This window comes from Arvicola amphibius, unplaced genomic scaffold (genome assembly GCF_903992535.2).
Source record: "Arvicola amphibius unplaced genomic scaffold, mArvAmp1.2, whole genome shotgun sequence".
Taxonomy (NCBI): domain Eukaryota; kingdom Metazoa; phylum Chordata; class Mammalia; order Rodentia; family Cricetidae; genus Arvicola; species Arvicola amphibius.
This window is the reverse complement of record NW_024582326.1, coordinates 40,532-96,191: the sequence shown is the minus strand read 5'-3', so window position 1 is coordinate 96,191 and position 55,660 is coordinate 40,532. Positions and strand designations below refer to the sequence as shown.

Sequence of the window (55,660 nt, the reverse complement as noted above, 5' to 3'; positions counted from 1 at the left end):
GTATGTAATCTTGCTATGTTAAAGTTAAAACCTTCCTTTTTTATTTAAACAGAAAAGGGGAGGTGAGGTGGGATTTCACTCTGTATGCTGTGAATATCATTGGTTAATAAAGGAACTGAGCTAGGTGGGGAAAACTAAATGAAATGCTGGGAGAAAAGAGGAAGAGTCAGAGAGAACAATGCTGAAATTCATGTAGAAAAATGAAAAACCAGGATAGTCAAAGCAATCCTGTACAACAAAAGAACTTCTGAAGATGTCAAAATACCTGACTTCAAACTCTACTATAGAGCTACAGCAATAAAAAACAGGTTGGTATTAGCAGAAAACAGACAAGAGGACCAATAAAATGAAATCAAAGAGATGGATATCAACCCATACACCTACGATCACCTGATTTTTGACAAAAAGTAAAAAATATACAATGGAAAAAAGAAAGCATATTTAACAAATGGCATAACTGGACAGCAACCTGTAGGAGAATGCAACTATTTACATTCATAGATTCATATCTATTGCCATGCATAAAATAGGACTCCATGCCCAGCCACTGTCCATAAAATCCATCGAGGTCTATCAAACAATCCCAGAGTGCATACACACACACACACACACACACACACACACACACAGAGAGAGAGAGAGAGAGAGAGAGAGAGAGAGAGAGAGAGAGAGAGAGAGAGAGAATCCCTCTTCTGGTTTTCTGATTTACCATAGGCCAGGTTGTATCTAGGGTCCCCAGGTTAAATACTACACTGCCCACTAACACTCTGTAAAGCTTGCTAAGCAGCACCAGCCTGTACCCACTTTTTGGGTTCCACAGTAGGGCACACAGCCCCAGCTGTCTTACCAGAGGCCAGACTGAACCCCTCTACTGGGCTCCATATTCTTCACTGAGGTTTCACAGGATACCATGCTGGTCCTAGCAACACAGGAAATGCACTGCTTTCAAGGACCAGCCAGGGTAGAGGCCACGGGGATTTAAAAATATATTAAAGAATATGAAGACATGAATGAAAATAATAAAATGGAGTAACATGTAGAATAGTATTGAGAAGGAATTCCAGAGAGTACTGAAATTTCACCTGTATTTAATTTTCAACTGCTTAAAATACCCCTAATCACAAAAGGTAGGAGTAAGACAAAAGACTACATTAACATGATACAAAGAAATGAACATACAAACTGAAGGTTGTAGGCTAGAACATGCATGGGTTTGTACATGCTAGAACAAAACAAGTCATGCTCACACATTAGACCAAAACATTTTGTAGGCTAACCACACCCTGGGTTGAATACCCGGTTATCTCCAGTAAGGCAACTGGATCTTAGTTGAATCCTTTAGACTCTTGTTTGAGGTAGGAACAATCACTTCTCAATTCCTGGAGTACAAGGTTTGGCTACTAGCCACATCTGTTGACAATAACTTTAAGAGAACAGGACTGTCTGATCTGCATCTAGGTGGAAACGTTGTTTGAGGTAGAAACATAATAAATCCACAGACTGCCCACTGCCCACTGCCCACCACCCAGAGAATTTCTTTAAGCCTGCCCAACAACCCCAGACTGCACAAACATACACACATAGACACACACACACACACACACACACACACACACACACACACACACACCAGGATCCATATCCTGGTCTATAACTTTGGAAGAAGACTTCTGCTTTACCAGACCACATGTGGGATCTTCAGACTCCCGTTATAACAGTTTTACTGGAATACCATGTTAGTTGTAGAAACCCTAGAGGCCAGATCTAGGGACCATCCTAGGCCCAAAATCCTAGGCAGGATTCTCTACTATAACTGGATACTTGCTAGTCCCCAGAACCATTAGCCATTTCAGCCAGCAGGCAAGAAAGGAAAGAGAAACAAAGCAATATACTACCCATCCAACAAAGACAAACATCATAATCAGTACCTAGACCGATAATCATTCCAAGTCCGGATGCCAACACCAGTGTAAGAGCACAGTCATAACAAAAAGGGCAATATGGCAGCACCAGAGTCCAGCTATCCTGCATGAACAATCCAACACAGCTGAACCACAAGAAAATGACCTTAAGATGACTTTATAAAGATGATAAAGGTCCTTAAAGAGGACATAGAAGAAACTCCTTTGAGAAATTGTGGAAAAAACAAACAAGAATTGCAAGAAATCAGTAAATCTTTAGAAGAAAACCAAAAAAAAAAAAAAAAAAAAAAAAAAAAACTCCCACACAAACAAAGGAAGGAAACTGTTCAAGATCTGAACATCATGGGCCATCCACCCAAAGGGGTCAGACTCTGGCCTCCAGGCAGGTCTGAGGATTCATGCGGAGGGTTGCGGGCTCCTTCAGATTGTGCTGTCAGTGTTTTCAGGTGTCCTGCTCCTGTACTAAGGCCATCCACCCAAAGGGGTCAGACTCTAGCCTCCAGGCAGGTCTGAGGATTCCTACAAGGGAGTGCAGGCTTCTTCAGATTGTGATGCAAGGAATAGGTCCTCCTCTGGCACTGGGGAGATCCAACCAGATTCAGTCACAGCAAAGATTGGTCTAGGACATCAAGCGCCTCCCAGCTCCATTTGAAGGAAGAGATGGGCAGGGGCCAATGCAGGAGCTCCTCCAACAATATGAAAGGCAACATGATGTCACCAGAATCCAGACAACCCGAAACAACAAGAATTGAACACCCTACCCCAGAAGATATAGAAGAAACCGACCTTAAACAGTACTTTATGAAAATAATAGAGGAGGTAAAAAACTGCTGTAAAGAAATGGAGATGACAAACAAAAAAGTAGACGAAATAAATAAATCTCTCAAAGATACCCAAGAAAAACAAGAAAAAGCAATCAAACAAGTAAGGGAAACAGTAAAAGACCTGATAAATGAAATGGAGGTAATGAAGAAAACACAATCTGAGGGAAGACTGGAAATGGAAACTCTGAGTAAATGAACAGAAACTTCAGAGACAAGTATTTCCAACCGAATACAAGAGATGGAAGAAAGAATCTCAGACTCTGTAGATACTATAGAGGAAATAAATTCACAGATTAAAGAACTAAACAAATCTAACAAATTCTTAACACAAAACATCCAGGAAATCTGGGACACCATGAAAAGACGAAACCTAAGAATAATTGGGGTAGAAGAAGGAGAAGAATTACAACTCAAAGGCCCAGAAAACATATTCAACAAAATCATAGAAGAAAACTTCCCCAACCTAAAGAAGGATGTTCCTATGAAGCTACAAGAAGCCTACAGAACACCAAATAGACTGGATCAAAAGAAAGCATCCCCACGCCATATAATAATCAAAACACAAAACATACAGAATAAAGAACAGATATTAAGAGCTGCAAAGGAAAAAGGTCAAGTAACATATAAAGGGAAACCTATCAGAATTACACCTGATTTCTCAATGGAAACCATGAAAGCCAGAAGAGCTTGGATAGATGTGCTACAGACACTAAGGGAATATGGATGCAAGCCTAGACTAATATACCCAGCAAAGCTTGCATTCACCATTGATGGAGAAAACAAGATATTCCAGGACAAAAACAGATTTAAACAATATGTTGCCACAAATCCAGCCTTGCAGAAAGTAATAGAAGGAAAATCACAAACCAAGGAGTCCAACAACGCCCACAATAACTCAGGCATCTAGCGACCCTTCACCAGCACAACCAGAAGGGAAACACACAAACTCTACTACAAAAAAATGACCTGAGTTAACAACCACTGGTCATTAATATCACTTAATATCAATGGACTCAATTCACCTGTAAAAAGGCACAGGCTAAGAGATTGGATATGAAAACAGGATCCAACATTCTGCTGTTTGCAAGAAACACACCTCAACCACAAAGACAGACACCTACTCAGAGTAAAGGGTTGGGAAAAGGTTTGTCAAGCAAACGGATCTAAGAAACAATCAGGTGTGGCCATACTAATTTCTAACAAAATTGACTTCAAACTAAAATCAATCAGAAGAGATGGAAAGGGACACTTTATACTCATAACAGGAAAAATCCTTCAGAATGAAGTCTCAATCCTGAATATCTATGCCCCTAATATAAAAGCTCCCACTTATGTAAAAGAAACACTTCTAGAACTCAAGGCAGCCATCAAACAACACACACTAATAGTAGGAGACTTCAACACTCCTCTCTCACCAATGGACAGGTCAATCAGACAGAAACCTAACAGAGAATTGAAAGACTTAATAGAGGTAATGAACCAAATGGACTTAACAGACATCTATAGAACATTCCACCCAAATAGGAAAGAATATAACTTCTTCTCTGCGGCTCATGGAACCTTTTCGAAAATTGACCATATACTTGGTAACAAAGCAAACTGACACAGTTACAAAAAAATTATTAGTAACCACCTGTGTCTTATCGGATCACCATGGATTAAAATTAGAAATCAACAACAATGCTACCCCCAGAAAGCCCACAAACTCATGGAAACTGAACAGTCAACTACTGAACCACACCTGGGTCAAGGAAGAAATAAAGAAAGAAATTAAAGTCTTTCTTGAATTTAATGAAAACAAAGACACAACATACTCAAACCTATGGGACACAATGAAAGCAGTGCTAAGAGGAAAGTTCATAGCACTAAGTGCCTACTTAAAGAAAACGGAGAAAGCACTCATTGGTGACTTAACAGCACACCTGAAAGCTCTGGAAAAAAAAGAAGCAGTCTCACCTAGGAGAAGTAAAACACTGGAAATAATCAAACTAAGGGCAGAAATCAACAAAATAGAAATGCAGTAAACAATCCAAAGAACAATGAAACAAAAAGCTGGTTCTTGGAGAAAATCAACAAGATTGACAAACCCTTAGCTAAACTAATCAAACGGCAAAGGGAGAAGACGCAAATTAATAAGATCAGAAATGAAAAGGGGGACATAACCACAGACACAGAGGAAATTCAGAAAATCATTAGATCTTACTACAAAAGCCTGTATGCCACAAAATTGGAAAATGTAAAAGAAATGGACAGTTTTTTAGATAAATACCATATACCAAAGTTAAACCAGGACCAGGTAAATGCTCTAAATAGTCCTGTTATTTGCAAAGAATTAGAAACTGTTATCAGAAACCTCCCTACCAAAAAGAGCCCAGGACCAGATGGTTTCAATGCGGAATTCTACCAGAACTTCCAAGAAGACCTAATACCTATACTCCTTAAGGTATTTCATAATATAGAAACACAAGAGTCACTGCCAAATTCCTTCTATGAAGCTACAGTTACCCTGATACCTAAACCACACAAAGACTCAACCAAGAAAGAGAATTACAGGCCAATCTCACTCATGAACATTGACGCAAAAATTCTCAATAAAATACTGGCAAACCGAATCCAAGAACACATTAGAAAAATTAGCCACTACGATCAAGTAGGCTTCATGCCAGAGATGCAGGGCTGGTTCAACATACGAAAATCTATCAATGTAATCCATCATATAAATAAACTGAAGGAAAAAAACCATATGGTCATCTCATTAGATGCTGAAAAAGCATTTGACAAAATTCAACACCCATTTATTATAAAGGTCTTGGAGAGATTAGGGATACAAGGGTCATTCCTAAATATAATAAAGGCTATTTACAGCAAGCCGACAGCTAACATCAAATTAAACGGAGAGAAACTCAAGGCTATCCCACTAAATTCAGGAACACGACAAGGCTGTCTACTCTCTCCTTATCTCTTCAATATAGTACTTGAAGTTCTAGCAATAGCAATAAGACAACATAAGGGAATCAAGGGGATTCAATTTGGAAAGGAAGAAGTTAAACTTTCGTTATTTGCAGATGATATGATAGTGTATATAAGCGACCCCAAAAACTCCACCAAAGAACTACTACAGCTGATTAACTCCTTCAGTAATGTGGCATGCTACAAGATCAACTCCAAAAAATCAGTCGCCCTTCTTTACACAAAGGATAAGGAAGCAGAGAGGGAAATCAGAGAAGTATCACCTTTCACAATAGCCACAAATAGCATAAGATATCTGGGAGTAACTCTAAACAAGGAAGTGAAGGATTTATTTGACAAGAACTTTAAGTCTTTGAAGAAAGAAATTGAAGAGGATACCAGAAAATGGAAGGATCTCCCTTGCTCGTGGATTGGGAGGATCAACATAGTAAAAATGGCAATTCTACCAAAAGCACTCTAAAGATTCAATGCAATCCCCGTCAAGATCCCATCAAAATTCTTCACAGATATTGAGAGGACAATAATCAACTTTATATGGAAAAACAAGAAACCCAGGATAGCCAAAAAAGTCTTATACAATAAAGGTTCTTCTGGAGGCATTACCATCCCTGACTTCAAACTCTATTACAGAGCTACAGTATTGGAAACAGCTTGGTATTGGCATAAAAACAGAGAAGATGAACAATGGAATCAAATACAAGACCCGGATCTTAAACTACAAACCTACGAACACCTGATTTTTGATAAAGGAGCTAAAAGCACACAATGGAAGAAAGAAAGCATCTTCAACAAATGGTGGAGGCATAACTGGATGTCAACCTGTAGAAGAATGAAAGTAGATCCGTGTCTATCACCATGCACAAAACTCAAGTCCAAATGGATTAAAGACCTCCATATTAATCTGAACACACTGAGCTTGATAGAGGGGAAAGTGGGAAGTACTCTACAATAAATGGGCACAGGAGACCGTTTCCTACGCATAACCCCAGCTGCACAGACATTAAGGGCAACATTGAATAAATGGGACCTCCTGAAGCTGAGCAGCTTCTGTAAAGCAAAGGACATTGTCACTAAGGCACAAAGGCAGCCTACTGACTGGGAAAAGATCTTTACCAACCCTGCAACTGACAAAGGTCTGATCTCTAAAATATATAAGGAACTCAAGAAACTAGACTTTAAAATGCTAATTAACCCAATTAAAAAATGGGGCGCTGAACTGAACAGAGAATTTTCAACAGAAGAAGTTCAAATGGCCAAAAGACACTTAAGGTCATGCTCAACCTCCTTAGCTATTAGGGAAATGCAAATCAAAACAACTTTGAGATATCATCTTACACCTGTCAGATTGGCTAAAATCCAAAACACCAACGATAACCTTTGCTGGAGAGGTTGTGGGGTAAGAGATACACTCATCCATTGCTGGTGGGAATGCACACTTGTGCAACCACTTTGGAAAGCAGTGTGGCGGTTTCTCAGGAAAATCGGGATCAACCTACCCCAGGACCCAGCAATTCCACTCTTGGGAATGTACCCAAGAGATGCCCAATCATACTACAAAAGCATTTGCTCAACTATATTCATAGCAGCATTATTTGTAATAGTCAGATCCTGGATACAACCTAGATGCCCTTCAGTGGAAGAATGGATGAAGAAACTGTGGAATATATATATATATATATATATACATGCTAGAATATTACTCAGCAATAAAAAACAATGACATCAATGACTTGAATTTTGCAGGCAAATGGATGGAAATAGAAAACACTATTCTGAGTGAGATAACCCAGACTCAAAAAGATGAACATGGAATGTACTCACTCATAATCGTTTTCTAGCCATAATTAAAGGACATCGAGCCTATAATTGGGGATCATTGAGAAGATAATAAGAAGGTGAACCCCCCCAAAAAGATATAGTAATCCTCCTGGATATTGGAAGTAGACATGATCGCCAGGCAAAAATTGGGAACTTGAGGGTGGGGCGAGGCGCGGCCAAGGGAAGATGCAGAGAGAAAAGCATGAAGGGGAGAAGGGGTTGAGCTCGGAGGAATGGGATGCTTGGGATACAGGAAGGGTGGATATGGGAGCAGGGAAGCATATATCTTAATTTACGGAGCCATCTGAGGGTTGTCAAGAGACTTGACCCTAGAGGGGTTCCCAGGTTTCTAGGGAGACACTGCCAGTTAGTTCCTTGGGCAGCTGAGGAGAGGGAGCCTGAAAAGGCCAGTTCCTATAGCCATACTGATGAATTTCTTGCATATCACCATAAAATCTCCACCTGGCGATAGATAAAGAAAATGACTGAGCTCCACATTGGAGCACTGGACTGAGCTCCCAAGGTCCTGATGAGGAGCAGAAAGAGAGAGAACATGAGAAAGAAAGTCAGGAACGTGAGGGGTGCGTTCACTCATGGAGACAGTGGGACAGAACTAATGGGAGATCACGAACTCCAGTTGGAATGGGACTGATGGATCATGCGACCAAACCCGTCTCTCTGAATGTGGCCGACAGTGGGGGCTGACTGAGAAGCAAAGGACAATGGCGCTGGGCTCTGATTCTTCTGCATGGACGGGCTCTGTGGGAGCCTTCTCAGCTTGGTTGATCACCTTCCTGGACCTGGGGGGAGTTGGGAGGACCTTGGTCTTAACATAGAGTAGGGAACCCTGATGGCTCCTTGGCCTGGAGAGTGAGGGAGGGGAGGTATGGGTGGAGGGGAGGGGAGGGAAGGGGGAGGAGAAGGGGAGGAGATGGAAATTTTTAAATATAAAAAAAAAAACATGAAAAAAAAGATCTGAACATGGACACAGAAGCAACAAAGAAAACACAAATAGAGAGAATCCTGCTGGAAATGAAAAATCTCGCTAAGGGGATGGGAACTGCAGATGTGAGCATCAAAAACAGAATACAAGAGATGGCAAGTAGAATATTAAGTGTTTAAGACACACTAAAGAAAATAGATTCATAAGTCAAAGAAAAAGTTAAATCTAAAATGTTCCTAACACAAAACAGCCAGGAAATCTTGGACAGTATGTAGAGACTAAACATATAAATAATTAGGAATAAAACTAGGTGAAGAAACCCAGCTCCAAAACCCAGAACATATATTTCACAAATCATAGAAGAAAACTTTCCCAATCTAGAGGAGGACATGCCTATAAAGGTACCAGAAACTTACAGAACACCAAATAGATTGCATTAGAGAAGAAAATCCCCTCACCACATAATAATCAAAAAACTAAATATACAGAACAAAGAACAAATATTAAAAGCAGTGAGGGAAAAGTATCGAGTAACATTTAAATGTTGACCTATCAGTATCACCCCAGACTTCTCAACAGAGACCTTGGAATCCAAAGATTTCTGGACTAATGTCTTGCAGACTCCTCAGAGAACATATAAATGCTAGCATAGACTTCTATACCCACCAAAACGGTCTATCAACACTGATGAAGAAAACAAGATTTTTCAAGACAAAGTCAAATTTAAACAATATCTACCCACAAATGAAGTCCTACCACAGGTATGTGTTGGAGCCCACAAAACTATACAATGAATGCTCAGCTGACAGACCAATAGGCAGATCACTGGGTAGTGTATATGTACACATCCACATGGATAACCCATTTTGCAGAGTTGTAGAAACTCTTGTTTTTTGGAAAAGTCACTGTCACTTCTGTGGTAAACTTGTGAAGCCATGATTCTTCCCTTTGAAATGGGATTTGATCCCAAAGCACCTCAGCCGTGTGACTTCTACAAGGGCAAGGGAATGGCCTTGCTCCATTCCCCCACACCATGATGTGGCATTTACTCTTTGCACTAACAGTCATATTCACATAGAGACAATTCCACAAAATCATCTGCTAACAGACCACATAGAAATTTCTATAGAAGACAGGCACTGAGCAGGAAGGCAACATACCCCACTTTGCTAACAAACAAATCTAGGTGTCCTCAAAGCTGGTTATCACAAAAGAAATTAGATGAGAATAATGGTAAAATATAGGATTCAGGGATGTTTAGTAACTTTATCTAAAAAGTTTGGTTTGGAATATCAGATATTTCCCCTTGAATGTTGATTTTTTCCTGGGTTGGGTCACCTGTTCTGGAGTAGTGCTACATCAGGTTCTACCTGCCCCTTTTTGTGATTTTGATAGGCATATTATCATTGTCCTTGCCTATGGAATTTTCCAACTATGTCTGTAAAAAGTAGAAACCTCGCTGAGACCAGCCCTTAACTTTTACTCTTCTTATCATTGCTACTTCTATTTCTCCCCCTTACTATGCTTCTTTTTTCTCTTTATTCTCCTCCTTAAGCTTCTTCTTATTCTTCTCCCCCCTCCTCCTCCACTTCATTTTTCCCCTTGCCCAAAAAATAAAGAAGATGCAGAGGTAATATACTTGAATTAATTTTTTACCCTCAGATTCTCTCCTGCCACAGACATACAATTCTGAACCCTGAGCGGGTACAAAGGCTGGTACTCAAGACCCCCACTAGGTATGAAAAGAAAAGTTTCCAACCCTATGAAGTTATCTACACCCACACAAAGGCATGCAATAGATAATCTCACACCAGCAAAACCAAAAGAAGGGAAATATGCAAATACACACAGGCACACATACACTAACAACAACAACAACAACAGGAAAACAACAGGAATAGACAATCATTGGTCATTAATATCCCTCAATATCACTGACTTAATTCATCAATAAAAAGACACAGGCTAATGGAATAGATATGAAATGAGGATCCATCAACTTGCTGCATATAAGAAACACACATCAATACCAAAGATAGACATTACCTCAGTGTAAAGGTTTGGAAAATGATTTTCCAACCGAGTGGACCCAATAAGCAACTGGTATAGGTATCCAACTATCTAACAAATGAGACTTCTATCAAAATTTGTCAATAAAGATAAGAGCATTTTATATTCATCAAAGGAAAAAATTCACTGAGATGATGCCTTAATTGTGAACATCTATGCCCCAAAGTCAAAGATATCCATATCTGTAACAGAAACATTATTATTATAAATCACATGTAGAATCCCACAAAATAATTGTGAGAGAATTTAACATCCCCTTTTCACCAATGGTAAGGTCACCAATCAGAAAGTATAGAGAGTAATGGAACTAACAGATATTATGACTCATATGGACCTAAAAGATAGAACATTTCATCCAAATACAAAATAATATACCTTTTTTCTAAGGACCATGTGCATCTTTCTACAAAATTGACCATATACTAAGTCACAAATCAAATCTTAAGAGTTACAAAAATTTGAAACAAGTCCTTGTACCTTATTAGATGACCATGGATTAAAGCTGGATTTCAACAGTGGAAGTGCAAGTTTCTAGAGCCAATTTGGAAGTCAGTGTGGCTGTTCCTAAGAAAACTGGGAATCAATCTACCCCAAGAAACAGCTATAACACTCTTGGACATATACCCAAAGCATGCTCAATAAGAACACAAGAACACTTGTTTGACTATTTACATGGCACCTTATCTTGTAAAAGCCAGAACTTAGAAACAACCCAGATGTCTCTAAAATAAGGAATGGAGAGAGAAAATGTGGTACATTTTCAGAGTAGAGTATTATTCAGTTATTAAAAACAATGACAAAATGAAATTTATAGGCATATAGATGGAATTAGGAAACATCATTCTGTATGAACACCCAGACTGAGATAGAAAAACATGGTATGTACTCACTCGTAAGTGAATATTAGTTGTAAAGGAAAGAATATACTGCAATACATAGACCAGGAAGACTAGGTAACAAGAAGGGTTTATGGGTGGATTCCCAAATCTCTTTGGGAAGGGGAAATAGAAGAGATTCCATGAATGGACTGATGACAGGTAGTGATGAGAACATGAGCAATCAGATGGGATGCATCAAGGGGAGTCCTGAAAAAGACTATTGTTGAAGGAAGCATGTCAGTGTTGGGAAAAATGTGGTTCAAGGGAATCTACAAGGATGACCCCAGCAAAACTTCTAGCAATCGCAGATATCTACACTGAACTGGCCATCTCCAGTAGCCTAGGCCAAAATACATCAGAGAGACTTCAGCCCGCAACTGCTGAAAACAGTTGGAGACTCATAGCCAAACATTAGGCAGAGTTTAGTAATCCTGCAAAAGTGGAGGAGAACGGCACATAGGAGCCAGGGTTGTCAAGGACACCAAAAGAAAACTCACAGATTCAAATAACCTGGGTTCGCAGGAACTCATGCAGACTAAATGACAACCATGGAGCCTGCATGGGACTGACCTAGGCACTCTGAATATATGTGACAGTTGTGTAGCATGGTCTTCTTGCAGCACCCTCTCCCCAGTAAGAGCAGCAGCTGTCTCTGAAACTTTTACTGGTATTTGGGATCCTATTCCTCACAGTGGATTTTCTTGCCCAGCCTTACTACAAGAGGTGATTCTAAGTCTTACTGCAACTTGAAATGTTGATATGAGTCAGTGAAAAGCCATGGAGCTGCCAGGGGAGAAAGACGCAAGCCACCAGCCAGAACCTTGCTTGTAGACCACAAGCCTCGTGGTAAAATATAAAATAATAGAAATGGGATAATCAAAGATGTAAGAGCGAGCTAGAATTACATTTAAGTTATTGGCCAAGCAGTGACTTAATTAATACAGTTTCTGTGTGGTTATTTCATGGCTGAGCAGCCAGGAACAAACAAGCAGCCTCATATGATAGATTGGCGCACCAACATGGGTGCCACATAAATTGTGAGAAATATTAAAAAGGAATTTAAAGAAATTTTCATCCATATAAAATTATGGATAAATTTTTGTCCACATAAAAATGTAAGGAATCTTAAAAAGGAATTCTAAACACAAAAGAGCAGAGTTAAGCATGACTTTTGGTGACAACAACTTTTTCTTTCTAGATGGGTTCCTGGTGAGCGGTGATGCTGCAGATGCTTTAGGAGAGTTGCTGAAAAACTGTGTGGCTTCTTTATAAACTGTGGCTTCCTGGTTCACACACAGACAGCTCTGACTCTTTTGGGAGGACTGGCTACAGAGCATTTAAATGGGTTTTGTGAGCAGAGTGCCACAACTTCCTTAATAGCAACATAGACCCACTTTGTGCCTGAAAATGGGTCTGTGAGCATGGCTCATGCTAAACAGACCTCCACCCAACCATGGTGGACTGGGCAGAGCCAAAAGGCAAAGCAGCCTTAGTCCTAATCATGCCATAGCTTAACATTTTAAGAAGCGCTCCTGTACAGAAAAGGATTTCAGATACACAATAGAACAGATTCAGACATAAAAGACCTCTAAACGAGATGCAGTGTATTTAAAAAGTATACCTAGACTTGGGTGAGAGAAAAAAAGAGTAAAGATACAGTAAATGTAATTAAAAAAAAAGAGTACAGAAAGTCATAGATTAACGGAGTAAAGATAAGAAAATAAATATTAAACTTGCAGAAAAAGTAATAGAGTAAAATATTAAGCCACATAAAGATGAAATATACAAAGACAGTCTGAATTATGTATATTATTCTGTTTTCTTTGAATTTCTTTACTGTGAAGGAGTTAAGTACGGACAATCATTTCATTTTATGGGCTGATAAGTTAAACCAGCATAGATATTTTAAAGGTATCATGACTTCAGAATTTGGATCGAAGAATTTGTTGCTTTGGAAAAGAGATCCTTCTTTTCTTTCCACAGAGGATGAGGACCTGTGTATTAATTCTAGACTAATGTGGTTTGATGCAGCAAGATCCCCCAAAATGTTACCATGAGCATCCCCCAAACTACTTTGCTCAACAAAAAGCATGAAGCAGTTTGGAAACAACTCTACCCATATTCCCAAATATTGTCTATAAATATTTGTTTACATTTAAAGGTAGATATGCTATTGAGATTTTTGTTGGTATGGATCTTAATTTATTGAATCAAATTTAAAGTCAGTTTGTTACATGTATAATTCTGCTCTTGCCTAAGGCATTGTTTATGCATCTCATTAAAAATGTAATGTATAATTAAGAAACACAAGTTTATAGTCATCTAAAATAGTGAAGCTTCTAGCCATTTTAGTTAGTTTTTTTTCAATATATAGTAATATATTTCAGTTAGATAATCTTCAAACCTTTCAAAGACCTGCAGAATATGGTATTTAAGCTATTTCAAATATGAGGATTTTTTATGACAGTGAGACTCATCTGTTCCTGGCAGCACCAATCTACTTCAAGAAGATAATGGGCATCAAGATAAGAAGATAAGAAGCTCCTTATGGAGTTTGTTAGTCATTTTGGCAAGGAACTGCTCTTGCCTGGAATGCTTGATGTTGTTCTGTGTGAACTAGACTTTCAGGACCCACAGAAAAATGACTACTGAGGTTGCCAAAAGAAGGTGAGAGAGTCCTTCAGGGCTCCTGCTTCATAAAAGAGTCTACCATGAGCAAGGAAATCAGGACTGCGAGGGGTTGGTCCACCCACTGAGGCAGTGTGCCTGTACTAATGGGATCTCACCAAATCCAGCTGGACCAGGACTGAATGAGCATGTGATCAAACCGGACTCTCTGAATGTGGATGACAAGGGGGGCTGACTGAGAAGCCATTGATAAAGGCACTGGGACTTGTTTCTACTGCATGTACTGGATTTTGGGGACCCTAGTCTATTTGGATGCAAAGCTTCCTAGGCCTGGATGTAGGGGGGGAGGGCCTTGGACTTCCCACAGGGCAGGATTACCTGCCCTCTCTTAAGGAGGGTGGGGGAGGAAGGAGAGGGAGTGGGGGAGCAGGAATGGAATGGGAGGAGGGGAGGAAGTTTAAATTTTTGAATGGAAAAAATGAAAAAGAAAAAAAAAGAGTCTACCAGACATTTGGAGGACACAGAGGAACTGATTGATAAATTGCCAATATAGGCAGAACACTCTTTGAAATTTCCTGCTTCACAGAAAAGTCTGCCAGATATTATGGGCCAGTAGGCTGAAGATGGGTGCCTGCAACATTACAAAAGAACTTTATGTGACTATCAGGCAGTGAGATGACTCTGTCAATTCAAGAGTTTTGGAAGATGCTGACAATGTATTTCCTGTTTACTTAGGTAATATTATATCCTTCTGGGATCTTTAAAGGACTTGAAGAATAGATAGTTACAGTTTTCCTTAGTTATGATAAAAGATAAAGTAGATATCAATATTGTAATTGTAATTCTTGCTTGATAACTTTTTGTTATATGTACTTATACTATGATAAAGTTAAAACAATCCTCTTTACTTAAACAGAAAAGGGGAAATGGTGTGGGAAGTCCTTCTGTATATGTGCGACATTTGTTACTTAATGAATCAAGAATTTATCTTGGCCACTGGTTTAGCAGAATAGAGCTAGGCAGGAAAAACTAAACTGAATGCTAGCAGAGTCAGTGAGAAGCTATGGGACAGCCAGAGGAGAAAGAACAGAGTTACCAGCCAGAACCTTGTTAGTAAGCCACGAGACTCAGGGTAAAATATAAAATAACAGAAATAGAATAACCAGAGATATAATAGCTACCTAGCAGTACACTTAAGTGATTGACCAAGCAGTGGTTTAAATAATATAGTTTTTGTGTGATTATATCAGGAGTCTTTCCAGCACGAATATGAAAAATTGGCCTCTGCCAATAGTCACACTCCTATAATTGCTCTTGTAGAGGTTATTGCCTCAGATCTGCTCCTGGGGAGGGCACTGGCTCAGGGCTGTTCCTCCAGATGTCCCTGGCTCAGACATGCTCCTGCAGAGGTCACTGATCATACAGAGGTCTCTGTCTCAGATCTCAATGGCTTTTCCTGCCCAAAGGTTCCAAATCTTTGCACAACCCTCCACAAAGCAAAATAGTCAGATCTATTACAGCAATACAACACAATTCTGGTAATGAATTGTTTTCACCTGGAGTGTGGTTATTATGATTAAAGATGTTGACTAAAGCAGCATTGGTAACAAAGGGATTATTGGTTTACACTTTCTCATCACTTTCCATCATCAAAAAAGTCAGGACAAGAACTCAATAGGATGTTATCTCAAAAGCAATTTTGAGATACCATCTTACACCTGTCAGAATGGCTAAAATCAAAAACAACAATGATAACCTATGCTGGAGAGGATGTGGAGGAAGGGGGACACTCATCCATTGCTGGTGGGAATGCAAACTTGTGCAACCACTTTGGAAATCAGTGTGGCCATTTCTCAGAATACAACTTACCTCAGGATCCAGCAATTTCACTCTTGGGAATATACCCAAGAGATGCCCAATCATACTACAAAAGCATTTGTTCAACTATGGTCATATTAGCACTATTTGTAATAGCCAGAACCTGGAAACAACCTAGGTGCCCCTCAATGGAAGAATGGATAAAGAAGGTATGGCACATATACACATTAGAGTTCTACTCAGCGGTAAAAAACAATGACATCTTGAATTTTGCATGCAAATTGATGGAAATAGAAAACACTTTATTGAGTGAGATAACCCAGAGCCAAAAATATGAATATGATATGTACTCACTCATTAGTGGATTCTAGCCATAAACAAAAGACATTGATCCTATAGTTCATGATCCTAGAGAAGCTAAATAAGAAGGTGAACCCAAAGAAAATCATATTTATCCTCCTGGATATTGGAAGTAGACAAGCTTGCAGGGCAAAAGTTAGGAGCATGGGAGTGGGGGTAGGGAGGGGGAAAGAGGAGATGGGGAGAGAGAAGGAAGAAGGGGAGGACTGGGGAGAGCTTGTGGGAATGGGATGGTTGGGATGGTGGAATGGCAGATATGGGAGCAGGGTGAAGATATCTTAATTAAGGGAGCCATTTTAGGGTTGGCAAGAGACTTGGCTCTAGAGGTGTTCCCAGGGGTGTCCAAAGGGATGTCCCCAGCTAGGTCCTTGGGCAGCAGAGTGGAGGGTGCCTGAACTGGCCTTATCCCAAAGCCACACTGATGAATATCTTGCATATCACCATAAAACCTTCATCCAATGATGGATGGAGATAGAGACAGAGAACCACATTGGAGCCCTGGACTGAGCTCCCAAGGTCCAGATGAAGAGCAGAAGGAGGGAGAACATGAGCAAGGAAGTCAGGACCACGAGGGGTGCGTCCACCCACGGAGACAGTGTGACTGATCTAATGGGAGCTCACCAAGGCCAGCTGAACTGGAACTGAACAAGCATGTGATCAGGCCAGACTCTGAATGTGGCAAACAATGAGGGCTGACTGAGAAGCCAATGATAATGGCACTGGGTTTTGATTCTACTGCATGTACTGGCTTTTTGGGAGCCTAGTCTGTTTGGATGCACACCTTACTAGACCTGGATGGAGGTGGGAGGACCTTGGACTTCCCACAGGGCAGAGCACCCTGACTTCTCTTAGGACTGGAGAGGAAGAGGGAATAGGAGGAGTGGGAGGGAAATGGGAGGAAGGGACGAGGTGGAAATTTTTAAGAAAGAAAGAACTCAATAGGACAAGAACCTGGAGGTAGGGACTAAAGCAAAGTGATGAAGTGATCCTTCTTATTTGTTTGCTCACCATTGGTGCTCAACCTACTTTCTTTTTTTTTTTCTTTTTCTTTTTGGTTTTTCGAGACAGGGTTTCTCTGCAGCATTTTTTAGAGCCTGTCCTGGAACTAGATCTTGTAGACCAGGCTGGCCTCAAACTCACAGAGATCCGCCTGCCTCTGCCTCCCGAGTGCTGGGATTAAAGGCGTGCGCCACCACCGCCCAGCTCAACCTAATTTCTTATAGAACCAACCACCTCCAGCCCAGGGAAAACCCTGCCAACAACTGCTCAATTCCTCATCAATAACTAAGAAAATGCTCTATAGGCTTAACCACAGTCAGTTGTGATGGAGGAATTTTCTCAAATGGGTTTCCCTTCTCTCAGATGACTGTAGCCTGTTTCAAGTTGGAATGAAAATAGCCAGCACATCTGTGCTCCTACTTGGCACCAATAAAATAGTTAAATGAAATGTAGCTATATGGTATTTTAATTGGACTTGAGGTCAACCGAGGGTTTTAGGTTTACTTCAAAAAGGTCTCTAGCACTGATTTTAGGCGTTAATTTTAATGAATAATTCTGACAAGTACAAAAAAGACAAATAACAAGAGAAAACCATTATGAAATGAAGTTGTTCTTTGTGGAATATAGAGAACACAGGTAAAAATGCAGTGTAGTCAAGCCCATTTTTCATTTTACAGTATTTTAATATTCAACACCAATAAAAGATGTATCATTACAGTAGGAAATAGTTAAAAACACAAGATAATGGATTACAACTTCCTATGGTTTTGTTTGGCCACTGGAGAAGAAAGGCCAAACAGCATCACAGAAGGTGCTATTAGGATATTTGTATATGAGGGAACTCTTGGCAATATTCAGGAAACTTAAATATCCAGCCTAACAATCAAGGAACACGCCAACCTGGCCCAGTGGCTTCTCTAGATAGTGATGGATCACTGGGTTAGTGGTGAGGAGACTGTAATGACTACCCTCCTTCACACAGAAAAGAAGGAATGCACCGTCAGTTTTAACCTCTTGGTTTGAATTCCTAAACCAAGAAATTGTACAAACTCCTACAGCCCAGTCCCAAGAGTCCTGCAAATCTACTTCCCAGTAATATTTCCCTGAGATGAAGCTGTGTGATCTCCATGAGGCCAAATAGATTCCAAGAGGATCCACAGATGTATCCTGATGCTGATGTCTGAAGTTGAATCTTCTCATGAGATTAAATAGATTCTTCTTGCAATGGAATACAGTTACAATTTCAAAGGAAATGGACACTGTGGGAAGAGTAAACATTTTTGTTAAAATGGCCATTTGTATTTCTCAGGTGTCAGGGGTCATTAGAGTCTTCTCAGATTTTAAAAACAGACTATGATAACAGGTTAAATGTGACTCAGAATCATAAAAGACCAGGATATCCAAAAGAAACAGAGTGGTAGCATGATGAAAACTTTTATCATATTTTTGTAGGTGCTGTAGAGGAGGGAGCATCAGCCTACATCAGACAGGTGACTTTTAATTACACCTGGTAAAGTGAAGACGTGTAATAGCAGCCGTAGCAATAGCAAAGAATGTCCTCCTGGGTCTACATAAAATGTTATTCATAAACCGGGTGGTCGTGGTGCACGCCTTTAATCCCAGCACTTAGGAGGCAGAGGCAGGCAGATCTCTGTGAGTTCGAGACCAGCCTGGTCTACAAGAGCTAGCTCCAAGACAGGCTCTAAAAAAAAGCTGCAGAGAAACCCTGTCTCAAAAACCAAAAAAAAGTTATTCATAAAACATGTGCAGTGACTGCTTTCACATTGGTGTTGTTCTTTCCATGTAATTAATCATATTTATACTAAAGATAGAGCTCAATATACTTTAGAAGTAGATCCCTGAAAGTAATTGTCCTCCTTTGACCTCTGGTTCCGCTGATACATTTTCCCTGTGAGGTTGAAATTGACTTCTAGATCTATAAGGAGGATTTAGACACAGCCTCATGTCCTATCAATTTGTTTTATATTCATTGCTCATGATACATGGCTCTGTTTAGTTATTTTATGATTATTCTTTTTAATTCATTTTGAGATAGGGTCTTGTTTTTTAACCTTGAATGGTGTGGAACTCACTATGTTGACAAAACTGTCTTCAAACTCATTGGCAGTCCTCTCTTTCTATGATATTGTTGGAATTAGTAATGTACAACACTATAGTTTGTATAATCTATTATCTATTATCTATAATGTAGTATAAAATCAATTGTTAAAAAGTATAAAGGAACATAATCAAATATCTCCACCAGAAGTGCTCTTAATTTGAATTACACTGTCCTGAATTAATTAACCATTCCTTAGGCCTCAATGAAAAACTGATACTCTCTCTTCAGCCACTATTACATGCAACCTGATTTTGTCTCTTTGCTTATATGATAGCCATGTGATTAATTGAGATTACATGTGATTAACGAAGACCTATTTCTCAGGCCTTAAAATATTTATGTTTGTGAAGTGCTCTCACTGTGTAAGGGTCCCTCTGCTATTTCCATCATTGCTCACACTCACCTTTGAAGGAGTTGAATCGTTCAGTGAGTCCAGTCATGGGGAGAGCAGAGAGTTCTGGTTTCATACCCTGGGGAATGCTCAACTGCATTGACTCACTCCTGCAAGGACAAGAAAATATTGATTTGCCTGGTACAAAAGATATCATCACAGTTGGTTAGGAAAAACCTCACTCCAACTTCAGCCAAATGGCACTTATCTTAGGTCAATTCCCTTGCCACACAAGCCTGACAACTTGAGTTCAATCCCTGGAACCTATGGTGGAATTGAGGACTCTCTGCTGAAAGTTGTCCTCTGACGTCCACACATATGCAATACCACTTGGCATGAACATCAACACACATTTGTTCCTCACAAATATGACAAATCAAATAAAAATTCCAAACCACATTATAAAAAACAATTGAATATTCTCTCGTCAAAGTACTTATGCACTTTGTTTAAATAGCTTGATCAATTTTATAACAATTTTAGGGTATCCCAGCAAACACCAATAGCTAAACACACCTTCTCAATATGTCGTCCAAAGCCTGCAAAGAAAATAAGAAAAAATTAGATTACTAAAGTAATGGAATACAAAGCTTCTTTGTGACGTTCATCTAAATGACAGAGAACATCACAGCATCTAACTTGAAAATTCATATTTAATTCTTAGGATAATGCCAACAACATAGGTTAACGCCATCCAAATTCTTGATAGATCAGGCTGTGAGAGCAAAATATGAGAAGGACCTTGATACTGATTTTACATTGCTTTTCAAACGCCAATTGTCTGCAAAAGGAAATATTAACTAACTTGAACACAAAACATATTTATATTTTAACAAAGGGTACTTCAAATGTCTGACATCATCACTGCAATGTGCCCCATGCCTCTAATTCTAGAATTGCTAGAGTAGAGGCCTGAAGATTACTGTGAGTTGTATGTGATCATGAGCTGGAGAATAGGAACCTGCCTCAAAATCTCTTCCTTGCAAACATTTCTCAAATTGCAACTTTCAAAAAGAAGAAATTAAGTAATAACTTTCTTTGAAATTGTTCATAATATCCAAGTCGAGGCTATGGAGTACAAGAATGGCAACACTGAATTTCATCTTTCAGAGAAGCAAGCTACAAAAGCAAACGTTAGGACATATTTCTTGGGGAATCTGCTGACACAATTTCAAAAACGTCTCTGGCAAGATTATGACAGAATTTCGTTTCTCCAGATTATTCCCAAAAAGGAACCCCCTGACGTAAATGAAGGGAATTGTGAAAGCTATCTTAGTACAGCAATCATCAGTGTGGGGCTAAGACAATAAAGCCTTTTCCTTCACTCCTCCAAGCTCACCTGCAGCAGTACCACATATGGCTCCTGGGACATTGCCATCAGCTCCTGATACATATCTCTGAGTTGTTTGTTCTTTTGGATCATCATGGCTTCACTTTTCTTAAGTTTAATTAAAACACGGTTGCCTTCATTTATCATGTGCTGAATGTGTTGCTCTTCCTGTTCACAGAAGACTGCATGCCATTTCCTATACTCTTCCCTGATCATATCTCTCCTCATAATCAGGTATTCCTGAAGAAAACGGGACATTGTCAGTGATATTTATAAAATACCTCATTCTCCTCCATTGTATCCTTCTATGCTTAAATTTGATGAAGGACTCTTATCACTGTGCTACACACACAATGATGGACTTGGCAAAAATGGAAATTCATTGCTTTAATTTATTTCTTCTTGGGAAAACAGTTTTTCAAATTTCCTTCATCATGAAAAATGCTGTTGAAAACTATGGGTCTGTAGCCTGAAGATGAATGCCCCAGTGTTATAAAAAAATGGGTGACTGTCCAGGCAGCGTGATGTCTGTCAATTCTAGAGTTTTGGAGATTCTTTACGGTGAACTTCCTGTTAAGTTAGGTAATGTTATATTTTTCTGGTGTCTTTGATGAAGATAGTTTTAATTATAATTTTCCATAATTATGATAAAGGATAAAGTACATATAAATATTGTGACTAATTCATGCTTTATATCTACTTTGTTATATGTAATTTTACTATGTTGAAGTTAAAATCTTCCTTTTTATTTAGACAGAAAAGGAGAGGTGATGTGGGATTTCCCTCTGTATGTTGTGAACGAGTTTTGTTTCCATTATTTGATGAAGATACTTCTTTGGACCTCTGGAAGGGCAGAATAGAGCAAGGTGGGAATTCCAAGCAGAGATAGAGGAGGAAGTAGGCAGAATCAAGGAGACACCATGTAGTTGCCAAATGAGAACGATGCAAGCCTCCAGAAAGAAGATTACCGGTAAAGCATGAGCCTTGTGGTAATACACAAAATGATAAGAATTGGATAATTTAAAATTTAAGAGTTAATAAGAAGCCTGAGCTAACCAACCAAGCACTGTTTTGATTAATATAATTTCTGTGTGATTATTTTGGGTCTGGGTGACCAGGAATAAAACAAGTAGCCTCCCTCAACACAAAGGCAATCAAGCCCTAAGCATTTTCACCTGTCAAAGAAAGCCAGAGCTGCCTGAAGAAATGGTATTGACTGATAGATAATTCATATGTTCACGTGAGTATGAAACTCTGCATGCAATAATTAGAATACGTGGTGCAGTCCTAGAGTCTAATGCAGTGTGCTGAACTGTCAGCAACTCACACTTTCGTCTCATTTCACTCATTAGTCTCAGACTCTTTTCCCACACAGCCAGTCCATCTTTCCACATGCAGAGCTCTATTTTACATGTGGAATAGGAGACCATCATAACATGCTTTCCTAGTATCATATCCTATGACTTATACTCAAATCCTGAAATATGATTATGAAAAAAAACTATCTCAATCAGATTTTTAGCATAAATATCATACTCACTATAAACAAACTTTTCACTCTGCTTTCTTCCTCTAGATTCTCTTGATTTTCTTGGATCTTCTTCCATAAAGATGTCATTTGCTGTAGAAATCTCTCCTGTAAGAAACGATGAATATCAACTATTGATAAACAGTAATGATGGGCAAACTCTTAGACATTAAATAAATTAACTTTAGCAAGAAAAGAAGGATCACAATGTTCCTTTTTAACTTTAGGTAACTGAATTTTACATTTAAAAACATAGAAATAGAAATGGCATATCCCTTTGTTCAGCTAACGTGATAAATATTTATGAATAATATCTGAGTAATTTGCATAATACTGGGTTTCTCACAGGCTTCTCTGTAGCTGACTCCATTGTATTTTTTAAAAGATATGAATAGAGCATTTCACTTTCCAATGACCTGGAAATAATGTGTAATAAAACACAACTGATCTTACACCCACGGGTCTCCCAAGGAGTGTTAACATTTATAGTCACTCTTTCTTCACTAGCTGCTAATAAAGGGCCACCATTCAGAAAGGAGTGGATTCCTCATCATCAGGACCAGCATCTTCCTGTTGTCCACTGAGCCTCACTCTCCAGGTTTCATGTTCTCTCAGAAACATCACTCACCATTTGATCCTCAGCAGCTGCTTCAATAGGACAGTGATTGTGACCTCTGTGCTCATGGGAGTCAGAGCAGAGCTGACAGAGGTAGATCCTGTTCTCCATACAGAAGATCCCCTTGGTCTCCTTGTGGGTCACACACCGATGCTCCTCAGAGCTCAGGTACTTCATGAGGCTGGTTTGTCTGGCAATGGACACCAGCTTCTTCAGAACAATGCTGGTTCTGAAGCCCTTCTGCTGGGATGGTTCCCTACACATAGGGCATTGGACAGGGAGCTGGCTGTCTTCCCAGGAAAGGTGGAGGCAGGCGCGACAGAAGCTGTGGCCACAACTTATGGTTACTGGGTCTGTAAGGTAGCTCATGCAGATGAAACAGGTGAGTTCTTCCTGGAAGGCTTGTGAGAGGTCTAACTCCATTTTTCTGAAAGAAGAAAGCAGAATTTATGTTATTGAACCCAAAGAAGGAAAAAAAAAACTTCACAAAATTTTATTCAAGTTGTGTTTCTGTTCTGTTTATAACAACACATTCTTCATTTTCTGGCATCCAAAATCAAAATAATCATAGGATTGCAGTTGCTAATTTTTTTCTTATTCACTCTTCTTCACATGAATACAGATTGATCTGATGACTTTCTGTGCTCTACAATCTGCATCTTTTCCAGAGACTCCATCCAAATTAGTACCTTGGTTCAAGGTCTGAGACATGCTCTCTCAGTGCTTATGAATGAATTTACACTGCATTGATCAAAGTACTTCAGGTCCACATTTTGGTTGTTTACTACAGAACTATGTTGGTTGAACTCTTTTATCTTTGATTGTCTATACAAGAAAACAATTTCCAAGTAACAGGATCCCTAGTAAATGTTTTGCTTTCTAATTATAGCATCTTACACATGAACATCCCATTATCCATCCCCTTGACACATGAACACACTATTAGTTACTTATCTTTTTTCTGCTGCAGAAATGTAACAAGAATAAGAATTTATGCTGTCTCATAATTCAAGGACATTGTGTAGTGTGGAGCTGCGGGCAGGCCTGCTTTTCATCCTGTCCAGCTCCTGGCCACTGGCTAGCCTATACCCCGAAATAACATCACACAAATTGTATTCTTTTAAACACTGCCTGGCCCATTATTTTCAGCCTCTTACTCACATCTTGACTAACCCATATCTAATAATCGGTGTAACACCACGAATGGTGTCTTACCAGGAAAGATTCAGCACGTCTGACCTGGTGGCTGGCTTCATCGCATCTCTCTCCCTGAGGAGAGGCACGGCAGTCTGCTCCACAGAGCAGAGGCATGGCGATTTATTAACTTAGGAGATGTGTTGCATCTGACTGAACCATCTACCTCACTTCCTTCTTCCTGTTCTGTCTACTCCACCCACCTAAGGGCTGGCCAAGGCAGTTTGTTTATTAGCCAATGAGAATCCTCCATCATTTCCCCTTTTATTGTTTAAACAAAAAGGCTTTCACTTTAGCACAGTAAAATTACATATAACAAAACAGTTATCAAGCAAGAATTACAGTTACAATATTTATATCTACTTTATCTTTTATCATAACTAAGGAAAACTATAACTATCTATCTATTCTTCAAGTCCATCAAAGATTCCAGAAGGACACAGTATTACCTAGGTAAACAAGAAGTAAGCTACTTCCAAAACTCTAGAAATGAAAGAGACATCTCGCTGCCTGGACAGTCACCCAAAGTTCTTTTGTACTGTTGGGGCATCCATCTTTGGCCTACAGGCCCATAGTATCCAGCAGACTTTTCCATGAAGCAGGAAATTTCAAAGGCAGTTCAGTTAGTATCTGCTGTGTCCTGTAGAATGTCTCGCAGACACTTTCATGAATCAGGAACCCCAAAGAATCATCTCACATTTAGAAAACTTCAGCAGTCCTCTTTCTGCAGGTTCTTTGTGTCCAGTTTATGCCAACAGTCCAAGAAAGAGCAATTTCTTGCCCAAATGGCTATCAAACTCAATAAGGAGCCTCTTCGATGCCGATCTTCATCTTGAAGTAGCTGGTGCTGCCAGGAGCAGACATGTCTTTTCCTGAAAAGTCCTAAGTTATTAAAACATTTAAAATGTCATATTCTATAGTCTTTGAAAGATATGAAGAATGCCTATTTAACTGAAATATATCTCTATGTATCTAGAAAATTTAACATAACTATAAGCATGACTATTATCAATGATTATTCATTAACAACCTATATTTCCTAATTATACATTACATTTTTAAATGAACTACACAATCATAATACCTTAATCAAGATCAGAAATACATATACATATTACAAAATTGACCTTAACTTTAAATCACTAAAGCAAAATCCATATCAATGCAAATTATTCATATCTATATCATACCCCCCTTTAAATGTAAAAGAACATTTATAAACAATATTTGGGAATATGGGCACAGTTATTTCTCTCCAAACTGCTTCCTGCTGAATGGAGATGCTGTTATTTAGGTCTTTTCATGGTATAACCTGTGTGCCAGGTTCATATCAGTCATCAGTTGAGTGAAGTAATTTTTTGAGGGTGTTCACAGCAACCTTTCAGGAGGGCATGGTCTATCATACCATATCGGGATAGAAGCAATCCACAGGGTCTCATTTTCTGTAAAAACAAAAGAAGAATCTCTTCCAAAGTATCATATCCTTACATCCAAATTCTGGAGTCAAAGTATTTTCAAAATATCTATGTTGGATTAGTTCAGCAGCATTTATAAACAAATATCTTTTAGCAGCTGTTGCTTCTTCCCCAGCATTCAAACAATTCAAAGAGAGCATAATAGCATACAATATCAAGATTCTCTGTGCATTTTCCATCTTTATGTTGCTTTACTTCAACCTCTATTTCTTTTATTTTTACTTTTACTTTTTGAGACAGGTTCTCTGTATATCTTTGTCCTGGGATAACTCTGTAGACCAGCTGTCCTTGAACTCACAGAGATCTGTCTGCCTCTGCCTCCCCAGTGCACAGATTAAAGGTGTGTGCTACTACACCTTGAACTCACAGAGATTTGTCTGTCTCTGCCTCCCAGGCATTGGGATTAAAGGTGTGTGCTACCACACCTTGAAGTCACAGAGGTCAATCTACCTCTGCCTCCCTAGTGTTGGGATTAAAGGTGTGTACCACCACAACAAACCACTTCCCTTTTTTTTTTCTTTTTTTTTTTCTTTTAAGAACTTTAACCTTTAGGCTGCATATATTTTTAACACAATGTAAACCACTTAGACATTTTCTTCGACTTTGAATTTTTCTTTTACTGTATATCTCTCTTTCTGACTACATGAGTCTTTACTTTACCAAACAATATTGGTAGGACTAAAGCTGTGACTTTGGCAGCTAGATCCAGCTCATTCCTTAGCTTTCCAGCCTCATGGCAGAGGTACCAGCTGTAGCCATGTTTATCACCATAACTCTGTGGCAGTTCAAGGTCCCTGCCAGCAAGCAAGCTGCTACAGTGTTAAACAACAATCAAAAGCTCCATAATCAGTACCGCCTGCTTGAAAGAGTCAGATTTTGCCCTGGTAGGATGACCCAGAAAGTCGGCATTTTAAAACAGCACAACTTTTTTCCTGCTACAGTTGAAAACTGAAAAGCTTTTCATCAACACTGTTTAAGTGTTTTGTGGCAGGACCTCTTAATGAGCTGCAGGGTTTTGCAGCTGAAGCTGAGTCAGGAAGCCTCTCTTAGATGAGAGAGCTTGCTCAGACCCGAGAAATTGCTGTTATCAAGAAAACATGCTTTACTCTAGTCTTTCCCAAGCTTTCTCAGACTTTCTGTGGATTCAGTTATCCACATGGGCACCATTCTGTAGTGAGGAGCTGCGGGTTGCATTCCCGCCCGCCTGTCTACCTCATGCACCGAAATAACAACACACAAATTGTATTCTTTTAAACGCTGCCTGGCCCATTATTTTCAGCCTCTTATTGTCTAATTCTCACATCTTGCTTTAACCCATTTCTAATAATCTGTGTAGCACCACGAAGTGGTGTCTTACAGGGAAAGATTCAAGACATCTGACCTGGTGGCTGGCTTCATGGCATCTCTCCCTGAGGAGAGGCATGACAGTCTGCTCCACAGAGCAGAGGCATGGCGATTTATTAACTTAGGAGATGCGTTGCATCTGACTGAGCCATCTACCTCACTTCCTTCTTCCTGTTCTGTCTACTCCACCCACCTAAGGGCTGGCCAAGGCAGTTTGTTTATTAGCCAATGAGAATCCTCCATCAACATTGTCCATCATAATATGAAATAAGTGGTGGCAGAACCTGAGGTAGCTGGCCTCACGGTTTCCAAAACCATGAAGCACTTCATGTGGATCCCCAATTATAGTCAAACAACTTCAAATAAACCTTCAGACATGCCAACAAGATTCCATGTCTATACAAAGGTCCATCGAGTGAATACCAGGGGAGTCTTTATGGAAACTTGTTTGCTTACTGAAGATACTAATCCTGGTTTGAGTGTGGAATGAATCCTAGAGACATAAATGAGATTCTCAAGACTATTTGAGACTTGGCTACCTAGTCAACAGGTACACATTCCATTTCTCTTTGAATATCTAAAGAAATCAAGAATCTTGGTTTGTTGGAGGAAAATATCCTCCAAATAACTTAAGTTTCCGGGGTCTGAAGCAAATGGATTCAATGACTTTAGCTGGTGGTATTGTGTCAGCTAAAAGCCAGTACTATTTTCACTGTTGATATCAGTTTAGAAAAGAGACCTTGATTACAATGTTGGCTTTCTTATCTGATGGTCCTCTGTTGGTATGTTTTGCTGTACATTAGATGCATCATTTCAAAATACTTTGTAAGCACACAAAAATAATGAATATGGAAAATAAAATTTTAAAAATTGTGCCAGACTTGAACCAGACACTAGTTTCATGAATAAAATGGTTGGGTTGTCAGGACCGCGAGGGGTGCACCCACCCACTGAGATGGTGGGGCTGATCTAATGGGAGCTCACCAAGGCCAGCTAGACTGGGACTGAAAAAGCATGGGATCAAACAGGACTCCCTGAACATGGTGGACGAGGGCTGCTGAGAAGCCAAGGACAATGGCATTGGGTTTTGATCCTACTGCATGAACTGGCTTTGGAGGGGTGGGGGGCCTAGCCTATTTGGATGCTCACCTTCCTAGACCTGGATGGAGGGGGGAGGACCTTGGACTTCCCACAGGGCAGGGAACCCTTACTGCTCCGTGGACTGGAGAAGGAGAGGGAGGCGAGTGGGGGGAGGGGGAGGGAAATGGGAGGTGGGGAGGAGGCAGAAATTTTTAATAAAAAAATAAATTTAACAAAAGCAGTTGAGGCCAGGCAGTGGTGGTGCACGCCTTTAATCCCAGCACTCGGGAGGCAGAGGCAGGTGGATCTCTGAGTTCGAGGCCAGCCTGGTCTACAAGAGCTAGTTCCAGGACAGGCTCTAGAAACTACAGGGAAACCCTGTCTCGATAAAACCAAAAAAAAATGGTTGAGTTAATTTTCAGGATTTTTGTTTTGTTTTATTTTTTTGAAACAGGCTATCTCTGTTTAGATTGGGAGCCCATCCTGGCATTCGCTCTGTGGAACAGTTGGCCTTGAACTCACAGAGATCTGCCTGTCTGTCTCCCAACTGCTGGAATTAAAGGCATGTACCACTATCTAGATTTCAGTAATTTAATCACATGTGTACATCAAAACTCATAAATCAAAAATAGTAATAACCACTTCTTCCAAGATTGTAAGGTATAAACAAGCATTATTTCACACTGAAAATTTCCTATCAATTACAACAGAAAAATACCAAAATAAATTACTTCACTACATTTTGAGTCTTTCTTTTTATACGTAATATCTATAGAAAACATCTGTAAGGACTAGTAATTGTCAAGGAATTCAAAGCACTTAATTTTTTATTGATTTTTATTGAGCTCTCCCTACCTCTCCTCTCCCCTCTTCAGCTTTCTCCCAAGGTCCCCATGCTCCCAATTTACTCAGATCTTTTCGTTTTATACTTTCTACTTCCCATGTAGATTAACTCTACGTAAGTCTCTCTTAGTGTTCTCATTTTTGTCTAAGTTCTCTGGGATTGTGGTAGGTAGGCTTGTTTTCTTTGCTTTATGTTTAATTTTTATATATTACATGGGTATACTTAATATACAGGTTTCAGCGCTTTTAGAATTTAGACAACAAACAAAATTGAAAAGGAACACGTGAGCCGGGCAGTGGTGGCACATGCCTTTAATCCCAGTACTCGGGAGGTAGAAGCAGGAGGATCTCTGTGAGTTAGAAGCCAGTCTGGTCTAAAAGAGCTAGTTCCAGGACAGGCTTCAAAGCTACAGAGAAATCCTGTCTAGAAAAACCAAGAAAGAAAGAAAGAAAGAAAGAAAGAGAGAGAGAGAGAGAGAGAGAGAGAGAGAGAGAGACAGAGAGAGAGAGAGAGAGAGAGAGACAGAGAAGAGGAGAGAGAAGAGGAGGAGAGAGAAAGAAGAAAGAAAGAGAAAGGAAGGAAGGAAGGGGAGGAAGGGAGGGAGGAAGGAAAGGTTCCTTCCTTCCCTTCCCTTCCTCACGTCCCCCGAAAGTTCACAAGGAAATGAACGGCATTCCTTCCTCCCTTAGCCAAATTTAGTACCTTGAGCATTTTAGATCAGAGGAACAAAAGAGTGTGATGGATAAAATCTAAAAGTTATCATCGCTCTAGGTCATATTTTATTTATAAAGAAAGATGATCACATGGAACACAATCTTTTTTGGTAAGTGGCAAATGGTAATTTCTAAGCAGAAACCTCACTTGGGTAAAAAAAAATATGAATAGGAAATAACAATGATTTTCCTCCTGTAAACAGTGTGCTCACCCATGGAATTGTCTCAGGTCTCAGCACTGTTAAGTGGAAACAACACAGCATTACCTCAGCTCTGGTGTTCAATCCTCAATAGGTGCAGGTGATCGATCCAGCAGTCAAGGAACCAGAATGTATAGAAACACAGTCTGTCTGCTCTGGTGAAGAATAGACCTAGCTGGGCCCTGGAGTGGCCTTATATACTCTCTAAAGACCATGCCTACTTCCTTCCATAGTTGGTTTCACTAACACAAATATGTAACCTTCTGTAAGTAACAGTATTCTAATTGGATGGAAGACAGAATTAGCTGTGGCCAATCCCTACAAGCAAATCTCTTCAACAAGGTTTCCTGAGTGACTGCTTAGCTAGGTGTGGCAGTTCACACCTTTAATCCTAGAGACCTAGAGAATTAGCAGAGGAGTTTTAGTTCAAGGCCTGCCTAGGATATGAACTGAGAACTTGTCAAAAATTGTAGTAATTTTCCTACAATATTTTACAGTATCTAAATGCTTTGTCATGTGCATATATTATGCTCTTGATAATGATGATGCCAACAATCTGTGATTTTACCAAATATCAACATTAAAAAGTTCTTAATATAAATCTAAAAAATCAATTTTAAAGGTGTTCAAAGATGGCTCAGAGGTTAAAAGCTCTGAGTGCTCTACCAGAAGTCCTCAGTTCAATTTCCAGTTACCACATGGTGACTATAATCATCTATAATGAGATCTGGTATCTTCTGGTGTGCAGGCAGAACAATTTATGCATAAAAAACAAATAAATTTTTAAAAAAATCTGAAGAGTTTTTTGAGGATTTTGTCTACATTGTTTTCATCATTTTACCTCAACTGCAACTCTTTCAACGTCCATCCCATTTCCTTAAACACCCAAATATCTCTTTTTCAATGAAAACGTTCATTTTATATAGATAATTTCAATTCAGTTCTAACAGTGTATAGTGACATTAAATTTCAATAACGCCTAGTTAAGCTGTCTACAGTTCAAATTAACGAGCCAGAGAGCTGTGTGAAAATTCAGGTGTGAGGCAGTTCAGAAGCTGCAACATTTATTTTCAGAGACTCTGTGCAGCTTTGAGTTTCCTGGAACTAGATCTGTAGATCAGCTTGGCCAGGAATTCACTGAGATCTGCCTCCCTCTGCCCCTGAAGTGTGGAGATTAAGTGTGTCTCACCACCATCAGGTAGAACCTACAGGATCTTAGTCTGGTACAGTTGATTGCTTTTCACCTGAATGAATTAATTTCATCATTTATTTCTAATATATTGTTAGTTGAAATCATGAATCATTTTTCCCTCAATTCCATTTACACGTCCTTTTTCTCGGCAGAAACCAGAAGGTGTGGCCAAAATGGAAGGTGGATTCTCACAACCCGAGATCAGAATTTAGGTGGATCTCTCCACTAAAATGAATCAACCCACAAAAAAAAAATCCCTCACAAGGCTGGCACCAAAAGCTGTGGCCTCGATTTAAGGTGGATACTCACACCTAAAAAGTTCACAATTTTAATATATTAAATGTGTACACTAATTTAGAGGTATCAAAAACTCAGGCATCTGTGAAGTACATAAGGAAATACTCTAAAAGTATTCTTTGAATGGAGACAGCCAAATTGAAAAGTGAAGGGTATAAGTACCTTGAGCATTGTACATAAGGGTAACAAAACCATGTGTATAGATGAGTCTAAATTATCTATCGCAGTAACTCCCATTATATTGATGAATAAAGATGACTAGAGAGGAGCAGAAAATTTTTGGTAGTGGCAAACAGTCATTTCTAAGCTGAAAACTCAGTTTAATCATATGCTAATGTAAGAAAAATAACAGAATTTCCTCTGTAAACTGTGTACTCACCCAAGGAGTTGTCTCTGGCATCAGCAATGTTGAAAGAGAACACCACACTATTTCCTCAGCTCCAGGGTCTGAACCTCAATGTGTGCAGAAGATAGATCCAGCGGTTGAAGAGCCAGGATGTGTGGAAACACACTCTGTCTGCTCTGGTGAAGACTGTACCTGGCTAACCTCTGGCTTATATACTCTCTAAAGACCACGCCCACTTCCTCCCATGGTTGCTTTCATTAATACATCCCATATGTGGCCATTTGTCAGTACCAGTATTCTGACTGGATGGAAGATTGAATTAACTCTGAGGCCAACCTCCACAAGCAAATCTCCACAACAAGCTTCCCTGAGTGACTGCTTAGCTGGGTATGGCAGCTCACACATTTAATCCTGGAGACCTGGGACTGGGCTGTTGAAGCAGTGGGAGTTTTAGTTCAAGGCCTGCCTAGGATGTGAACTGAGATCTTGCCAAAAAAAAGTAACTTTCCGTCAATATTTTACAGTACCTAAATATTTTCCAGTCTGCTAATATTTTGCTTTTGATATTGTAACAAACGATGGTATCATAAGTCTGTAATTTTAGAATATTTCAACATTAAAATATTAATGGAAATCTAAAAAAAATTTTTTTTTGCTTTTTTTGAGACAGTGTTTCCCTTTGTATATTCGATGCCTGTCTTGGAACTAGTTCTTGTAGACCAGGCTGGCCTTGAACTCAAAGAGATCCACCTGCTTCTGCCTCCCAGAAATCTCATAGATTAAGAACACTGACGGCCCATCCACAGGGCCTGAATTCAATTTACAGTTACACCATGTAACTACAACCATCTATAATGATATCTGTTGTCTTCTGGTATGCAGGCAAAACACTGTGTACATAAGTAAATAAATCTTTAAAAATCTTCATGCATCTTTGAGATTTTTGGGCACCTCTTTCTGATCATAATCCCCTCAATTGCAAGTCCTTCCATACCCATAGCTTTTGCTTAAACACTCAACTTTTTCTTTATTAACAAAACAAAACAAAATTTATTCCACATATGTCATTCTAATTCAGTTCCAACAATTTAAAGACATCAGAGTTCAAGGGTGCCAAATTCCGGCTTTGTAAAGTTCAAATTAACCAGGCAGAGAATTATACGGAAATTGATTTGTGAGCCACTTCAGAACCTGCAACATTTTTCTATTTTTAGACTGGATTTCTCAGTGTAGCCTTGACTTTACTGGAACTAGCTCTGAAGATCAGACTGCCTAGATTTATGGATAGCTGCCTGCCTCTGACTCTGAAGTGCTGGGATTAAAGGTGTGTGTCACCAGGTGGGGTTGAAGCTCGCCAGAGGGTTTGCTGAGGGCTGAGGCCCAGCCCGTGGCAACCTGGTGCTTGGGGGCTTCGGAGAGTGCTCGGTGGAAGTGGGGCAGCATGTGACCGGGGCCATGACTAGCAATGTCGGGGAGTGGTGTTTCATGGAAAGCGACCCCGGGGTTTTCAACAAGCTCATTAAATGATTCGGTTGCCGAGAAGCTCAAGCAGAAATATGGAGCTTAGAGCCTGAGAATTTTGAAAAGTTAAAGCCAGTTCATGGGCGAATTTTTCTTTTCAAGTGGCAGCCAGGAGAAGAACCTGCAGTCACTGTGGTTCAGGACTCCAGACTTGAAACAATATTTTTTGCCAAGCAAGTAATTAATAATGCCTGTGCCACTCAGGCTATTGTATGTGTGTTACTGAACTGTACCCATCAAGATGTCCACTTAAGAGTGACATTATCAGAATTTAAAGAATTCTCCCAAAGTTTTGATGCAGCTATGAAAGGGTTGGCATTGAGCAACTCAGATGTGATTCGACAAGTGCACAACAGTTTTGCATGACAGCAGATGTTTGAATTTGGTACAAAGATGTCAGCCAAAGAAGAAGATGCTTTTCACTGTGTCAGTTATGTTCCAGTTAATGGAAGAAGGTATAAATTAGATGGATTAAGAAAAGGACCAATTGATTTAGGTGCATGGAATCAAGGTGACTGGATTAGTGCAGTGAGGCCAGTCATAGAGAAAAGGATACAAAAGTATAGTGAAGGTGAAATTCGATTTAATTTAATGGCCATTGTATCTGACAGAAAAATGATATATGAACAGAAGAGAGCCAAGTTACAAAGACAACTTGCAGAGGAACCCATGGATACAGATCAGCGTAGTACTGTGTTAAGTGCTATTCAGTCAGAAGAAACCAGATGCTCAGTGAAGAAGAAGTACAAAAGTTAAAGAGATATAAGATTGAATATATTAGAAGGAAGCATAACTACCTGCCTTTCATTATGGAATTGTTAAGGACCTTAGCAGAACACCAGCAGTTAATTCCACTTGTAGAAAAGGCAAAAGAAAAACAGAATGCAAAGAAAGTATAAGACTTTAAGACAATTCTGAAGCCATTTCTGACAATTTTGAATCCTCTCAGCCTCTGTGCCATAGTGCTTCCCCTCCTCCCCTGGGAACCAAGGACCTAACAGCTACACATGAACGTACTCAGTTCCTGAACAATTACCCATATACGTATGTTTTGATTCAGTCCCCTGGGAAACGGGGTCAAAATGACCTCTTGCCTCATCTGATCTGGCAACAGCCCTCCAGCCCTTGGTAACAGCCCTTTCTAATAAGCCAGTCACAACCCCCCCTTGCTTCTATGGCCTTCTCCTTTAAAAGTAGCCTGTACCAGCTAGTCGGGGTCTCTTGGCTTCCCAAATGCTGAGGGACCCTGTCATGACAGAGTTAATAAAATCCTCATGCTTTTGCATGGGCTGTGGTGTGAGGGGTGGTCTCTGGGGGCGACTCCTCCTTGGTGTTTGGACGCTAGAGTCCAACAAAAGCTCAGGAAACTAAGTGAAGAGGATATTTGGACCTGCCCTTATTTTCTGTAGCAAAGAACAGCAAGCTGTGTTCCTGCCGCCCATTAAGGAAATTTGAACAACATCCTAATTGACTCAGTGCACGTTTGGCATAGTAACAGTCTGTCTTGTCCTTTATGCGTGGATTCAAAAACTTCTTCCCTACTTGCATCATGCGCGTGTAGTGCATATTAACTAAAAGTGGTATAAAGAATGCTGGCCAAATTCTGTTATTTGATATTAGATCTGAGAGCTTTTGGTACTCTGCAAATATATCTATAGTAATGGACCTGGAAAATACACAAATGATACTTTTTATCTGTAGTTGTTCTTATTAAAACTTTTATTTGTCAGCTTAAATATATCCAATTTACAAATGTCAGATCTTACTTAAACTGGGTCATCTGCTTCTAATTGTTTGTGGCAAAAATAATCAGTATTTTTGTTTCTGATATGTGTTTTGCAGATCTTAAAATTGAATATTATCTCACACCAATTTGATTTTTTAAGGCCAGTCATTTGGAAAGAATACAATTTTTAATGATTTACATTCCTATCTGTAAAGAAGACAATAAACTTCCCAATTTTATTTTTTTTAAAAAATGTATGTTGTGTGTCGCCAGTGCCAGACAGGAGACCACAGAATCTCAGCCAGGTACTGTCGATTGCTTTGCACTTGGACACCTCGCTTTTCTTCTTTACTTCTAATAAGTTGCTACATGAAGTAAAATCACATTATTTTTCCCTCTGTTCCTTTTACTCTTCCTTTTTTGAGGCTACACCATATACAGAAGGTGTAACCAAGATTTGAAGTGCACTCTCACAGCTCAAAAGATTGGGTTTTAGTTTGATCTGTCTATTTCAAATGATTCAATGAAGAAAAATCTGGGCGTGGTGACACACGCCTTTAATAACGGTATTCAAGAGGTAGAGACAAACAGATTACTGTGAGTCAAGGCCAGTCTGGTCTAAACAGTGAGTTTCAGGACAGTCTAAGAACTCAGAGAAAACTTGCTTTGAAAAATCAAAAAGGAAAACATCCATGGCAAGGCTGCCACAAGAAAATGTGTCCAAGATTTAGATGGATTCTCACACCTCAAAAGATCTGCTTTTAAGTGGGTCTGTCCACTTCAACTGAGTCAATAAAGAAAAATCCCTTAATAGAAAAGTCACATCTTGTGTTTTGTTGATTCCACAAAGGCTGACCTGATGGAGGACTCTCATACAGAATGGCACCCAGACATGGATAACTGAATCCACAGAAAGCTTGAGAAAGATTGGGAAAGAATAGAGTAAAGCATGTTTTCTTGGTAGCAGCAATTTCTCAGGTCTGGCTCTGCTTGCTAGAAGCGCTCTCATCTAAGAGAGGCTTCCTGACTCAGCTTTAGCTGCAAAACTCTGCAGCTCTTTTAAGAGGTCCTGCCACGAAACACTTAAACGGTGTTGATGAAAGGCTGAACGTGTGTTTTTCGGTTTTCAGCTGTAACAGGAAAAAAGCTGTGCTGTTTTAAAATGCTGGCTGTCTGGGCTGTCCTGCCAGGACAAACTCTGACTCTTTCAGGCAGGTGGTCTGACTTACTGTGGTCTGTGAGCAGAATGCTAAGGCTTGCTTGCTAGCAAGTACCTTGATATGCCATAGAGTTGTGGCAATAATAATGGCTACAGTCAGTACCTCAGCCATGAGGCTGGAAAACTAAGGAATGGGCTGAATCCAGCCGCCAAAGCCATGGCTTTAGTCCTACCGATATTGCTTGGTAAATGAATGACTCGTGTGGTCACAAAAAGAGAGATATACAGTAAAAGAAAGATTCAAAGTCGAAGGAAAACTCTAAATGGTTTACAGTGTGTTAAAAATATATGCAGGCTAAAGGTTAAAGTTCTTAAAAGTAAAAAATAAAACAAAGAAAAAAGAGAGTAGTTGGGTATGGTAGTACACACCTTTCATCCCAACGCCTGGGAGGCAGAGGTAGATTGACCTCTGAGACTTCAAGGGGCAGAGGTAGATTGACTTCTGTGACTTCAAGGTGTGGTAGCACAAACCTTTAATCTCAATGCCTGGGTGGCAGAGACAGTCAGATCTCTGAGAGTTCAAGGACAGCCTGGTCTACCGAGTTATTCCAGGACAAAGATATACAGAGAACCTGTCTCAAAAAGTAAAAGTAAAAATAAAAGGAATAGAGGTTAAAATAAAGAAGTACAAAGATGGAAAATACACAGAGAATCTTGATACTGTATGCTATTATGCTCTCTTTGAATTGTTTGAATGCTGGGGAAGAAGCAACAACTGCTAAAAGATATTTGCTTATAAATGCTGATGAACTAATCCAAGATAGATATTTTGAAAATACCTTGACTTCAAAATTTGGATCTAAGGTTATGATGCTTTGGAAAAGTTCTTCTTTTGTTTTCAAAGAGGATGAGAACCTGTGGATTGCTTCTATCCCAATATGGTATGATAGACCACGCCATCCTGAAGGTTGCTGTGAACACCCTCAAAAAATTACTTTACTTAACTGGCGACTGATATGTACCTAGCACACAGGTTATAAATCATAAAAGACCTGATTAACAGCGCTCCCACTCAGCAGGAAGCAGTTTGGAGAGAAATAACTGCGCCCATATTCCCAAATATTGCTTATAAATGTTCTTTTACATTTAAAGGGAGATATGATATAGATATGAATAATTTGCATTGATATGGATTTTGCTTTAGTGATTTAAATTTAAGGTCAATTTTGTTATATGTATATGTATTTCTGATCTTGATTAAGGTATTTTGATTGTGAAGTTCATTTAAAAATGTAATGTAGCTCACTAGCTACTGCCTCCATCTTCTGACCCCACCCAGCTTGCACCCAGAAGAAAAGTCCCTTCTACCTCCCCTCTTCGGGTTCATAGCATCCCCAGCTCAGCCCAAGCAGGGCACTGGGACTGCATAGGGAGTGCAACCGGCAGGCAGGATCTTCTTTGTTTCATTAGCCTGCCTGTGGCAAGGTAGGCCCTCACAGGAACTCCCTGGCCAACAAAGACACTGGATATTAGGACCAGAAAACACATCTGGGAGGTGAGTGACTTCCTGCCCCCTTGGCAGCAGCCTGGCAGAGGGATCACAGCCACTCCCTGACCGGTTACACTTTCTAATCTTCCAGCTGGGGCTAATCTCACTAGCTACTGCCTCCATCTTCCAACCCCACCCAGCTTGCACCCAAAAAAACCATCCCTTCTACCTCGCCTCTTCGGGTTCATAACATCTCCAGCTCAGCCCAAGCAGGGCATTGGGACTGCATAGGGAGTGCAACTGGCGGGCAGGAGCTTCTTTATTTCATTAGTCTGCCTGTGGCAAGGTAGGCCCCCTCCAAAACTTCCTTGCCAGCAAAGAAACTGGACATTAAGACGAGAAGACACATCTGGGAGGACCAGAAGACATATCTAGGAGGACCAGAAGACTCACCTGGGAGCAAAGACACCGGATATTCATACCAGAAGACACAACTGAGAGCAAAGACACCAGATCTTAAAACCGGAAGACAAATCTGGGAGGCATCCCTCAGCTACAAGGAATCCCTGATTCAGTGCTGTGGAGTCCTATCTGGACAGCCTTCCCTAGTGTATTCAAATGTCCTGACCCTGTACCAAGGCCACCTAACCAGAGGGGGGAGAGGCTGCCCTCCAGGCAGGTCTGATGAGCCCTGCAAGGGAGTGCGAGCTCCTTCAGATTGTGCTGCAAGGAATAGCTCCTGCCCTGGCACTGAGGAGGTCTACCCAGATTCAGTCAGAGCAAGGATTGGAACAAGTCACCAAGTCTCTCCTAGCTCCATTTGAAGGAAGAGATGGGCAGGTGCCAATGCAAGAACTCCTCCAACAACCCGAAAGACAACATGTCATCAACAGAATCCAGTCATCCCAAAACAACAAGAATTGAACACCCTACTCCAGAAGAAATAGAAGAAATCGACCTTAAACAGTACTTCATGAAAATAATAGAGGACCTTAAACAGGAGGTAAAAAACTGCCATAAAGAAATAAGTAGATAACAAACAAAAAAGTAGATGAAATAAATAAATTTCTCAAAGACACCCAAGAAAAACAAGAAAAAGCAATCAAACAGGTAAGGGAAACAATACAAGACCTGAAAAATAAAATGGAGGTAATCAGGGAAACACAATCTGAGGGAAGACTGGAAATGGAAATTCTGAGTAAATGAACAGAAACTTCAGAGACAAGTATTTCCAACTGAATACAAGAGATGGAAGAAAGAATCTCAGACTCTGAAGATACTATAGAGGAAATAAAATCACAGATTAAAAAAAAAGACAAATCCAACAAATTCTTAACACAAAACATCAAGGAAATCTGGGACACCATGAAAAGACCAAACTTAAGAATAATTGGGGTAGAAGAAGGAGAAGAATTACAACTCAAAGGCCCAGAAAACATATTAAACAAAATTATAGAAGAAAATTTCCCCAACCTAAAGAAGGATATTCCTATGAAGGTACAAGAAGCCTACAGAACACCAAATACACTGGATCAAAAGAAAGCATCCCCACACCATATAATAATCAAAACACAAACATACAGAATAAAGAACAGATATTAAGAGCTGCAAAGGAAAAACGTGAAGTAACATACAAAGGGAAACCTATCAGAATTACACCTGACTTCTCACTGGAAACCATGAAAGACAGAAGGTCTTGGATAGATGTGCTACAGACATTAAATGAACATGGATGCAAGCCCAGACTTCTATACCCGGCAAAGCTAGCATTCACCATCAATGGAGAAAGCAAGATATTCCAGGACAAAAACAGATTTAAACAATACATAGCCACAAATCCAGCCTTGCAGAAAGTAATAGAAGGAAAATCACAAACCAAGGAGTCCAACAACGCCCACAATAACTCAGACATCTAGCGACCCTTCACCAGCACAAGTAGAAGAAGGGAAACACATAAACTCTACTACAAAAAAAAATGATCAGAGTTAACAACCACGGGTCATTAATATCACTTAATATCAATGGACTCAATTCACCTATAAAAAGGCACAGGCTAAGAGATTGGATACGTAAACAGGATCCAACATTCTGCTGTTTACACCACAAAGAAAGACACCTACTCAGAGTAAAGGGTTGGGAAAAGGTTTATCGAGCAAACAGATCTAAGAAACAAACAGGTGTGGCCATACTAATTTCTAACAAAGTTGACTTCAAACTAAAATCAATCAGAAGAGATGGAAAGGGACACTTTATACTCATAACAGGAAAAATCCTTCAGAATGAAGTCTCAATCCTGAATATCTATGCCCCTAATATAAAAGCTCCCACTTATATAAAAGAAACACTTCTAGAACTCAAGGCAGCCATCAAACCACACACACTAATAGTAGGAGACTTCAACACTCCTCTCTCACCAATAGACAGGTCAATCAGGCAGAAACCTAACAGAGAATTGAAAGACTTAATGGATGTAATGAACCAAATGGACTTAAAAGACATCTATAGAACATTCCACCCAAATAGGAAAGAATATACCTTCTTCTCTGCGGCTCATGGAACCTTTTCAAAAATTGACCATATACTTGGAAACAACACAAACTTCCACAGTTACAAAAACATATTAGTAACCACCTGTGCCGTATCGTGTCACCCATGGATTAAAATTAGTATTCAACAGCAACACTACCCCCAGAAAGCCCACAAACTCATGGAAACTGAACAGTCAACTACTGAACCACAGCTGGGACAAGGAAGAAATAAAGAAAGAAATTAAAGTCTTTCTTGAATTTAATGAAAACAAAGACACAACATACTCAAACCTATGGGACACAATGAAAGCAGTGCTAAGAGGAAAGTTCATAGCACTAAGTGCCTACTTAAAGAAAACGGAGAAAGCACTCATTGGTTACTTAACGGCATACCTGAAAGCTCTGAAAAAAAGAAGCAGTCATCTAGAAGACTGGAAATAATCAAACTGAGGGCAGAAATCAACAAAATAGCAACACAGAAAACAATCCAAAGAATCAATGAAACAAAAAGCTGGTTCTTGGAGAAAATCAACAAGATTGACAAACCCTTAGCCAAACTAATCAAACAGCAGAGAGAGAACACGCAAATTAATAAGATCAGAAATGAAAAGGGGGACATAACCACAGACACAGAAGAAATTCAGAGAATCATTAGATCTTACTACAAAAGCCTGTATGCCACAAAATTGGAAAATGTAAAAGAAATGGACAGGTTTTTAGATAAATACCATACACCAAAGTTAAACCAGGACCAGGTAAATGCTCTAAATAGTCCTGTTAGTTGCAAAGAATTAGAAACTGTTATCACAAAACTCCCTACCAAAAAGAGCCCAGGACCAGATGGTTTCAATGCGGAATTCTACCAGAACTTCCAAGAATACCTAATACCTATACTCCTTAAGGTATTTCATAATATAGAAACACAAAAGTCACTGCCAAATTCCTTTTCTGAAGCTACAGTTACCTGATACCTAAACCACACAAAGACACAACCAAGAAAGAGAATTACAGGCCAATCTCACTCATGAACATCGATGCAAAAATTCTCAATAAAATACTGGCAAACCGAATCCAAGAACACAATAGAAAAATTAGCCACTACGATCAAGTAGGCTTCATCCCAGAGATGCAGGGCTGGTTCAACATATGAAAATCTATCAATGTAATCCATCACATAAATAAACTGAAGGGAAAAAACATATGATCATTGCGTTAGATGCTGAAAAGCATTTGACAAAATTCAACACCCCTGTATGATAAAGGTCTTGGAGAGATTAGGGATACAAGGGTTATTCCTAAATATAATAAAGGCTATTTACAGCAAGCCGACAGCTAACATCAAATTAAATGGAGAGAAACTCAAGGCCATCCCACTAAATATAGGAACACAACAATGCTGTCCACTCTCTCATATCTCTTCAATATAGTGCTTGAAATTCTAGTAATAGCAATAAGACAACATAAGGGAATCAAGGGGATTCGATCTGGAAAGGAAGAAGTTAAACTTTCGTTATTTGCAGATGATATGATAGTGTACATAAGCGACCCCAAAAACTCCACCAAAGAACTACTACAGCTAATAAACTCCTTCAGTCATGTAGCAGGATACAAGGTCAACTCTGTAAAATCAGTTGCCTCCTATACACAAAGGATAAGGAAGCAGAGAAAGAAATCAGAGAAGTATCACCTTTCACAATAGCCACAAATAGCATAAGGTATCTGGGAGTAACTCTAACCAAGGAAGTGAAGGATCAATTTGACAAGAACTTTAAGTCTTTGAAGAAAGAAATTGAAGAGGATACCAGAAAATGGAAGGATCTCCCTTGCTCGTGGATTGGGAGGATCAACATAGTAAAAATGGCAATTCTACCAAAAGCAATCTATAGATTCAATGCAATCCCATCAAGTTCCCATCAAAATTCTTCACAGATATTGAGAGGACAATAATCAACTTTATATGGAAAAACAAGAAACCCAGGATAGCCAAAACAAGTCTTATACAATAAAGGTACTTCTGGAGGCATTACCATCCCTGACTTCAAACTCTATTACAGAGCTACAGTATTGAAAACAGCTTGGTATTGGCATAGAAACAGAGAAGTTGACCAATGGAATCGAATAGAACACCCGGATCTTAACCCACAAACCTATGAACACTTCATTTTTGATAAAGGAGCCAAAAGTACACAATAGAAGAAAGAGGGCATCTTCAACAAATGGTGCTGGCATAACTGGATGTCAACCTGTAGAAGAATGAAAGTAGATCCATATCTATCACCATGCACAAAACTCAACTCCAAATGGATTAAAGACCTCAATATTAGTCTGAACACACTGAGCTTGATAGAGGAGAAAGTGGGAAGTACTCTACAACAAATGGGCACAGGAGACTGTTTCCTACATATAACCCCAGCAGCACAGATATTAAGGGCAGCATTGAATAAATGGGACCTCCTGAAGCTGAGCAGCTTCTGTAAAGCAAAGGACACTGTCACTAAGACACAAAGGCAGCCTACTGACTGGGAAAAGTTCTTCACCAACCCTGCAACTGACAAAGGTCTGATCTCTAAAATATATAAGGAACTCAAGAGATTAGTCTTTAAAATGTTAACAAACCCAATTAAAAAACGGGGCGTTGAACTGAACAGAGAAATCTCAACAGAAGAAGTTCAAATGGCCAAAAGACACTTAAGGTCATTCTCAACCTCCTTAGCTATCAGAGAAATGCAAATCAAAACAACTTTGAGATACCATCTTACACCTGTCAGATTGGCTAAAATCAAAAACACCAACGATAACCTTTGCTGGAGAGGTTGTGGGGTAAGGGGTACACTCATCCATTGCTGGTGGGATTGCACACTTGTGCAACCACTTTGGAAAGCAGTGTGGCGGTTTCTCAGGAAATTTGGGATCAACCTACCCCAGGACCCAGTAATTCCACTCTTGGGAATGTACCCAAGAGATGCCCAATCATACTACAAAAGCATTTGTTCAACTATGTTCATAGCAGCATTATTTGTAATAGCCAGATCCTGGAAACAACCTAGATGCTCTTCAGTGGAAGAATGGATGAAGAAACTGTGGAATATATACATGTTAGAATACTACTCAGCGGTAAAAAACAATGACATCTTGAATTTTGCATGCAAATGGATGGAAATAGAAAACACTATTCTGAGTGAGGTAACCCAGACCCCAAAAGATGAACATGGGATGTACTCATTCATAATCAGTTTCTAGCCATATTAAAGGACATTGAGTCTATAATTCGGTATCCCTGAGAAGATAATAAGAAGGTGAACCAAAGAAAAACATATAGTAATCCTCCTGGATATTGGAAGTAGACATGATTGCCGGACAAAAATTGGGATCTTGGCCAGGCTCTAAAGCCACAGAGAAACCCTGTCTCGAAAAACCAAAAAAAAAAAAAATTGGGATCTTGAGGGTGGGGCGAGATGGGGCCAAGTGAAGATGGGGAGAGAAAAATGTGAAGGGGAGAATGGGGGGAGCTCAGAGGAATGGGATGCTTGGGAAACAGGAATGGTGGATATGGGAACAGGGAAGCATATATCTTAATTTACAGAGCCATCTGAGGGTTGTCAAGAGACTTTACTCTAGAGGGGTTCCTGGGTTTCCAGGGAGATTCCCCCAGCTAGTTCCTTGGGCAGCTGAGGAGAGGGAGCCCGAAAAGGCCAGTTCCTATAGCCATACTGATGAATTTCTTGCATATCACCATAGAACCTCCACCTGGCAATGGATGAAGAAAATGACAGAGCCCCACATTGGAGCACTGGACTGAGCGCCCAAGGTCCTGATGAGGAGAAGAAGGAGAGAGAACATGAGAAAAAATGTCAGGACCATGAGGGGTGCATTCACCCATGGAGACGGTGGGACAGAACTAACGGGAGATCACCAACTCCAGTTGGAATGGGACTGATGGAACATACGACCAAATGGGACTCTCTGAATGTGGCCGACGGTGGGGGCTGACTGAGAAGCCAAGGACAGTGGTGCTGGGCTTTGATTCTTCTGCATTGACGGGCTCTGTGGGAGCCTTCTCAGCTTGGTTGATCACCTTCCTGGACATTGGGGGATTTGGGAGGACCTTGGTCTTAACATAGAGTAGGGAACCCCGATGGCTCCTTGGCTTGGAGAGGGAGTGAGTGGAGTATAGGTGGAGGGGAGGGGAGGGAAGGGGGAGAACGAGGGGACAAGATGGAAAATTTTAAATATAAAAAAACCATATTTTAAAAAAATGTAATGTATAATCAGGACATATAGGTTGTTAATGAATAATCATTGATAATAGTCAAGCTTGTAGTCATGTTAGATTTTCTAGATATATAGAGATATATTTCAGTTAGATAGGCATTCTTCATATCTTCCAAAGACTACAGAATATGGCATTTGAAATGTTTTAATAACTTAGGGCTTTTCATGACAATGAGACATTTCTGCTCCTGGCAGCACCAATCTACTTCAAGAGGAAGATGGGCATCGAAGAGGCTCCTTATGGACTTCGGTAGCCATTTAGGCAAGAAACTACTCTTGCATAGGCTGTTGCATAAGTTGCTTACTTCTCATTTACTTAGGTAATATTATATCCTTCTGGATATAAGAATAGATAGATAGTTATAGTTGTTTTCCTTTGTTATGATAAAAGATAAAATAGATATAAATATTGTATCTGTAATTCTTACTTGATAACTGTTTTGTTATATGTAATTTTGCTATGTTAAAGTTTAAGCCTTCTTTTTTTGTTTAAACAGAAAAGGGGGAAATGATGGAGGACTCTCATTGGTTAATAAAGAAACTGCCTTGGCTTTCTGATAGGGCAGGATTTAGATAGGTGGAGCAGACAGAACAGAATGCTGGGAAGAAGGGAATGAAGTTAGTCAATCTCCATGCCTCTCCTCTCTGGGTCAGATGCCATGGAGCCAGCTACCAGGTCAGACATGCTGAATCTTTCCCGGTAAGATACCACCTCGTGGTGCTACACACATTATTAAATATGGGTTAAAGCAAGATGTGAGAATTAGCTAATAAGCGGCTGAAACTAATGGGCCAGGCAGTGTTTAAATGAATACAGTTTGTGTGTTGTTATTTCGGGTTTTAAGCTAGCTGTGCAGGATCCAGGCAGGACGAAAAGCAGGTCAGCTTGCCTTCTCGCTACACTGACCACATTGTATTTTGTGAGGAGTGAGTAAGTTTATACCTGATAGAGGCTACTTCTTGGTCTGGGGTGAATAGCTTCAAAAGGTTTCCACATCCACATATTCATTGTTTTGTTCTGGTTGAAGCCATTTCAAGGAGAGATAATTTCACAGCAGACTTCCCAGTGTTCTGGCTCATACTCTCTTTCTGACTCCTCTTCCATGATGTTTCTGGAACCATTAATATAGGAGCTAGGATATAGATGTATATATAGATATGGATGGGATCTCCATAATCTGTTGATTTTTTTTTTTAATTTTGTAGAGTTTTGGTGTTCTGTCAGGGGCTGCCTTCATAGTCTACTGCTTATTTCCTAAAATAACCATTACTAACTTTTTAAAAACTAAGTTTGCAATCTCATGTTCTGTTTCCTATAGAAAACCAAATAAACGATAACATAAAGTTTGAGCAATCCTGAGACCAAAGTAATGAGAGATATAAATAATAAGGTGGGCTGACGCTAAGGATTTTAGTATTACTTTATGATGTGTCAGTTTTTGAGATGCATATAGAATTTAGAGAACACAAATACCATGAGTATGTTAAGATATATTTCAAGGGATTTGTAAAATGATGATGGTAAAATATCAAAATGACATGTAACTTACCCATAAAACCCTGAATGAGGAAACTTGATTTGTTAAACTTGTGGAGTTTTCCTATGTGACTAGAGTGCACCCTGCTTCACCTTCTGCCCCTGCAAGTGTGGATTATGGTGTGGACTCCAAGATCAGTGAAGAAGTTGATGGTTCTTGTGGTCTTTGGGTTTCTACTGCGATTCTAAGCTGAACTTCTATAAGAAACGTTATGTGAGGGGGAGAACTTGCTTTATCCACAGCATCTGACTCTGCTGGAGCCTGTAGCTTATCAGATCTAGAAAAACTGGACTAAACCTCTTCCTGGGTGATACTGTATGTACAACTTCCAAGCCATAGACCTATTTAGCTGGATGTTCAAGCTCTAAATTATGAGTCTAAAAAGCCAAATATCAAAATATCATGAAAAGTGCCCTGCAGGTGGATACAGAATTATAATTTAGCAGCTAATCTGCGATGATCTATGCAGACAGCTACTGCAGTTATTCTGACGCTGAACCCATTGATGTTGTCCATATACAGTTGATGGAGGAGGGTCATCTGTCTATGTGTTACTTTCATTGGTTAATAAAGAAATTGCTTTGGCTCTTTAATAGGACAGAAAATTAGGTAGGCAGAGTGATGTAGGTGGGTCTTCTATCTGTTGTTTCATTGGTTAATTAATAAAGAAAACTGTTTGGCCTGATAGGTCAGAACATAGGTGGGTGGAGTAGACAGAACAGAATGCTGGGAAGAAGGGAAGTGAGGCAGTCTCCATGACTCTCCTCTCCAAGACAGACGCATGCTAAGATCCTTCCCGATAAACCACTACCTCGTGGTGCTACACAGATTATTAGAAATGGGTTAAGCAAGATATGATTGTTAGCCAAGAAGAGGCTAGAACTAATGGTCCAGGCAGTGTTTAAATGAATACAATTTCTGTGTTGTTATTTTGGGTGTAAAGCTAGCCATGTGGGATCTGGGTGGGATGAAAAGCAGGCTTGCCCGCAGCTCCTCACTACAGCAGAGTAAACAGAACAGAATGCTGGAAGGAAGAAGGCAGTGAGGCAGATGCCTCAGGCAGTCGCCATGACTCTCCTCTCCTATACAGATGCACGTTAGGATCTTTCCTGGTAAACCACCACCTCGTGGTGCTACACAGATTACTAAATATGAGTTAAGGCAAGATGTGAGAATTAGCCAATAAGAGGCTGGAACTAATGGGCCAAGCAATGTTTAAAAGAATACAATTTCTGTGTAATTATTTTGGGTAAAGCTAGCCGGGTGGTGGGCTCCACAGCTCCTATTTCTACAAGCAGTCAAGGTAGCAGGATGTGTCCCAGCATGAGGCTGAGCCCCATGTTCTGTTTACTTCTCATTGTTTCTGGAGATGATAGGAAGGAAGGGAGAAAGTGAAGTCAGGGCAGGGAAAGCTGATGTTTTCTACATCATAAATCTTCACAAGACATCCCCAAGTGAGGGTATAATGGCTCAGTCATTTTTATCTGTCATTAGGTTACCACTGCATGTATCCTCACACCCTGTGTTTCTGTGTGTTCCTATGCATGTGTGCCTGTGCTACCATATTCATGTGCATCTTTGTCACTATCTCTGCACACTAGGGAAAAAGGCATTTCCTTTTCCAGGACTCAGTTGCCTCAACTGACAAAGAATGCCAAACCCTAAATTTTCAAGAATAAAGACTATGATATTGAATTCTTAGCCATGTAACCCTCCTTCCTGCCAGAAGACCCTTTTCACCCACCCAACTGAGAAGAAGGTTCAGAACAGAGACACCCTGCCTTCTAAGGAACCCCTCAGGAGGTTAACTTGAAAAATGCCACCTCCCTCCAAATAACAATGTCTTCTTCTCTCTGGCCTTGTGGGAGACTTGTCTGTTTAAATGTTCACCTTCCTAGACCTAGTTGGAGGGGGGAGGACCTTGGACTTCTCAAAAGGCAGGAAACCCTGACTGATCTTAGGACTGGAGAGGGAGGGGAGATGGAGTAGGGGAAGTGGGAGGGAAATGGGAGGAGGGGAGGAGGTAAAAATTTTTAATAAATAAATAAATAAAATAAAAAGAAAGAAAGAGAATAGTTGGGTGTTTTATCACACAAGTTTAATCCCAATGCTTGGGACAGAGGCAGAGAGACCTCTGCAAATTCAAGGTGGGGTGGCACACACCTTTAATCCCAGAACTTGGGAGGAAGAGGCATGTAGATCTCTGTGAGTTCAAAATCAGCCTGGTCTACAGAGGGAGTTCCAGGACAGGCAAAGGTATGCAGAGAACCTGTCTCAAAAAATTAAAAGTAAAAATAAAAGATATAGAGTTTAAAATAAAGCCACGTAAAAACACACAGAGATTCTGGATACTGTATTTTATTATGCTCTCTTTGAATTGTTTGAATGCTGAGGAAGGAGCAACAGCTGCTAAAAGATGTTTGCTTATAAATGCTGCTGAATTAATCCAAGATAGGTATTTTAAAAATACCTCGACTTCAAAGTTGAAGTCAAAAGATATACTACTTTGGAGAAGAGATTTTGCTTTTCTTTCTACAGGAAATAAGAGGCTGTGGATTTACTTTGAGTTAAGAAAAATCAGGTTTGATCAAGGAAGACCACCTGAGAAATCTCCAGTAGGAACAGATGGCCCAGATGTCTAAGTTCTACATCTAGAAGAGATTCAAGAGTGTTGCCTGAGGTGATGAAGACTCACAGGATATTCCAGTCAGGACTTGATCATGATTCTAAATTTTATTTAGGTCCCCATAAGATTACCAGCATCCCCAACCAACAGGAAGTAGCCTGGAATACTAAATCCACATCCCCAGAAAAGGGACTATGGATATTTTCCATTGTTTAAAATAAAGAGGGGGAAATGGTGCAGGACAATTCTGTATTCTGTCAATTATGTTTTAAATAAACATTGATTGGCCAGTATCCAGAAGTAGAAGCAAGGCAATGAGAACAGGAAAATTCTGGGAAGGAAGAAGCCCATTCCTCCCAATTCCTCCCAATTCCTGCCCAGATACGGAAGAAGCAAGATGTTCCTGCCCTGCTGAAAAAGGTACTGAGCCATGTGGCTAACATATACTAGAATAATGGGCTAGTGTAAGTTACAAGAACTAATACAAAGCCTGAGCTAATGGGCCAATCAGTTTATAACTTATGGAGACCTCTGTGTGATTTTTCTTTGGGGCTAAACTGCTGTGAGACCTGGTGGGAAGACAGAAACCAGGCAGGACAGAAACCCCCAATAAGCAGGCCCTCATGTTACAAAATACCAAGACAAACCCATTATGAAACAAAGTTGTTTTGTGGAATATGAAGAACACAGAAAAAAATGCAACATAGTCAGGCTCTTTTTCATTTATAGTATTTTTATATTGAAATAAAAGAGGTATCATTACAGTAGGAAATAGGTAAAAACACACGATAATGGATTACAACTTCCTATGGTACTGTTTTGCCACTGGAGAAGAATGGCCAAACAGCATCACTGAAGGTGCCATTAGGATATTTGTATATGAGGGAACTCTTGGCAATATTCAGGAAACTTAAATATCCAGCCTCACAATCAAGGAACACTCCAACCTGGCCCAGTGGCTTCTCTATATAGTGACAGAACACTGGGTTAGTGGTGAGGAGACTGTAATGACTACCCTCCTTCACACAGAAAAGAAGGAATGCACCCTTAGTCTCAAGCTCTGGGGTTGAATTCCTAAACCAAGAAATTGTACAAACTCCTACAGCCCAGTCCCAAGTGTCCTTCAAATCTACTTCCCAGTAATATTTCCCTGAGATGAAGCTGTGTGATCCCCAGGAGGCCGAATACCATCCAACAGGATCTACAAATGTATGTGGAACCTGAGGTCTGAGGTTGAGTCTTCTCATGACATTAAATAGGTTCTTCTTCCAATGAAATGCAATTATATTTTCAAAGGAAATGTACACTGTGGGAAGAGACAATATTTTTGTTAAAATTACCATTTGTATTTCTCAGGTGATAGAGGTCACTACAGTCTTCTCGGATTTTCAAAACAGGTTAAATGTGGCTCAGATACAAAGTCAAGGATATCCAAAAGAAACAGATGGTATCATGATGAAAAGTTTTATGATATTTTTGTAGATGCATTAGAGGAGGGAGCCTCCACCTACCTCTGACAGGTGATTTTAATTATACTTGGCAAAGGGAAGATGTATATATAGCAAACTTGGCCAGAGCAAAGACTGTCCTCTTTGGTCTACATAAAAAGTGATTCCTAAGATATGTATAGTGATTGCTTTTATAATGGTGTTGTTCTTTTCATGTAATTAATCATATTTATACTAAAGAAAGAGCTAACTATACTCTAGAAGTAGATCCTTGAAAGTAGATATCTACCTGTGAACTCTGGTTCCTCTGATACTCTTTCCCTGTGAGACTGAATTGACTTCAAGATCTATGGGGGGGATTTAGACACAGCCTCATGTCTTATCAATTTGTTTTATATTCATTGCTCATGATACATGGCTCTGTTTAGTTATTTTATGATTATTCTTTTTAATTCATTTTGAGATAGGTTCTTGCTTTATAACCTTGACAGGTATGGAAATCATTATGTTGACAAGACTGTCCTCAATCTCATTGGCAGTCCTCTCTTTCTATGATATTGATGGTACTAGTAGTGTATAACACTATATCTTGTATAATTTTAATATATAAACTACAATGTAGTATAAAAGTCAATTGCTAAAAGGTGTAAAGGAACATAATCAAAAATCTCCAACAGTGGGTACACTTAATTGGAATTGCACTGTCCTGAATTAATTAACCATTCCTTATACTTCACTGAAAAACTGATACTCTCTCTTCAGCCACTATTACATGCAACCTGATTTTGTCTCTTTGCTTATATGATAGCCATGTGATTAATTGAGATTACATGTGATTAACGAAGACCTATTTCTCAGGCCTTAAAATATTTATGTTTCTGAAGTGATCTCACTGTGTAAGGGTCCCTCTGCTATTTCCATCATTGCTCACACTCACCTTTGAAGGAGTTGAATCGTTCAGTGAGTCCAGTCATGGGGAGAGCAGAGAGTTCTGGTTTCATACCCTGGGGAATGCTCAACTGCATTGACTCACTCCTGCAAGGACAAGAAAATATTGATTTGCCTGGTACAAAAGATATCATCACAGTTGGTTAGGAGAAACCTCACTCCAACTTCAGCCAAATGGCTCTTATCTTAGGTCAATTCCCTTGCCACACAAGCCTGACAACTTGAGTTCAATCCCTGGAACCCATGGTGGAAGTGAGGACTCTCTGCTGAAAGTTGTCCTCTGACCTCCACACATATGCAATACCACTTGGCATGAACATCAACACACATTTGTTCCTCACAAATATGACAAATCAAATAAAAATTCCAAACCACTTCATAAAAAAACAATTGAATATTCTCTCATCAAAGTACATATGCACTTTGTTTAAATAGCTTGATCAATTTTATAACAATTTTAGAGTATCCCAGCATACACCAATAGCTAAACACACCTTCTCAATATGTCGTCCAAAGCCTGCAAAGAAAATAAGAAAAAATTAGATTACTAAAGTAACGGAATACAAAGCTTCTTTGTGAAGTTCATCTAAATGACAGAGAACATCACACCATCTAACTTGAAAATTCATATTTAATTCTTAGGATAATGCCAACAACATAGGTTAGCGCCATCCAAATTCTTGATAGATCAGGCTGTGAGAGCAAAATATGAGAAGGACCTTGATACTGATTTTACATTGCTTTTCAAACGCCAATTGTCTGTAAAAGGAAACATTCCCTAACTTGAACGCAAAACATATTTATAATTTAACAAAGAGTATTTCAAATGTCTGATTTCACCACTGCATTGTGCCTCATGCCTCTAATTCTAGAATTGCTAGAGTAGAGGCCTGAAGATCACTGTGAGTTGTATGTGATCATGAGCTGGAGAATAGGAACCTGCCTCAAAATCTCTTCCTTGCAAACATTTCTCAAATTGCAACTTTCAAAAAGAAGAAATTAAGTAATAACTTTCTTGGAAATTGTTCATAATATCCAAGTCAAGGCTATGGAGTACAAGAATGGCAACACTGAATTTCATCTTTCAGAGAAGCAAGCTACAAAAGCAAACGTTAGGACATATTTCTTGGGGAATATATTGACACAATTTCAAAAACGTCTCTGGCAAGATTATGACAGAATTTCGTTTCTCCAGATTTTTCCCAAAAAGGAACCCCCTAACGTAAATGAAGGGAATTGTGAAAGCTATCATCAGTGTGGGGCTAAGACAATAAAGCCTTTTCCTTCACTCCTCCAAGCTCACCTGCAGCAGTACCACATATGGCTCCTGGGACATTGCCATCAGCTCCTGATACATATCTCTGAGTTGTTTGTTCTTTTGGATCATCATGGCTTCACTTTTCTTAAGTTTAATTAAAACACGGTTGCCTTCATTTATCATGTGCTGAATGTGTTGCTCTTCCTGTTCACAGACGGCTGCATGCCATTTCCTATACTCTTCCCTGATCATATTTCTCCTCATAATCAGGTATTCCTGAAGAAAACGGGACATTGTCAGTGATATTTATAAAATACCTCATTCTCCTCCATTGTATCCTTCTATGCTTAAATTTGATGAAGGACTCTTATCACTGTGCTACACACACAATGATGGACTTGGCAAAAATGGAAATTCATTGCTTTAATTTATTTCTTTTTGGGAAAACAGTTTTTCAAATTTCTTTCGTCATGAAAAATGCTGCAGAAAACTATGGGTCTGTAGCCTGAAGATGAATGCCCCAGTGTTAGAAAAAAAACAGAAAAAAACAAAAACAAACAAAAAAAACCATTGGGTGTCTGTCCAGGCAAAATGATGTCTGTCAATTCTAGAGTTTTGGAGGTTCTTTATGATGAACTTCCTGTTAAGTTAGGTAATGTTATATTTTTCTGGTGTCTTTGATGGAGATAGTTTTAATTATAATTTTTCTTTGTTATGATAAAGATAAAGTAGATATAAATATTGTGACTAATTCATGCTTTATATCTACTTTGTTATATGTACTTTTACTATGTTGAAGTTAAAATCTTCCTTTTTATTTAGACAGAAAAGGAGAGGCGATGTGGGATTCCCCTCTGTATGTTGTGAACGTATTTTGTTTCCATTGTTTGATAAAGAAACTGCTTTGGACCTCTGGAAGGGCAGAATAGAGCAAGGTAGGAATTCCAAGCAGAGATAGAGGAGAAAGTAGGCAGAATCAAGGGGACACCATGTAGTTGCCAAATGAGAACGATGCAAGCCTCCAGAAAGATTACCTTTCTCATGCAGAAAGCATGAGCCTTGTGGTAATACACAAAATAACAAAAATTAGATAATTTAAGATGTAAGAGTTAGTTAATAAGAAGCCTGAGCTAACCAACCAAGCACTGTTTTGATTAATATAATTTCTGTGTGATAATTTAGGGTCTGGGTGACCAGGAATAAACAACTAGCCTCCCTCAACACAAAGGGAATCAGGCCCTAAGCATTTTCACCTGTCAAAGAAAGCCAGAGCTGCCTGAAGAAATGGTATTGACTGATAGATAATTCATATGTTCACGTGAGTATGAAACTCTGCATGCAATAATTAGAATACGTGGTGCAGTCCTAGAGTCTAATGCAGTGTGCTGAACTGTCAGCAACTCACTCATTAGTCTCAGACTCTTCTGCCACACAGCCAGACCATTATTTTCACGTGCAGAAGTATATTTTACTCTCAGAATTAGAGAACATCAGAAAATGTTTTTCTACTATCATATCCCATGCCTTATATTCAAATCTTGGACGACGATTTCTGAAAATAACTGCCTCAATCAGAATTTCTGCATGAATCTCGTACTCACCTTCCACAGAGTTATCAATCTTTTCTCTGCCTCCAGATTTTCTTCATTTTCTTGGATCTTCTTCCATAAAGACTCCATTTGCTTCAGAAGTTTCTCCTGTAAGAAACAATGAATACCAATCTTCTAATAAACATTAATGATGGGCAGACTCTTTGACACTTAAACAAAATAACTTTGGTGAAAGTAGAAAGGCTACAATGCTTTTTTTTTACTTTGTAACTGAGAGTTTTAGATTTAAGAAAATAGAAATAGAAAAATTACCTTTTGCTCTGGTAAAGTGATTAATAACTATGACTAACATCTGGCTAATTTGAATAAGATTGGGATTCCTAGATGTTTCTCCCTAGCTGACTGCAATACACTTTTTCTAATTTTTTCTTTAGTCACAGACAAATAAATATATTAATATTATATATTAGTATATATTAGTATTTGACTTCCCAGAGACCTAGGCATAATATATCATGAAATAAAAGTGATCCTTATACTCACAGGTCCTCTAAGAGATGTTTATATTTATAGCCACCCTTTCTTTATTAGTTTTTAGTGAAGTGTCACCACTCAGTGGCTTTGCCATAATCAGGACCATTATCTTCCTGTGAGCCTCACTCTCCAGGTTTTATGTTCTCTCAGAAACATCACTCACCATTTGACCCTCAGCAGCTGCTTCAGTGGGACAGTGATTGTGACCTCTGTGCTCATGGGAGTCAGAGCAGAGATGACAGAGGTAGATCTTGTTCTCCATACAGAAGATCCCCTTGGTCTCCTTGTGGGTCACACACTGATGCTCCTCAGAGCTCAGGTACTTCATGAGGTTGGCTTGTCTGGCAATGGACACCAGCTTCTTCAGAACAATGCTGGTTCTGAAGCCCTTCTGCTGGGATGGTTCCCTACACATAGGGCATTGGACAGGGAGCTGGCTGTCTTCCCTGGAAAGGTGGAGGCAGGCACGACAGAAGCTGTGGCCACAGCTTATAGTGACTGGGTCTGTAAGGTAGCTCATGCAGATGAAGCAGGTGAGTTCTTCCTGGAAGGCTTGTGAGAGGCCTGACTCCATTTTTCTGAAGGAGGAAAAGCAGAATTGTTATTATTGGACCCTAGTGCAGCAGGAGACTGCACAATACTTGATTCAACTTGTGATTTAATTCTGTGTATACCCAGACAGTCTTGATATTCCATGACAAAATTTCAAGGTGAGTATAGGATTACAGTTGCTGATTTTTTTTCTGTTTCACTCTTTTGACATAAATGCAAAATGATGTGGTGACTTTTCGTGCTCTAAAACCTCATCTTTTGGGGGGACTATGTATGTAGTGCTTTGGTTACAGGTCAAGACAGGCTTCCTTAGAGTTTAGGGGGGAAATTATATAATGGGGTAAAGTAACTTCTTGAATTCCACGTGTAGCATGGGACAATGGTCGTTTATCCTGTCACTTGTGTTATTTTTAACAAACTGCTGCTTGACCAGTAGCAAGGCAGGAAGTAGAGGCAGGGCTACAAGGCAGGAAGTAGAGGCAGGGCGACAAGGCAGGAAGTAGAGGCAGGGCGACCATGCAAGAAGTAGAGGTGGGGCGATGACAACAACAGAATTCTGGGAAGAGGAAAGAGGCAGTCTGCAGTCGTCATCCAGAAACAGAAGGAGCA

The 55,660-nt window shown here is 39.6% G+C and overlaps 2 protein-coding genes and 1 pseudogene across 2 annotated transcripts; 1 reads left to right on the top strand and 2 right to left on the bottom strand.

The window, feature by feature from the left end:
- Positions 1-18,106: 18,106 nt before the first annotated feature.
- On the bottom strand, positions 18,107-23,640 carry LOC119805863 (tripartite motif-containing protein 43-like). The gene is made up of 6 exons (XM_038317639.1): positions 23,230-23,640; positions 22,614-22,709; positions 21,083-21,313; positions 20,260-20,282; positions 19,756-19,853; positions 18,107-18,489 (listed from the first exon to the last, which is right to left on the bottom strand). Exons 1-6 carry the CDS (start codon positions 23,638-23,640, stop codon positions 18,107-18,109), a joined length of 1,242 nt encoding a protein of 413 aa, XP_038173567.1.
- A 9,717-nt stretch (positions 23,641-33,357) lies between these two features.
- On the top strand, positions 33,358-34,310 carry LOC119805867 (annotated as a pseudogene).
- A 15,257-nt stretch (positions 34,311-49,567) lies between these two features.
- On the bottom strand, positions 49,568-55,073 carry LOC119805862 (tripartite motif-containing protein 43-like). The gene is made up of 6 exons (XM_038317638.1): positions 54,663-55,073; positions 54,017-54,112; positions 52,461-52,691; positions 51,652-51,674; positions 51,147-51,244; positions 49,568-50,067 (listed from the first exon to the last, which is right to left on the bottom strand). The coding sequence occupies exons 1-6, from the start codon at positions 55,071-55,073 to the stop codon at positions 49,568-49,570; spliced, it is 1,359 nt and encodes a 452-aa protein (XP_038173566.1).
- Between the last annotated feature and the right edge of the window lie 587 nt (positions 55,074-55,660).

Bases quoted from the DNA above. Each gene is read 5' to 3' on its own strand.
- LOC119805863 (XM_038317639.1), bottom strand. From the start codon at position 23,640: ATGGAGTTAGACCTCTCACAAGCCTTCCAGGAAGAACTCACCTGTTTC. The intron at 20,283-21,082 runs GTGAGCTTGGAG...TTTTCTTTGCAG, and splicing joins CATATGTGGTACTGCTGCAG to GCTTTGGACGACATATTGAG. The intron at 19,854-20,259 runs GTGTGTTTAGCT...TTGTCCTTGCAG, and splicing joins TTGGACGACATATTGAGAAG to GAGTGAGTCAATGCAGTTGA.
- LOC119805862 (XM_038317638.1), bottom strand. From the start codon at position 55,073: ATGGAGTCAGGCCTCTCACAAGCCTTCCAGGAAGAACTCACCTGCTTC. The intron at 51,675-52,460 runs GTGAGCTTGGAG...TTTTCTTTGCAG, and splicing joins CATATGTGGTACTGCTGCAG to GCTTTGGACGACATATTGAG. The intron at 50,068-51,146 runs GTGAGTGTGAGC...CTCTTCCCACAG, and splicing joins ACGATTCAACTCCTTCAAAG to TGTACATTTCCTTTGAAAAT.